Source organism: Chenopodium quinoa, unplaced genomic scaffold (assembly GCF_001683475.1).
Source record: "Chenopodium quinoa cultivar QQ74 unplaced genomic scaffold, ASM168347v1, whole genome shotgun sequence".
NCBI classification, from domain to species: Eukaryota; Viridiplantae; Streptophyta; class Magnoliopsida; order Caryophyllales; family Amaranthaceae; genus Chenopodium; species Chenopodium quinoa.
The window spans coordinates 2,568,508-2,640,596 of record NW_018743979.1 but is presented as its reverse complement, the minus strand read 5'-3'; the positions used below and the strand labels follow the sequence as shown (position 1 = coordinate 2,640,596).

General features: G+C 34.5%; 5 protein-coding genes and 1 long non-coding RNA gene across 8 annotated transcripts; 4 read left to right on the top strand and 2 right to left on the bottom strand.

The window, feature by feature from the left end:
- The first annotated feature begins 11,678 nt into the window (after positions 1–11,678).
- On the top strand, positions 11,679–12,839 carry LOC110690079. Its single transcript, XM_021866905.1, has one exon. The coding sequence runs from the start codon at positions 11,679–11,681 to the stop codon at positions 12,837–12,839; it is 1,161 nt and encodes a 386-aa protein (XP_021722597.1).
- Positions 12,840–12,848: 9 nt separating this feature from the next.
- On the top strand, positions 12,849–13,937 carry LOC110690078. Its single transcript, XM_021866904.1, has 2 exons — positions 12,849–13,151; positions 13,245–13,937. The coding sequence occupies exons 1-2, from the start codon at positions 12,849–12,851 to the stop codon at positions 13,935–13,937; spliced, it is 996 nt and encodes a 331-aa protein (XP_021722596.1).
- A 5,652-nt stretch (positions 13,938–19,589) lies between these two features.
- LOC110690015 (protein odr-4 homolog) lies at positions 19,590–38,546 on the top strand. Its single transcript, XM_021866840.1, has 11 exons — positions 19,590–19,731; positions 19,822–20,040; positions 21,873–21,968; positions 27,428–27,516; positions 27,614–27,742; positions 29,469–29,589; positions 32,188–32,278; positions 32,364–32,473; positions 32,762–32,913; positions 33,724–33,820; positions 38,009–38,546. The coding sequence occupies exons 1-11, from the start codon at positions 19,651–19,653 to the stop codon at positions 38,300–38,302; spliced, it is 1,479 nt and encodes a 492-aa protein (XP_021722532.1). The 5' UTR covers positions 19,590–19,650; the 3' UTR covers positions 38,303–38,546.
- A 949-nt stretch (positions 38,547–39,495) lies between these two features.
- LOC110690014 (phosphoglycerate mutase-like protein 1) lies at positions 39,496–45,302 on the bottom strand. 3 transcript variants are annotated; one of them, XM_021866839.1, is made up of 10 exons: positions 44,705–45,302; positions 43,147–43,208; positions 42,937–43,038; positions 42,764–42,843; positions 41,990–42,149; positions 41,668–41,742; positions 41,332–41,420; positions 40,461–40,580; positions 40,266–40,310; positions 39,497–39,859 (listed from the first exon to the last, which is right to left on the bottom strand). In XM_021866839.1, the coding sequence occupies exons 2-10, from the start codon at positions 43,204–43,206 to the stop codon at positions 39,721–39,723; spliced, it is 870 nt and encodes a 289-aa protein (XP_021722531.1). In that variant the 5' UTR covers positions 43,207–43,208; positions 44,705–45,302; the 3' UTR covers positions 39,497–39,720. The 3 variants fall into 3 exon arrangements, 2 of the variants coding, with proteins under 2 accessions (XP_021722530.1, XP_021722531.1); XM_021866838.1 differs by lacking the exon at positions 44,705–45,302 and having other exon boundaries at positions 39,496–39,859; positions 43,147–44,172; XR_002504984.1 differs by lacking the exon at positions 44,705–45,302 and having other exon boundaries at positions 39,718–39,859; positions 40,177–40,310; positions 43,147–44,157.
- A 480-nt stretch (positions 45,303–45,782) lies between these two features.
- LOC110690013 (phosphoglycerate mutase-like protein 1) lies at positions 45,783–54,151 on the bottom strand. The gene is made up of 9 exons (XM_021866837.1): positions 53,770–54,151; positions 53,534–53,641; positions 53,323–53,402; positions 52,623–52,785; positions 47,377–47,451; positions 47,138–47,223; positions 46,938–47,057; positions 46,221–46,265; positions 45,783–46,126 (listed from the first exon to the last, which is right to left on the bottom strand). Exons 1-9 carry the CDS (start codon positions 53,827–53,829, stop codon positions 46,030–46,032), a joined length of 834 nt encoding a protein of 277 aa, XP_021722529.1. The 5' UTR covers positions 53,830–54,151; the 3' UTR covers positions 45,783–46,029.
- Positions 54,152–68,280: 14,129 nt separating this feature from the next.
- Positions 68,281–68,579, top strand: LOC110690088. The gene is made up of 2 exons (XR_002505002.1): positions 68,281–68,409; positions 68,483–68,579. It is a non-coding gene; the product is annotated as an uncharacterized LOC110690088 (long non-coding RNA).
- The last annotated feature ends 3,510 nt before the right edge of the window (positions 68,580–72,089 follow it).

The window sequence follows — 72,089 nt, the reverse complement described above, 5'->3', positions numbered from 1 at the left end:
GTTTATCTACAGCTTGTGACACAAACAAATAATCCTGAAAGTGTTAAAGAGTGGAAAATCGATATACTTTAAAACTAAAATAAAATCCAGCATGCTAAAACAGTAAGCTAATGAATTATGAAACTTTCCTACACTCTTGGAAAGTATCTTTAAAATGACAATCATTTTTCAATTTTGGTTAGCCAATTTCAAATAAGTTGTTAATCTTACAATGAACACATGTGACACACAATTCCTAAAGCAGACAACAAATTAATTCCATTACTTGTAAAAAATCTCTACATTAAATTTTAAATAGTCAAATTCCAACAGAATATAAGTGCAGGATTATACATATAGTTCAGCACAATTACTGCACAATAACTCTTAGAATCAATCTCAGAAGAAAACAAAAGAACAGGTTTACAAGTCATCAACCTTAAAACAAAAACAACCTTACACACCACACTAACCTTATTAAGCTCTTACAAAGACATAGCTAAGTAAAGAGAAATTCCATCCTACTAACATAAATTCTTAAACAGAAAAGTCATTTCTCAGTCTTATACTGAGACTAAATCAATATCGAACACAATAGGATCTCCTTTTCTGTATGTAATCAAAGCACCTTCATCTACTTGAACTTTATAGCGATCAATGAACTGTTTAACACCATTCTTTATGGCACATTAAGTAATTGCTCATTGCTTCTTCAAGACTTTCAGCTGCACATTGAACTGTGTATCAAAAATTTGGAGAATAACATTGGTTGTCTTAGGAAATTTTGTTTAGCAATATTGAAAGGAACATTCTTCCAAAAGAAAAATGCCAACACAAGATCAAATAAATGCTACAAAAAACACAGACAAGAATGAAAAAAACAAACTTAAAGATAGTTAACGAGAAACATACTATAATTCCTTGTTCAACATAAGCTTTAGAAAAAGTCAACAGAAAATGATCTTCATGACAAGAAGCTACAAGCTCAGCAAGCCAAACATTAGTCTCGATCATTTTAGGTGACAATCCTTGAATAGTAGTCTTGTGTCCACGCCTTTTCCCCGAACTACCAGAACCTTTGTTATGTCCTGTTCCTTTCAGCTTCCTACTTCCCCTAGCAGTATGAATTTCAACATTGAATGAATTATTCCCTAAATAAGTAATCTCAAAGCATCGCCAACATCTAAACCATTATCTTCGACAAAATCTGACCATCCGGCATCAAAATATGTTCCCTATCCACTACCACACTCTTCATGATCCAAAGTAACAAACCAGGATTTACCATCACCACGTAATGACAATTCAATGTTTAAAAATCCATCATCCAGTACAACTCTAAAGCCATCATGGATACTCTATTCTTCCATAAAAAACCACACATTAAAAACAAGTACAAAATTAGAGATCAAACAAAAAATAACTAATCATCAATAAACATTTAACCACAAATAAAGAAAAAACATATTCACAAAAATACACTAAATATACAGAATTTTGTTGAACACAAAATAGCAGCAACGACACAAAAAAAAAACACATTCATACCAACTTTTCATGCTACTCATTATCGTTTTCATAGCGGACTAGAAAACAAAGCTGAAAACTCGGCCATGGAATTTCCTTATGAAAAATCTTTAAAGAAATTACAAATGACACTTTATAAAATAGAAAATTTCAATACACCTACTATCCTTACTGAAGACACGTGATTATGCTTCCCCAAAAACCAAACCCGGTGATGAGTACCTTTCACGTCTTTGATTATCGAGTTAGGTGAAGAGTGGAAGAGTCTCGCGAATTTCCCTTTAACCTTGATCATTTCTAACTTTTCTTTAAATGTTTTAAGCCAAAATCATTTATTTCGTGTCTTTAAACCCAAAATAATTCATTTCGGTCCTTAAAATCATTCATTCGTGTCCAATTTATAAAATTGTCTAAACTAGTTTATTTTGGTCCATAATCTGGGTCCAATAATTGTGTAGTTGATGGGGCTTGAAAAGAGCTTTCCAACGATGTATTATAAGCCCAAATCCGACTTATAACGAAGAAGTTATGGCCAAAATACTAAACTGGGTCCAAACCGAGCCTTATCTGCGGACCCAATGATCATGTGGAGGGTCCATTAATCTTAACTCCTTTCCTAAACCTATTAGGATTTATTATAAGCTTCTAGAATTATCTAGAAGATTGTTTTGAGTCCTAAATCCATTAGGATTGATTATTAGCTTCTAGAATCCTCTAGAAGGTTCTAATTTATTCTGTTTTTTTAAAAGATAAAATTTAATGATTTTACTTCGGATAAAACACTTGTTTTTAATAAGTTTAATTCTGATAAAATAAGGATAAGTAAGGATATTCAACTAACCCAATTTGATTGGAAGTCGGATTCTGTACGGATCTTATCTTCTAAAAAGCATCACGCAACCATGGAAATATCGCGCAGCAATATAAGCATTGCGACGCGATGGATCCATCGTTATGCGATAAAACGTGTTTTACTCTGAGTCGGATTCTGACTCTTTTTCTGATCTTTTCCCTCGTTTTTTCCTATAAGTAGGGACGTTTTCCTCCGTTTTCATTCACCAACAATCATCAACAAGCTTGATTACCAACAATCATCTTGATCTCCCTCTCTAAGCTTTAAGCTTCTTCTCTCTCTTTCTTAGCCTTAGCCTAAACACATCACACCATACAACCTTTGCGAGACTTGAATACTCCAAGCCCTTCTCGTAGTTGTCTTCGTCCTCGACGGGAAAGGTTGATATTTCTGAGGGTTTGGTCCCAAATCTCTATTTCAATTATTATTAGATTTATTTACTTTGTTGATTTATTTCTTTCTTGAAGTTACTAACGCATGTATTATTTTGATAGAATGAGGTACGAGGCATCAAAGTGAGTAGATTTACTATCCTTATTCCTCGCTTTTGATATAGAAATCATGCTTAGAATTTTATTTTGATTCCTAGTATCATGTTAGGATGTTGATTTTGATCCCTAGTATCATGTATAGGCTAAAGCTTTGATTTTTATTTAGTGACATGCTAGGGTTTGTTATTAATCTGTTTATAATCATGCCTAGGATCTTGCTAATATTATTTGGAGATAATGCTTTATTATGATTATGATAATTGTCGTGTTAATTATTACTATGTAGCTTGATTATTTATGATTTATTGTTATTGCTTGATCACGCCCTTTCTTTCAGGTTTAAAGGGAATTTGTACTTGGAATCACGCCTAATAAGATAATTAATAATTTTTTTAGGGCTAATATGATTTTAATTTCAAGTGATCGCCAATAATTGATTTATTTGTGCATTAATAATCAACCAACATAGATTAAACAGGTTTAGGGTTAACTTGTTGGATGTATGTTGATCGGAAAGTACATATAAATATCATAAGAATTAAGTAGAGGCCGATTCAGGGCGGGTTCAGTCTCTTTTAGGTTGGATTCGTACCATCATCCGAATATCCAGTCATGGTTCCGGACCACTATGGAGTTAGCGATCTCCATGATCGTGAATGGGGTGTAACCTTCGCGCCCGTGAACGGTTTACAAGTTCCTAAAACTTTTTGGCGACTCTTTTGCTCTAGCTTCTTTCCCTTTGGACGCCACCATGCTTAAATGCATGACCACATTGGGGCTCAAAGTTGATGTTTGAAATATTCCCTACACTTATCAAAAGAATTCTATATATAGGCAAAGACAACACTTTGAAACTATTATATCATTAATTAGATTTTACTAAGTAAAACAACAATGCACATACATCTAAGTCTAACACTTTGACAACTAACCTTGACAATTCAACTCTAACATAAGATTCCATTTTATCAATAGTAAAAATAGCAAGTCAAACAACTGTCATAACAGTCATTGTTAATAGAATTTATTTATTCCTTACAATGTTCCAAAAAAGAATGTTACTACTATTGCATTTAATCTATACTATAAGATAATGCAATCTACTAAATTATTATTCCAATTCAAACAACACAAAATAAATGTCGTAATCTATATTACTTAAACTTTCAATTTATAAAACAGAACTAATAATAACAAAATCAAGACTGCTAAAATATGATTCAGTTTCATTAAGTCAAACAACTTCTAAAACTTTCACACAAAAGAATGATGCTATAGGTGTTGGGAACTGCAAAGAAGATAAGGCTCCTTGTAAGCACATTTACATGCATATCACACATTACAATCAAAATCAGTGACATTCCTTACAACTGAGAGTTCTGGAGGAAAAATAGAAAATGAAGCCACCAATTCAACTCTTTCTCATTATTTTCACAACCTACATACCACTAATGTATAATCCAATTTGACTTTGCAAACTTAAATCCCTTTTCCAACCCTCTTCAAAAAAACATAATCTTCTTACAACCTTTCTGAACTCCATTGTCATGCACAAATTTTCCTTATCCATCCTTACCAACCTTATTACATGAATTCATCATTGTAAAAGTTTTCAATATCTTTACCTAAACCTCTACTATCAATCTTGCCTTATTTACACTAATCATCAGATGAAGAAAGCTGTATATCTCAAATAACTTACCAGTATTTGAAAAGCATCACCCACGATCACATTCAGACCCTTCTTTATTCCATCTTAATCCTTCATACTGTCCCCAAGGTGATTGTGAATCATTACAACCATGAAACTTGTTACACAATTCCTTCTTCCGAGTTGAAGAATTTGGTTTCTCCTTAGAGTTCTACCTCTTACTGTCTTTTCCAAAATTGATTTCTTCAGAATCACAACCAAATGAATTCCCGGACTGCTTTGACTTATCAGAACTTTAATGATTAACATTTAGTTCAGAGTGCTTTAGAATCAAATCACTTAGCTATTCCCTTTAAAATTGAGACTGTCTCTCTTCTTTTTTAGCATCCCAGTTACTCAGATCATCTTTTGCAAAAATTCTTATCTAATACATTGTCAACAGCACTTTCAGCAATGCTCTTTTAATTGTTCCCAAGAAGATTTTGCATTGTTCTCTAAAATGTAAACGACTCGTCATCCACACCCGCTAGCTCCACTTTCCTTCTCTTATTTAATTTGCACCTACCTGCACCCCCTACTTCCCTTTCGAGACACCCAAGAGCCGAACACACCATCTCCATTGACTTTACCAATGCCACATTCAGCAGGACTAACTAGACTGCTTTGACTTATCAGAATTCCATTGATTATCACTTAGTGCAAGCTTCTTCAAAATTGAACCACTTGGCAATCTCCATGAAGATTCAGACCGTCTCTCTCCTTTTTTACCATCCAGTTACTCTGACCATCTTCTCCAAAGACCTTATCTATTATCCACCCACCAACACTTCCAACATTACTCTTTAGTTATCCTCAAAATAATTCACATTGTTCTCTTTATTCTAAAAGGACCAACATCCACACCCAGTAGCTCCACTTTCCTTCTCTGACTTCCACCTACCTACAACTCAAATGAAGCAATATATAGAAGAGGCTTAGGTGAAGATATTGACAACTTTGACAAGGATACATTAGGGACACGTTTCCTCTTAAGAGGATTTAGTTCACCCTTAATTGATACTACATCCTAGCTCATCTCTATCTCTCTTTCTTTCTTAATCCTGACTCCCCTCTTTTCTCTCGGTAAAGGTAATGAAGCACAGTGATGCAGCACACCAACATCCACACCTAGTAGCCCCACTTTCCTACTCTGACTACCACCTACCTACAACTCAAATGAGGCAATTGATAAAAGAGGCTTAGGTGAAGATATTGACAACTTTAACAAGGATTTATTAGGGGCACGTTTCCTCTTAAGAGGATCTAATTCACCCTTAACTGGTACTACATCCTAAATCATCTCTTTCTCTCTCTCTTTCTCTCTCTATCTCTCTCTCTATCCCGACCCCTCTCTTTTCTTCTTCTCACACCACTTTCTCTCTAAATCTCTCTATCTCTCTGCAGTCCCACTCCCTACAAAACCCGAGATCTACAACTATCTTCATCTAATGAGTTGCACAAGTAAGGCAAGATTGACAGCAGGGGCTTAGGTGAAGATATTGACAACTTTGACAAGGATGTATTAGGAACATGTTTTCTCTCAAGAGAATCTGGTTCACCCTTAATTGCCGAATATTCCCAAGCAAACACCATCTTAATTAGCTTTACTAGTGCCATAGACACCAAAGCTAATATAACCATTCACCTAGCCAGAACTCCACACATCAACACTACTTTCAATATCCCTATCTACGAAAAAATTGAAAACACCATCACCATTGGCTCTATCAACGACACAACCACCACAACTGATATCACCACTAACCTTGCCACAACTCCACCTAACAGCACTACTTCCTATATTCCTACGCTAATAATCAATTTTATTAGATTTCTTTCTTCATACTCCCCCCATAGTTATTAAGTGATACAATAAAACTTTCATACATATCGGAACACAAATTTAACCACTAACAATTTTAAAAGTGTGTTAAGTTAAAATTACACTTAAATTCATGAAGTTATCACTTTTTCCACTAACCAATTCGATTTGTAGCATATAAATAGTAACCAACAAACTTAATAAGTTAATAAACAAGTAAGAAAGAAATAAAAGGCCAATTAAAACAACATGAATAAGCATTCAATAACAATGACAACTTATCATGAATTAGAATCTGATAAAACCAACAACTTATCATAATAAGTTACAAAAGATATAACATTGCAAGACACCCAAAAAAAAAAAAAAAAAAAAAAAAAAAAAAAAAAAAAAACCTTAAAATAAAACAAAATTCATAAAACACAAACCAAAATATTATAAAAAATAAGATTTCATTAACTTTGTCATTACATACTAGATACATTAAACTACTAACTTATTTACATCATACTAACACCAAAAAACTAATATAAATTTCCTAAAGCAGAACAACTAATTCATAAAAAAAAAAACCCCCAAACAAAAACATACACAAATACTATCCGAACTGCCTAAACCTAATATCTCTTATCCCAACTATTACTTAGGCGAATTAAATCCGTATTCATCAGAATCTTCATCGGATATTTCAGGAGAATGATAATGATATGGGTAACCATCATCTTCTTCGGAGCTGACATCCCACTCCCCTGGTTCCATCTCTTCTTCTTCATCATCCTCTTCTTCTTCATCCTCCTCTTGCACCTCATCCTATTGTACTTGATCATCCTCCTCCTCCTCCTCATCATGTTCGTCTTCATCTTCTTCCTCCTCCTCCTCCTCTTCGACTTCATAAACCTCCTCTTGTCCTTCTTCTTCAAGCTGCACCTCCTATTGAACCACCAGTGGTTCATGATGAACCACCACAAGTTCCTAATCAATTACCACCCCTTGCACTTATTCAACAACTTGACCACGTACCTCCACAATAAATTGAACTTTTTCCTCATCTGAGCTGAACTCCATATCAACTACACCACCCTCGACATTAGCAACCCTTCCACCCTCAATCCCAGCCTTCACCGCAGACGTCTCGCCTACAGCAACCTTCGACAAAAACGCCCTAAACTTAGAACCAATTTCCACCCCATCATCAATGTCACTATCAATTTCAATGACAGCGACACAATCACTATCAACACTTACCCTCTTACGCGCTGTTTTTTTGTTCAAATTTCCTACACTGAGATAATTCGGCCTCCAATTCAGCCAATTCTCACCGTAATTCATGACATTTTTTATCAGCCTCTGTACGCACATGCATATTCGCGGCTAATTGATCTTCAAGATTAGATTTTTTCTTAGCCAACGACTGAAGATACATGTTTTGATGTTCGTTATCAACAACAGGAACTTATATGAAGAGGCACCATTAAATCTGGCCATTTTAAGCAAAAGATTGAAATTCAAGAGGAAAAAAAAATTATTTTTCAGAAAACAGCGTAAGAGACAAGCTTTTAGAGAATATTTGAGAAAGAAAACCACTTAATCAGAGGAAATAATAGCAATCAAAACTCATTCTATCACTTCTATGCACTACTAGAAAATTGGTCTTGTATCAGAAATTTATCTATACTAAAGGTATACTTTCCGATACCAAAGGTCATTAGTATCAGAAATAATTTCTGATATTTAACCAATACTAGTACCTTCGTGGCTAATGTGTCACTACAAGAAAATTATCTTTTCGTAGCGATTATTTCGTAGCGATTGAACATTTGCTACAATATGCACATGTGTTTGTAAAATAGTAGAGAAATTCGTATCATTTTACAATCGACATAGTAAACCCATATGAAATCGATACGAAAAACATAATAATATTTATTTACCTTTTTTCTGCACATTTATAAAATTATGGAAAAGCGTATCGTTTACAATCGCCACTAAACCAAAAATCTATACGAAAAGCCTTTTTCATACTAGATTTTAAAATTTTGTTTGATAAAGAGAACATAAAATTTATCATAGCTTATTAGATAAAATTTTCATATTAGAGCTTGAGGTTGCATGTTCGAATCTTGTATAGATCATATGTAGAGTTTTTTTTTTTTTTTTTGGTAGAAAATGAGTTCAACATTTGTAGCGATTATAATCTCTACAATAATCACCGTGATTGAATGTAGTTTTTCGTATCGATTAATGAGGACAACCCCAGCAAAAGCGAAAAACACTACTAAAGGCTATGGTAACGGCGGATATTGTATCGAATAACCATTCTTTGGGATTTTTTTTTTAGCAATTACAATCAATACAAAATGTTAAAATAATCTCTATACGAAAAGGTATTTTTCTTGTAGTGTGTTGTATCGGATTTTTATTCCGAAACTAAAAGGGGTGCCTATAGTCGGATATATCAATAGCATCAGATAATTAGTAACTGAAATTCTGATACAAATATCATGTCCTGTGGTATCAAAAATTATTCAGTTACTATATATATATATACTATGGTGTCGGAAATAATTGATACAAAAGACTTGGATCTTTATTATCAGATTGGTTTTTGATACAAAACAACCGCTATAGTGTCCGAAATTACTGATACTATAATTATTCCTAGCTTTGGAAAATCTCTTTAGTATCGGAAATTTCTGATATTTATGATTAACTTTAGTATCGGAAATTTATGATAATAATGTTTAAATACTAGAGACTATTTAGTATCAAATCCTCTAATCTGAATTATTATTAACTAAAGAGCCTTGTTCAACTAATTTATACATATTCAATATAAAATACATAATTCAAATACTTGTACAAAATAAATTTTATTTATATTTGTACACAATTTTACATAAAGTAATTCTAATACAAAAAGCTATGCCTATATGCTTGTAGTACAAATTACATTCTACATTATCAAAACCACCATTCAAGATATATAGTTGTATTTTTTTTAACTTAAGTATACAGTGGTTATATGATTTCCAAAAAGCTATACACATGCATCAACAATCTTCAAACTTGGACATTCCGCATCATCAAAAATTTCAATCTGTTAACGGAAATGAGAAAAACCATCACATGTTGATTATATAAAGCCTATAACAACAAAATGAACATTTTAAGCTTCACAATGAAAGCATGCAATACATAACCACATCCGACAAGGACACAAGCTTTAAGAATTAAACAGTACTATATATTATATATAGTCAATATAGACAAAAGATCCAACAAGGACAAGGTTCTCAGGGCATATCTATTATTTTGGATACAAGTGGAAATTTATAGTTAACTTCATTGTGATATGCAACTTTTTGTTCAGTGTAGCTTGTGCTTTCAACTTACAAGAAATAAGCCACAAAACACTTGGCGTTTGCTTGTATAAAAATTATGATCCACCCATTTCCAAGTAACCAAACCGATTGAATAGTTTGACAAATCTTGTGCCTAAGTTGCAAAATATAAATGTTCTTTAAATTACTCCAACACTAGGATAATGATTACAAAAATGAAGTAGTGTAAGAAGTATAATTGACCAAAGCAGCGCCAATTTTATTATTTCAGGGTTAAAATCGTAAAGGAAAATTTAACATAAACAAACCAACCTTTGAGAGGTTCTCATATAATGGACCAGCCTTTAAATCTTCCCAAATAAAACACAAGTTTCATTTTATCTCCCAAAATGAACCCAAATGGCCGGTGACCTGTACATGATAACACATTTATATATTCATTTTATATGTTATATTTGCGGGTTTTTATCATGTTTTCTACATACTTTTAATCTTTTAGAGCTATTATTCTTTATATTTCGATATTGCTCTTCTTGGTTTGTTTTATTTTGATTTTTGTAGGAATTGGGCTAGATTTGCTAGAGGTTTGCTTTGATCGTGATTCGACTTGTTAAAGGGAGAAATTTACATACAATAATGGACATGGAAGCCACCTCCACGGCATGCCTGTGGGCGTACAACTCTCTCCACGGCCATCTTGTGGCCAACTCGTTTTCACATGGCAAAGAGCAGCTATGGCAGCCTTCTCCACGGCCTGCCTGTGGTCGAACACGGCTCTCCACAGCCTACTTGTGGTGGCTCCTAATTGCTGCGTTTTAGGACCTTAATTATGTTAATTTAGAGTCCTAAACCCACTAAAATTCCTAGGATATATATAGACTACTAACAAGATAGAAAAGGGGGACTTTTATCATCACAATTATTCCAATTTATATGTAGGTTTTTCTTCTTGTTCTTCCAACTTTGTTCCATTGAAGATTAATTCAAGTTCTCCATTTATTCAAGTATTTCTTCTTCTCTTTATTTCTTATTATTATTGTTATGATGTTTTCTTCCGTTAATTATTTCGTTTATTTAATCAACATGTGTGAGTAGTTTTATAATCTAGGGTTAGGTTGAACCCTAATATGGATTAATACGTTGTTTGGTTCTCAATCCCATATCTAATTAATTTATAATTCCTCTTTATTAGGGTTGGTATTATTATCAATGATTAACTAGAAATAGTATTATTGAATGTGATTAGGTTTACAACGAAAGTTGATTCTTAAAAGTAAGAATTTTTATGCATGAAAATAGCTAATTATTCTTGCTAGGACTATTGGGATGTCGTTCTTAATGTCTTTAATATGTATGACTGCATGAAAATAGGTATGAGTACATATTAGGGAAGCTATTAGTTGATCGAAAGAAACTCTTAGTATTTGTTGTAGGGAGCACCCGTCCTGTGGAATATCTATTGATTTGATTGTGGGAAAGGGATTATTTTGACGTATTGATCTATATTAGTGGGGATTCCTAATTCTAGGTGTTTTTAGTTTATAATAATCTTCGTGGGTTAATTTATTTTCTTAATATTCCGTAATTAGTAGTTAATACTCTTCATCATTGAATTTGTTACTTGCTTAGTAATAACTTGAGTCTAAATAGTTATAGGTGAACCATAGTCTCTGTGGGATCGACCTGACTTACCCTACTACATAGTTAGGAGGATTAGTTAGGTTATTCTTGCTAGGTGTGCGACCGCCTATCAAATTTTGGCGCCGTTGCCGGGGACTAACGGTTTCATTAGATTATTTGTGATTCGTTTTTGCTAGGCTTATTTCGTTTTTTCGGCTATTTTCTCTTGTGTTTTTTATACTCTTTCCCTAGTTTTCTTGTTGCATGCCCACACGACTAACGGTTTCATTAAATCGAAGCAACCGCAAGAAGACGGGCAGGTAGAAGAAGAAGGAGAAATCAAACCAATAAAAACATGGTAGAGCAACCAACGAAATCCCTTTTGGAGTACGGTATTCCTGATACGACTACCGGAATCCTTTCTAGCATCGTAAGATCACATGTGACGGCTCAGCACTTTGAGCTCAAGCCGCAATTCATCCAGTTCATCCCCAATGATTCATTTGCAGGGCTACCACATGATTGCCCGGTAAGTCATATTGATAGTTTTTTGGAGAAATGTGATACTATGAAGATGAATGGTGTTACAGATGATGCAATTAGACTACGCCTTTTCCCCTTCTCATTACGGGATAGGGCAAGGGAGTGGTTGAGAGATGTAGGCACTGGCTCATTCGATACGTGGGACAAGCTAGTGAAGGCCTTCTTAGTGAAGTTTTTGGGGCAAGAAAAGACTACTAGGCTGAGGAATGAGCTATCCACCTTTAGACAGTCAGATGACGAGTCTCTCTATGAGGCTTGGAGAAGGTTTAAGAGGCTACAGAGACAATGCCCTCATCATGGCATTCCAAATCGAATTTTAATGCAAACCTTCTATAATGGCATGACTCATGAGTTCCGGATCTATATTGAGGCTGCGTCAGGAGGCTCTCTCTTGACAAAGAACCTTACTGAAGCAAAGGAGCTCATAGAGAAGATGGAGGCCAATGATAACTATCATCCAGGAGGCCGACATACTGTGAAAAAGGGAGGTAAGCTTGATGTAGATGCTTTGACTATGCTAACCAGTTCTGTGCAAGCACTAACAAGCAGGTTTGATAAGTTCCAAGCGGGAGCTTCTACTAGCCCACAGGAGCTGTGTCAATTGTGTAATGTGCAGGGTCATATTGCACCAGACTGTCCGCAGATTTCGCAGAATACAAAGGAGATGTCAATCGAGCAGGCAAATGCTTTCTACTCCTCTAACCCAAAAAGGCCTTACGACCCCTATTCCAACACCTATAATGAAGGATGGAAGAACCACTCCAACTTCTCATACAAGAACTCCCAAGCACAGCAAAATCCACCACCACCACCTCAACCCAACAACTACAACCAACCACCACCTGGCTTCCAACAAAGACCACCTATGAGCCAACAACCAATGCAACTACTTCCCCAAAAATCTAGCCTTGAGTTGATGATGGAGAGCTTCATTACCACAACCAATAGTGTCATCCAACAGTTGCAAGCCTAGAGTAAGCTCATGGAAACCCAAATAAGTCAACTGTCACAACTGGTGAGTCGCCTATCAACTCTTCACGATCAAGCGAAGGTCCAAAAAGAGCAATGTAATGCTGTTTTCTTAAGAAGAGACGAACCATCTCCGAAGAAATTAGATGGGAAGGTGTGTAGTGTGGAGTCTAGAAAAGATAAAAAGGTCGAAGATGTTCAAGGTGCCAAATATGTTGCTCCACCGGCTTATGAGGAACCGATGCCTTTCCCGCAACGATTGTCAAAAGCCGTGCTCGATAGACATTTTGGCAAATATTGCGAAGCCCTTAAGAAGGTACATGCTTCTACTCCCTTTTCTGATCTTTTAATTCAAATGCCTCAGTTTGCAAATTTTGTGAAGAATATTAAAGATCAACACGAGGATTAGGAAGTAGCACATAAGAAGGGTCCTACTCTCTTATATGATAACCTACCCCCTAAGCTGCATGATCCTGGTAGTTTCACTATTCCTTGCACGATAAGCGAGAAATTTTTCGACAGGGTTTTGTGCGATTTAGGTGCTAGTGTTAACCTAATGCCCTATTCATTATATGAGACTTTAGGCTTGCAAGGACTTAAACCTTCCCCTATTTCTCTTCAATTGGATGATGGGACCTCTAGACTTCCTAAGGGTGTGGTTGAAGATGTTTTAGTTATGGTGGGTGGACTTGTCTTCCCTGTTGATTTTGTGGTTATGGATATGAAGGAAGATTGTAAGATCCCGATCATACTTGGTCGACCATTCCTAACCACGGGTCAAGCCCTAATAGATGTTCCCGAAAGACAAGTTGTCATTAGGGCCCATGATAAACAAGTCATGCTCAAGATTTTTTATGAACATAACTCTATGTTTGATGGTGGTACCTGTTTGAGAATCGATGCTACTAACCCTCTGTTTGATAAGTATGTGTATGATAGGAATTTTGTGAGAGGAAAGGATAAAGTTCCACCTGATGGCATGTTTGGCTACATGAAGGTGAATTCGGTTACAAGGCAAGTGAATAATCCAATGAAGGAGTCGCTTGGAGGCAATCATGGACAACATCGCAGACCTCCTTCTCCGTGTAGTGATCCCGGTTGAGCCAACAAGGGAGGTCAAGCTAGACGACCTTAAACTAGCGCTTCTTGGGAGGCAACCCAAGTTCTCTAATTCTGCTTTATTTTATTTTTATTTCTAGATTAGCTAATAGTAATAGTAATGAGGTTTTTACAGGAGGAAGTAATGTAATGGCAGAGGAAGCAATTTACCCATACAACTTCATGGTACAGCAAGCTCCGCAAGCAACCTGCAGCCAAAGCAGCCAGCCACTGGGTAGTTGAAAAAAGAAAAAAAAAGGGTGAGAAAACAACCAAGGCAGCATGTTCCACAGGCTGGCCGCGGTCCAAGCAAATAGACCACAGCCCAGCCGTGGTGTATTCTGTTTTCACAGCCCTCTAAAAAAAAAAAAAAAAAAAGAGACTTTCGGTTCCTCCAGAATTGCTGCCCCAGAATCAGTCGGCTCTTCCTTCGCCCAACACCACCGGAATTCGACCACGAAACTTTAGATTTTTCGTAGCAAGATCGCCGGAATCACACTCCCTTGAAGCCTCGGTTGCCGGAGCTGTTGTGTATCGGTGATGAACCTGCAAATCTGCTGACTTTAACAAGCAAAATTGTCCAGTTTCTTGGCCACAAACACGCTGGAATTTGAGCAACGACATCTACGGAAAACCACCTGCGAAGCTGCCGGATTTCGCAGCGATTTCAGCCGTTTCTTGAGCAGCGAACTCACCGGAAATAGCAGCGAAACCACCGGTTTCTTGAGCACCAGCGAAATCACCGGAGTTCCCAGCGATACTCGTCGGATTCAAGCTCGAATTTGACGAATCTTGATCTACGAAAATACGGCTAGACTTAGATTCAAATATTGCTGGAATTTCTGCTCTTGAAATTGTTGTATCGGGATTTTCATTCTCGAAATTGCTGTTTGTTGGGCTATTCAATCTTTGTGATTGTTAGAGAATTCTCTTTTTGGAGTTGGACTTGTGGGAGATTTACAATAGGCAGTGCGTTGGACTTGTGTGGTATATTATAAATGGGTCTACAAATCCTCCTTGCTTCTCTCCATGATAAGGCTTTGTGAGTATTTTTTTTCCCTCTTTTAATCATGTTATATTTATTGCATTATGGACATTGCAATTTTCAAGTGTGGGGGAGGGATATCACCTTTTGTAAATATTAGGTTTATTTTTATTTGTTAGTCTAGAGTGTTTTGTCTTAGTGTCACCTTTTGATTTTCCATTCCAATATGCATATCAAGTAATTTTCGAAAAAAATGATATCTTCCACAAACTTTTCAATAATTTAGCATAAATCCTATTGATGACAATGGTTTGTGGCCAGGATGGTCTCCCCGCTCTACTTATGTGAATAGTTTGTGTACCCGGTGAGATTTTTGAGCCATATTTGACTGATTTCACTCTATCTTAGTCGTGTTTCTTCATGTGTGATTAGTTGTCATTCACATAATTGAATTCTTGGTCTTGCTTTTTGACTGTTAGAGACTTGAATGATGCATGTTGCGAAAAAATGATTGAAATTTCCTTGTAGAGAATAGAGCCTCCACATTCTAGGCCTACATATTTTTTTTTTCATTCACCCGTAGGTTGAGCCAATTTGAGTCGTGATTTAACCCCTTCTTGATACCCTACGTTTAAAGCCATAGAGCTATTTTCCTAGGTTTATTTTGAAGGTGCATTACACTTGTTAAAGCCCTGTGAGTGATGTATATCAAAAAAAAAATGAAAAAAAGACAAAGAGAAAGAAGGGAATTGATTTATTAGAAGCAAGGAAGGAAGAAAAGAAAAGAAAGAAAGAAAGAAAAAGATTTTTAAAAGTCTTCCTAATTCCTAATTTGCTATGAGTCCCTTTCTTTTTGTGAAAAAAAAAACAAAGAAAAAAGAGAAAAAAGTATGATTGAAAAAAAAAAGAAAAAAAAAGGAAAAAGAAAGAAATAAAAGGGTTATGCTTATTTTGTATGAAGTTGGAGGAAATAAGGTTGGCTTGAACCCGACATTTGAATGTGTAGTGGGATTAGGATTTGTTATATGTTTTGAGCACCACATTCCCAAATTACGTCGTCCAACCCTTGATTACCAAGCTTACCCTTATTGGATTTCATGATTTTCGTAATTGCATCAATCATTAGAAGTGGAGAAAGTCACTTTGCAAGCCTAAAGAGGCCAATTCATGTGAAGTTGACATGCATTCTATGATTAGGTTGAGTGACATCATATTTCACCCCGTAAACACATGAGCGTTATTTGTTTTTACTTTTCACAACTAAAGTGAGAGCTATTCATGTTTGTGTGAGTTGGTATGGGGAGATGTGTGGTAAGATTGATTGGTCATTAAAAAGGTGCTATGCATTATTGTTTCATCCATATTATTGATTTGTGATAAAAACGATATTCCTATTTTTGTTTTTTCAAATTAATCACTTGGTTGAGCAATTTGGTTTGGAATTTCATGACTAGGCTTTGTAGGTACGCCTTCTCAAAACCTTCATGAGACCTTACTCGTCCACTAGGGTAGCCTAGGGGTTTAAAGGGCTTGTTGCATACGCTAAATGCAATCGTGATTCCTACGACAGTGAGTATTAAGATTTTATTGTTTTCTTAGAGTGGTTCTCTTATTTTGTCTTGTTTACTCGAGGACGAGCAAAGGTTAAGTGTGGGGGAATTTGATAACACGTTTATATATTCATTTTATATGTTATATTTGCGGGTTTTTATCATGTTTTCTACATACTTTTAATCTTTTAGAGCTATTATTCTTTACATTTCAATATTGCTCTCCTTGGTTTGTTTTATTTTGATTTTTGTAGGAATTGGGCTAGATTTGCTAGAGGTTTGCTTTGATCGTGATTCGACTTGTTAAAGGGAGAAATTTACATACAATAATGGACATGGCAGCCACCTCCACGGCTTGCCTGTGGGCGTACAACTCTCTCCACGGCCATCTTGTGGCCAACTCGTTTTCACATGGCAAAGAGCAACTATGGCAGCCTTCTCCACGACCTGCCTGTGGTCGAACACGGCTCTCCACAGCCTACCCGTGGTGGCTCCTAATTGCTGCGTTTTAGGACCTTAATTATGTTAATTTAGAGTCCTAAGCCCACTAAAATTCCTAGGATATATATAGACTAATAACAAGATAGAAAAGGGGGACTTTTATCATCACAATTATTCCAATTTATACGTAGGTTTTTCTTCTTGTTCTTCCAACTTTGTTCCATTGAAGATTAATTCAAGTTCTCCATTTATTCAAGTATTTCTTCTTCTCTTTATTTCTTATTATTATTGTTATGATGTTTTCTTCCGTTAATTATTTCGTTTATTTAATCAACATGTGTGAGTAGTTTTATAATCTAGGGTTAGGTTGAACCCTAATATGGATTAATACGTTGTTTGGTTCTCAATCCCATATCTAATTAATTTATAATTCCTCTTTATTAGGGTTGGTTTTATTATCAATGATTAACTAGAAATAGTATTATTGAATGTGATTAGGTTTACAACGAAAGTTGATTCTTAAAAGTAAGAATTTTTATGCATGAAAATAGCTAATTATTCTTGCTAGGACTATTGGGATGCCGTTCTTAATGTCTTTAATATGTATGACTCCATGAAAATAGGTATGATTACATATTAGGGAAGCTATTAGTTGATCGAAAGAAACTCTTAGTATTTGTTGTAGGGAGCACCCGTCCTGTGGAATATCTATTGATTTGATTGTGGGAAAGGGATTATTTTGACGTATTGATCTATATTAGTGGGGATTCCTAATTCTAGGAGTTTTTAGTTTATAATAATCTTCGTGGGTTAATTTATTTTCTTAATATTCCGTAGTTAGTAGTTAATACTCTTCATCATTGAATTTGTTACTTGCTTAGTAATAACTTGAGTCTAAATAGTTATAGGTGAACCATAGTCTCTGTGGGATCGACCTGACTTACCCTACTACATAGTTAGGAGGATTAGTTAGGTTATTTTTGCTAGGTGTGCGACCGCCTATCAGTACAACCGGTCATTATTTTTTTTTAATTTTTCTTTAACTATTTTTTTTAATTAAAAACCTTTATAAAAAAAAAGTTACAAAAAAAAAAAAGAATCAACCCCTCTACCTCCTCCAATCTCCCACGTGAACCTGTCCCCACCACCACCGGAACCCCATATAACTACCTCTTCCCCGCCGGAGCAAACCCCCTTCTCCATTGGCCCCACTCCCTTTGCTTCTGGAGCAAACCGAACCATTCAACCAAATCGCTTTCGGGTAGGAAAGAAGTGGGTCTTTGGATCTTAGTGGTAGTGGGGTGGGTTGGTATGGTGGTTTCGTTGGTTGTTATGGTTGTTGGTGGTGTACATAGGTGGTGGTGTAGTGGGTGGAAGTGATAATGGTGAAGGTTAAGGTGTAGGTGGCGAAAATTACGGCGGCGTTGAAGGTCGCTGGCCCCGGGGGAATTGGTTGGGTGCCGGCCGCTGGTAGGGGAAGTGGTGGCTGGCAGTGGTGGGAAAGGGTGGTTTATGTTTTTTTATTCTTTTTTTTTTGTAAAAATTATCAAAAAAAAAAATAAACTTGGCGAATGATTTAATGACAAGTGGATTTTTACCTGGTATAACAGGTAAGGTGACCTGTTGGGTTCATTTTGGGAGAAAAAAATGAAACTTGTGTTTAATTTGGGATGATTTAAAGGTTGGTCCATTATGGATGAACCGCTCAAAGGTTGGTTTGTTGTTGTTAAATTTTCCAATCGTAAATTCACTCTAAAAATTCATGTAGGAAGTGTAATTGACCAAGGAGGTATAAGGTGAGAAACTTCCTGTGTATCGTACAACTATTGAGATTTCCCAAGGAAATGTCATTGCCTACATTTTACAAATTACAAGGCAACCAAACAACCCATGAAAATTGAAATTCATGGGACTTTTCATTGCCCATAGGAATTTGTGGTAACCAGACAAGCTCTTAGACGCCATTGTTTTGCTGGTGTTGCTAGGTAATTTTTATTTATTTATTTAAGAAAGGTAATTTATTTCGTTAATTACAGAATATACTATGATCACTCACATTACCATTTCATTTTATTGGGAGTAATTACTATTCCCGGAGACACTAGTCTACACATAATAATATCAAAAAACTAATTATTCATATATAGATTCAATTGCAACTAAAAAACAAAAAATTCAAATTGCTATTGTATAAGACTTATTCATAAACATATTCATTGGGAGGTGTTTGGTTCATCAAGTTGGAAGGTATTGATATGGAATCTCATACTAAAGAGGTATGGATCTAACACTCATACTAGCCCAAAGTTGTTTGGTTTTTATGTTAGAATGAATTGTGAATTTTAGAAGAGGGGTGGTTATGGGATTCCATGCGTATGAGGGGAGTTAGAACCCCTTGGGTATAATATTCCATTACTAAAAACCTCAAACAAACAATTAAAATTAGATAAAAATGAATTCTAATTCCATTCCAACCCATAGTCAAATTTCCATTATATATAACTTATTATCTCATTCAATCTAAATTCGTATTCGTTAAAAAGCATGTAAAAATAAAATTTGCAATTAACAAACAAAAATCACATACATAGACGCCGATGTGATGCACCACCAGATTGCCCTTAATATAGCAAGATATTTACGATTTTTACCCCTGATTTCACTGAGACTTTACTAACAAGTATTTTCTCGATAAAATTGGAGTGAACTGAACCCATAAAACAAAATTGATCAGAATAACAATGGTGAAAGCTGTAGTGGGAGAAGAAACCCGCCTTCAGTTAGCCGAAGATCGTCTTGCTCAATCTGCAATTCCTGCTCAGGTCTTTTCTCTCTCCTCAATAATCCTAATTTCAGGGCATCATCACGTTTTAATTCAAAGTTTATAATTCAATCTAATTTTGATTTTGTAGGTAGGGTTAGTGATTGGCAAGCTTAATTCAAAATTAGATCGAGGTTTCATCTTTGATTTAGTACCAACACCCCCAAATGATTCGGGAGATCCTCCATGTTCAATCATTGATCCTCTCAAAGGGGTCGCTGATAAGAAGAAAGTTTCTAAGCCCAAATCTTCTGTTGATTCTTCGTCGCTTTGGATTGATAAGGAATGGGTCTCCGAGCACGCTCGTCAGGTAATTTGAACTTTGAATTATAGAATTATGACCTTAATTTGTGTATTCTTCAATAATTATTTGATTTTTATTGGTTGTTGAATTGCATTTTCTGGTGGAGAATATGTCATTTGTAGTGCATTGCTTGTGAATTGCAGTTGAGTTTGGGTTTAAGAGTGTGAAATGTTAATGGAACTCCTGGAACTTTGTCGTTGGATATTAGCGAATTTTGGGAGATGATGTAGGTGGTTGGTTGGTGTTATTAATAATGTGAAATTGCATGATATTCAAATTATCTTTAGTTTGAGAATCCTCCGATAATTATCGGGCTTTAATTGGCTATTGAGCTATGTTTTTTTTTTTGTTTAATTGGTTTAAGTGATTCACGGTGTTGTAAATTTATTGCCAACTACGGATTTTTCGACAAAGTAAGATTTATTCATTAATAGAAGAGTCATACAAAATTTACCAGAAAAATCAAACCTAGCAAATACAAATTAAATTGGATCAATAATATTTTAATCGGCCAAAATCGTGATTCTTGTTGATGACATCTGACAGAATACTCTCTCATACCGTTGTTTGATATAGATTTCCATGCGGGGTCATTTAATCTATTATAATTTTGAAATAGAACTTATTTTAATGAGATTTGTTGTAGGTGTAAAATTGCCCTTTGTTGCGACATCGCACAAATCTTCATTAAAAACAATTTTTCTTGCATAATTAAAATACATAGCTGTAACTTTAAGGACAGAGATAAAACCCAACATATGGGTAGATATGACCCAAAAATTGTATACCTTGGAAAATAAAGATTGTATTACTTTGAAAATGGTAGTCTAGAATGTCATGAGTAGGAGATTCAAGAATGAAACCCTAACCTTAATTACTACCATGTAAAGACCCTAGTTCATGCTACAAGTCCCATTTAACTTATAACTTATTGAATTGAATTTATTTGATGGGATTAAAAAAATAATAAAAATTAAAGACTACTTAATATAAATTTTCTTGGAAAAAAATTGTTAATTTTTTATTTTTTTTTCACAACGAACCCGTAACCATGTCCTAATTTTCGGATGGCCTCCCGTGTCCTGATTTTCAGGATTGACATATGAGACATTAAGATCCATACCTATATTGAATCCCTCATATCTGAGTCTAGGTAAGAGGCTACATACATTTTGTCCTTTTGCGCTGCATGGGTTTTATTTTTATTTTTGTTGGATTTGAGTTGCTTAAAGTTGGCATTGGATCGTAAGGGATGGAGGAGGAAGATTCTTGTCGATGACTACACGGAATAATCATTTTTGGTTCATGTAGCACCCCACTTATGGGATTAAGGTTTTGGTTGATTGATTGATTGAGTGAGTTGCTTAAAGTTCTATCAACCACTTTATATGTAGAGGTTGGTAATTGGGGGCTCATGATGTGAAAGCCTCAAAAGGCAGTCATTTGGAGCAATTAGGAACCAATTCTGTGCAATAAGACCCTAAACTGTGCACAGTACACTGCGCTAGACCTCTAAGTCCTGGGGGCTAGTTATTTATATAGCTTCTATCGGGGTTCACATTATGGGGAATTCCCAATTTTGTTGTATTTTTGGTTCTCCTCCTTTACTTTCATGTCTATTACTTATTTATGAAATTTGTTTTCAGACAAAAAAGTATGTATTAATATCTGATTTGGCACTCTTTGAAAATATTGATGGAAGCTAAGCCTTATTGTTAGGATTCATTGTGCATCTATAATATTCGGCTCGAAACAGTTTTTCTTTAGCTATATTAGTAGTTTAAAATTCTCTCTGTCTCATCACCTGCATTCAAGGTTGTTAATTTTGTTGTTTGCAGGTTTCTCGGTTGCTGGTAGGTGGTGTTAAGGTTGTCGGTATATATGTATGGGTTGGTGAAACTTACTTCAAGAATTCAACATTAGTACTTTGCCAGGTAAATATATTGCTTCTACCTTACTCTTCGTGTCAATGCTGTATTCTTTGATGTTTGAATTTCAACAAAGGCATGGGTCTGTAGACTCTGTACAAATCTTGTGCCTTTGAAACTTCAAAATTTCACAAATAGAAACATATTTGTCGCTTGTCTTTGAATGCATGATTGAGGCCTAAGTTGTGAGTTTAATAATATATTCCTACTGCAGGCTATAACACCACCTCATGACCAATTGAACATTATATATTTCTGAAACAATAGTGCTTGTACTCTTCATTTTGTGACCAACCATCCCATTGATGGAGATATGTAATTAGAGGTATATCATCTATTTTGGGATGTTGGTCATGTATGTGTATACTGTATACCATGTTAATGTTTTTATGTAATGGTTATGGCTGAGCATAGGAGAAAATGCTAAAGACCTCTGTAAAGGCGTATACCGCTCCCCTGCCTCCAAATTATATTTTAGTCAATCAAGCTATGCATTAGGTATAGTTAAGACCAAAAATTATTTAAATTATAAGACCAAGGGGACTACTCACATCCTTCAAATAGGCTTGGTGAGAAATTGTACACCAAAATATCATGTCAATCCTATCTTACCATAACATCAACAAAATGACATAACATTGAAAATGCAACAAAAAATTTCCGCCTCATATTCTTACCAAAATTGAAGTTAGAAACTTGTATATGCATCGAGAATAGTCAAAGTATTTAACACCAATTGTGTACAAATAATGATGACCTCTAAGAGGTCTTTCAGGCATAGAAAAGTTGCATTGTGTTCACAATCACAGTAAATCAGCAGGTGTATTTTGTCATATTTATTGTGTAAATTGACAAACTATAAATTTTACATTTTGTCAACGTATATTATGATGCATTTTGGAACTCAAGGTTCTTCCATTATTGGGATTCAATTGTGGAATGTTAAATAATTAAACTCAATGTTAATTCATGTGTATGGGAAGTCCATAATTCCAATTCCAGAAATGCAATACTGCCCTCATAGCCGGCATATTAGAACTTAGAAGGGTATTCTTCCTTAATTATGCTTTTAACTGTTATCAGATTTCTAGGTGAAATGGTAGCTGGAGATTTACATTAGTTTATTATATTTCTTAGAGTCAGCATTCTGGAGGAATAAGTAATTGATGTTCCAAAAAGAAGAAAACGGAAATGAGAATTACAAATGGGAAGTCATCACTAGAAAAACTGATTTCATACATCCAAAAGGAATTTAGTAAATGATCATCATGATTATATCACTAATGGTTTTATTACTATTTCTTTATTGAGACAGAAGGACTTACCAATGGAAGTCTTCAAACAGCGCTTGTCCTTCCTTTTTTCTTAAATTTAACTAGAGAAAGTAGAAAGTAGAAGTTCAATTCTTGCGTCTGTTTCATAACTGATGAGTGGAAGGATCACAACCAGCTTTTGTGTTCGCATTGGTGCTGGCGAGTGATTGGTGGTGTGATGGTGGAGTGGAGAGAAAGAGTGTTTGAGGGAGGAGCTCTATTGGGTTAGGTTGATGGGTTTGGGCTAGAAATTGTAAATTTTATGGAATAACATAATATTTCAAATACTTCATCTATGGGTTTTAATCATTATCGTTGGTCTTGACCAATCTTCAATCAATCAATCAAAACTTTAATCCCATAATTGGGGTTGGCTACATGAACCAAATTTGATTATTCCGTGTAGTCATCGACAAAAATCTTCCTCCTCCATCCCGTACGATCCAATGTCTCATTCTCATGCAAATTCATATACTTCATATCCTTCCGAACTCCTTCCAGCCAAGTCATTTTTGGTCTCCCTCTCTCTTCTTTAACCCCTCCATGGTCCCTCTCTTCTACTCTTCGTACCGGTGAACCCTCGGGTTTTCGTCTTACATGCCCAAACCAACGCAGACAATTTTCCCTTAATTTGTCTGCAATGCTTGCCACACCTAATATCTTGCAAATAACCTCATTTCTGATTCTATCTCTTAGAGTGTTCTTGCACATCCACCTTAACATGCACATTTTCGTAATTTCCATCTTTTTAATGTGCTCCTTCTTAAAAGTCCAACATTTTGTACCATAGAGCAACACTGGTCTTATGAAGGTTCCGTAGAATTTTCCCTTCATCTGTAAGGGAATGCTTCGGTCACATAACACTCCCGTGGCCGCTCTCCATTTAAGCAACCCCGACTTAATCCTGTGGGCCACGTCTTGATCAATGTCACCATTTTTCTAGATAATTGACTTGAGATACTCCAATATAATGGGGCCAAAATACATTAAGTTAGGGTTATGGTAGTGCTTGAGTATATAAGAGAAGCAGGCTAGCATTAGGATGTTAGGCAGAAATTGAGTGACATTTTGAATGTGAGATTAGTAGCCTCAAGCTACCACCGAGAGTTATATCCCAAAGCTATATTTATCTTGTAACCTTTTGCTAGTTTCATTTAAAAAAGACTCAATATTAATCTTACAATCAGATTACAATATTTGCAACAGCAATACTAGTCTATAACAGTTACATCAAGAAGGAAAAAAACCACTACCGTATTTCATTTTTTGGTTCATACTCAAGTCCGACATGTTTATCTAAGTTCTACTACCATAGGTTGGAAAAATGAATGGGTAGAGTGGTGTTCTGGCTTTGATTTCAATTTGGTATAGTGTTGTTTTGTGACCAAGGCATAGAATTGAGAAGATACAGGACTAAACTCCAAAAGTGTATAGCATTTTCACTTTGGATACAGCTAGGCTTCAACATTCTCCACTAATCTTGATTTATCAATTATCACTTTATATGATATTTTTTCTTATGCCTCATTTTAGCGCCGATCTACTCAAATCTTCAGAATTTTGGGACACCGGAGAATTAGTTTTAGAATCCATACATTAATATGTATTGAATATTAAATATAGTCATTATTTAATCATCTCATCACCATTATATTTCTGATAATTGGGTATAACTTATCATTCCCAAACAACATAGATAATGAGTCAAATGACAATAACTTAGTAATACAAACAACAATAATTGGAAAAAGATTTAGGCTAACAGCAATTGTTTGATCTAGTTTTTCCATGCTGTAGTGTTTAGTCAAGACTAGATACTACATCTGTGACATCAGATTGGAATCCCCCAGTTTTCTCTAGATGATAAGCTTTTTCACGTACTCTCCAGATCTCTTTAGTCATAGATATGTCGTCTGGTATGACAGTGACACGCTTAGCATGAATTGCACACAGCTTAGCTGCTTCAAAGAGATCAACAAGGTATTTCTCTGATGCTATGTGAAGAGCAGAGATAGCTTGGTCCTCTAACTGTGTGCCAACATTCTTTGCTATTTCACATACAATTTTTGTGAAAGGATTTTTTCCAATCAGCAGCCGAGTAGCATCCTGAGACTTTTGTTTGTCACGAGGAACAACTTTGCCAGGCCGATTGCTATGGGGCATCATCATGCCATCTCGTGAAATAGACTTACCTGCAGTTTTCAATTGCTTTCCTATAACCTTTAATGATGAATATCTGTGTGGAGTCTGCTTGGTACGAGCCATAGGAGTTTTTTCTTAGTGAGATATGAAACGTTAATGGTTGAATTATTATTTGTCACTCTCTCTTTCTTTGAGAAGCTTTGAGATTATGAAGGGAGCTGTATCATAAAGGAGTATTTATATAAAACCTAATTTACAAAATAGAAATTGGGACCTTTTGTGATTATAACAATTTCATAATCCATTATGATATGGAAATTGTGGATTACTTTCTTTAGAATATTTACAAAAAGTGTATAAAATCAATAAAAGAAGGAAACAATATCGCAATGATATATGTAGATAATGAAATAATGATTACATCCTCCATCACTCTTGTTTGACCATATTATTACGTTAGAAAATAAATCATTTGGGGCTTTGTTAGTTTCATAATATCAACTTTTACAATTTTTATTCTTATATTATTATAGATATTTAACATATAATCTGCTTTGGGATGCATAATTTTATCCTTGTTGTAATTTTATTAGAACGAAGGAAGTATTTTTTCAATGAGATTGTAGTTAAATGAAAACATTTCTTACATATATTAATGCAACTAGTGCCAATTGTTTACGCCAATTGTATATACCTTCCGTTCCAAAATAAGTAACACAATTTTGACTTTATTTTACTATTCATATATTAACTTTGACTATAATGTCTACTAATGCATTAAAAACATTATTATGTTTTATTTGAAAGGTATTAATGTGAAGTTTTATAATATCAAACTTTTTTCTTCATAATCTAACTATTGTTTAATTAATATATTAGTGGTCAAACTCATGCATTGTTATGTGTATCAAGTGTTACCTATTCTTTAATGCAAAATAAAATTCATCTATCTGTCCTTTAATTCTGCACAAGTAGAGTTCTATGTCATCCTTATCACTTATGAGTATTATATAATTGCATTTTGATGTTTTTATCAATACAATCTCTCCTTAGACTAGACCTTTCTTGGAAATGCTTTTGATTTCTAGTTTGATCACTCATTTTACATGTGAAACTAAAATTATTTTATCAATCAACAGTCATGTGACCAGACCTACATACCCTATAAGAGAAGTTAAAGATTAACAAATACATATAAAATTAAATCACATTAAACTCTACTTTTGCAAAACTATGATCTTTGTTGATGTGATCAAACCTACATATCCTTTTTCACACTCTTTCCCATATCGTTGTTTGCAAAACCTTCTATGCGGGGTCTGACAAGATCTGACCTCAGTTGCGAATTGCATGAACTTTGAAAAAAGATAACTTAAACCCAAATATGGGTTAAGATAGATTGCATAATGGAGATTTATCGTGACAATGATTTTAGATCTTGCTAAAATCAAGAAAAGAAAAAGGGGCTTACTACCGCCATAAAGGCTGGTGGCAGCCCCAAGATGAACAAGAAAGAACTAGGTATGTGAGAGAAGAGAGAAAGAAGGTAGAAGGCTAGTAGATTGGCTGAACTATCTAAACAAATCTCATTTGAACATATTTTGTCTGCAAAATTTATCACTTTCTTTGAGGCTGTCTTATTTGTATGTGAAATTGTGAATTTGTCTGAGGAAACTTATTTTGTTTGGAACAAAATAATTTATTTTGTGTGAACTTTTGTCCGAATATTTATGTACTTGATTGGTGTGAAATAAGTCAAAACAAGTTGAATTAAATGGGACCTTAGTACTTCTGCATATTTTGTTAGATACTTCGTATCATCGTAATCTTTGGCCATATAATAGTATTCCCACCCTACATTCTTTCAGATTCTTTTTCTGGTGGCATTCTTTATGCACAAAGAAGTTTATGAGCTATGGATTTGAAAATTCTATGTGCCTAAGCTCCAGGTTTCTTTTGTGTGTAGTCAATGGAATGAATTGACTAGATCTTTTTTTTTTTTTTCTCCAGACTGTTACAGGAGTAGCAGATGCAGCTCCTTTATTGGAAAATGGTTCTGATGAAATGTTGCTTCTTCACATATCTTATAGCCCTCGGAGGTAACTTTATTTTTTTACTGCTGGCATTTTCTTTTCTCCTTTAGATTGTTTTTCTCTGAAACTTTTAGGTTATGAGATTGATATATCACTCAAGCAGGTGGACGTGTCGAAATTGCTCAGTGTCCTCAAATATAACATCAAGTAGCCTTCGACCTTGTGATTTTAAATTGGGAAAAGTTCTAAATTCCCTCCAAACTTTTCGGTGCATCTACAATTTTTGTATGAGGTACATCTCTGGATGTTTAGTACATAGTATAATCAATAGTTTGGCTCATGTTTGTTTGTGATTGTTGGATGTTTATTATTTTTTCCTTTATCCATCTGTTATTTTAAATTCATTGTACTAAGTATTCTGCTTTGCTTATGTCCTAATTAAATGAGGATTTTCTTTTTACTGTTTTTTTTTTTTAAATACATAAATCAGTTCACTGACTTGTAAAAAATTCAGGATTGATATATATATATATATATATATATATATATATATATATATATATATATGTTTTCTAGCCATACGTCGGGAGAAACTGATTTCGAATTAATTCATTCACAAAAGTTCTCTTTTTATCCGGAAAAAGGAAAAGTAACTCTAATATTGAACTTGTTTCATAAGTAAAGAAAATTAAAAATTTAGTTAAATTATTATGATTAGCAACAAAGAAATTGGTGGTGTAGAGAGAGGAAATATACCAGCATATATAGCTAGGAAAACTTTGAGTTATTGCATTAAAGACTTATCACTCAATTATTACCATAATTTCTATATAATGACATTAATTCACATTGCTATAAGAAGCCACACCAATGTTGGCTTGAGGTGAATAGATGTTTGTAGAGATCAATTAAGGAAGCAGGCTGATAAGCTTTTGTCTTCTAATTCTAAAGCAAAGAGAATTGGCGTCGTATGGACTTATGGTAAGTAAAATGGCTGAGATCTCTTATAATTGTTAAAGGCCCACAAGGCCACTTATTACTAATTCTAAAAGGTTTATTATAAGTACAAATTCATTACTATAACCCCAACTATAACCCATTTTCCCATATCATTGCAACAATGGATTATTCTAGTAGAGTCTCAATCATGGGGATTATGTTCCCAAAGTATTCACATGACCTGTTTACCTGTGTGGTAGGTCATGTTGTCCACTTGGTACTGTATCGTTGGTTCCCCCTCTTTTCTACTCATTCTCTCTTTATCATCCCCCCCCCCCCCACCACAATAATGCTAGCTATTCCCCTACTGCCACCAGCCACCATTGCTTCTCCCCATCGAATCATGTTTTTCATTGGTCATTGCAAAGAACCACCACTTCAAACTACTGTACACAAGCTAAAATCATAGATGGGAATTTGCTAATCTGAGTTGTCTTACCATGACTCCTTTGAGTCTGGAGGTTGAATTTGACTACCCAGCTCAAAAAAAAATTCAAGTGTTTTTTTGTAATGATGGTCCCGTAATGCCTTGATTACAGACTTTAGGCACTACTTGCAATTTAGGTATTGTTTGGCTGCCAAAAAAAAAAAAAAAAAAAAAAAAGAAACTGGGAATTGAAATTCATGTGAATTTTAAAATAGGATTTATTTGGTTGACCATAAAAATTGAAAATGTAGGAAGTGTAAATTCATGGAATTTTTAATGTCCACAAAACATGAGAATTAATTACTAAGCCTCCCTTGGTAACTCAACGTTCCCATGATTGATTTGCAAATGCCTTCGTAACAAGTTAATAACCAAACAACTTTGGCCAATTCTTAGGAAATTTTATATGGGATTTTAATTTCGATGAGATACAATGCCTATGGCAATTTAACGCTCATGTCAACCAAGTAATACTATAGTTTATCAATCTTATAATTTATTGTATAGAATTAACTTGTGGTTTTTCTCAAACTAATTTTTTAGGCATTAGCATATACTTATGGTGTTTAAATTTTGTTATAATCATTATCAGATTACCATTTAGTCATGAAAATATGTCAAAAGCCAAACTGATGAATGATGTCTTACTTGATGGGATTTCAAATCATGTCAAGGAGCTAAAAGGAGCAAAAGCAATCATTGATGGTAATTTGGTAAGGTTTCTACTAATAAAAAATCTCACTCTTCCCTGTCAATATTAATTACATCTCTCATGAGGGTCTTTGTTCCTTCATTTCATTTTTCTTTGATTATTTGGTACACTAGATAGGACGAAATATAAGTAGCAATCGCTATACATTTACTTTTTTTCACTGATTTTATTTACTACTATTTCACTTTTTTTTTTTTTTTTTTTTTTTTTTGGCGACAAAAGACCTTGCACAAATTTCTAGGCATAATTTCATAATGGTTAATTAGTAAATTGAAGGGCATGTCATTGAGGGTAAAAGAGAGATAGTGGGTATGATTAAATTAAGCCACCCCACCACTAACACCCACTTCACCACCACCACCAACACCCACTGGAACACCCACCTTACCCACAGACCCACAACACGATCTCGACATCCACCTCTTTCCCACACCATAACTACCTAAAATCCTCGTCGAGACGCTGACCCCATCTAAACCACCATGAAACCACACCCAACAACCTAATCTACCCGGTCAACACCATCCCAACCACTCGTAACTAAATCAACCCTCCCCAAAACCTCGCCTAACCATCTTGAAATCGCTGTACCCATCCCAAAATGCCCACCCCACCCTCTTCAAAAGCCACAAGTTTAACAATTAATATCTCTAATTATCAACAAAAATATTTTTTATACTTCCTCCGTTTCACATTATGTGCAACATTTGCCATTTTGGGATGTTACAAGTTATGTGCAACAAAAAAAAAAGTTTCCTTATATAGTTAAATTTTTTGAGTAAATTTATTAAAAGACCCTTACTTCAATCCAATTAACACATTAATTACATGTTATTAACTTATTAACCTAACTTAATTAACCCTCAATAATAACACTAACACACATTCTCTCTCCTCCCTCACAACCAGATCCACCACCCACCACCACCATATTTTCTCTCCTCTCTCTCAAGCCACCCCCTCACCTCCACTTTCTTTTCTCTAACAACCACCACTCTATTTTCTCTCTCCTCTCTTTCAAGCCACCCTCACCACCAATCTTCTCTCTCTTCTCTCACAACCACCACACCACCACCACCATAAGATCGGGTCGCCGCCGCTTCCTCCTCTATTAAAGTCGTCGCCGCCACTTCCTCCTCCACTAAAGTTGTCGTCGCCACTTCCTCTTCCATTAAAGCTTAATGTTGAGGTTTTCATGGTCAAATTTGACCAAATAAACCCCAAATTTGCGATGAGGAGGTAATACTTTCCGAATTTAAGCTTTTTTTCTTCATATGTTTAAGGTGGTTGGTGGTGATTTCGGGGAGAAGGGAGGGAGGTGGGTGGTTGTGGATTTCGGGGGGGAGGGTGAGTGGGTGGTTGTGGGTTTCGGTGAGAGGCGAGGGTGGGTGCTTGTGGTTTTGGGGAGATGGTGGGTGGTTGACTGGGTGGGAGAGGGGAGGGGAGGGCCGAGGGTGTTTACGAGGTTGCGGGTTTTGGGTTTGATGGTTGCGCCTAGTCGGTTTTGGGTGGTTGTGGGTCTGGTCGGTTTTGGGTGGTTGTAGGTCTGGTAGATCTTGGTTGGTTGCAAGTATATTGGTTGCTGCGTTTCGGGGTTTATGGTGGCAGCAAGGTGAATTTTGTGGTTTCTGGTGGTGGTGTTGGTGTCCTTTTATGAACTTAATTATTTGCTCTTTTCATAATTAATCTCCCTTAAAAAGTTTCTTCTTGGGAAATGTGCAACCCATTTTGTTGCACATAATATGAAACGGAGGAAGTAGAAAGTTGGTATTGATGAATTATACATTGAAACAATTCAAATAAAATCCCACATTAATATGTTTTATAATAATTATAAATCACAAAAACTAGTCTAAGTAAAGTTTGTGAATAGTCTTAGAAGTCAAAAGGTGTGGACTAATAAAAATCGTAGAAACCACATGCACGCCCATATAATATTCACTACTAGAAATATATTTCTTTCATTTAAAAAAAAACTGTTAATAAAAATTCAACCATATTATTATATAGTTATTGCATACTCAATTGTACTGGATTCACCATGAATAGCGTTCCCCATAAATGTTTCATACCACGTATCGAACCCTTTCCCATGTAATCTTGTTTTGTAGTATGATGGTTTTTGCAATACGCCAATACCCCTTTTATATAGTCCGTCTGTTCTTTTTTGTTCTACCCGGTTTGCTTTTTTTAATTTTATTTTATTTTTTGGCTTACCCTTTTTTCTATCTTACCCCTTCATCCCCACAATAAGTACACCTTATCACACCCTCTCTCTTAATTTATTCACCTTTTTTTTATACAAACCCACCTTTTTACATTCTCTTACTTTATCCTACTTCATCTTACACACCCTCACATTCTTCAATAGTTTTTTAAATTGCGAACTTCTAGTAACTGAGTAGGATATAAAAATAACGGAGGAAGTACATAGATTGAGTTGTATCTTTGGCGTGCATACAGAAACCTTATTTATTATGTTGGAGCATTGAAGTCTGTGTTGTCTATGATTATGGGTCTTATGGCATTACCTTTTCGTATCCTTATGTATACATTATGACATATATTTTGGAGCTTCTCATCATGCTATCTTTGATAGGTTGATGTAATCACGGATGGGTCATGTGCATCTGGTGGTGTGCATGAAGTTGAAATTCTTTTTCCTTTTATGAAAGACACATCATCGGAAGGTGCTGATACAATTCACGATCTTGCAATTACTGTCAATTTTGCATCAAATCTGATTGTCTTTTTTTTTTGTGGTTGTGTGTGAAGCCAGCAGCCAAAATGATGTTGTTGGTATCCTCGTATTTTCGGGAACAGTGTGCTCATATTCATATCTGAACTCAAAAGAACCTATTTCACAAGCAGTGGCTGATATTAAGGTATTTTCAAATAGGCTGTATTTTGGAATTTTGTTATTGTGTGTAAGTTTCTTGTCTCAATCTTCCGAATAATCAGGGACATTTTGTTCCGTATACTTATGATACTAGTAGAATCTGATCTGGCAAAGGCATGGCTATAATGATGTATACTATTATGAGAATCAATAAGCAAGAATTACCTGTATCATCACTATCCTGTAGTATTGTCAGTGGTTTTAGATTCTGTTGTCCTGTTTCTGGCTCTCTTATTACCATTTTCAATTCTACTCGAATATTTGTTTGATGTAGGGAGATATCATCATGAGCTTGAAAACCAGATTGGATATGATCTCTGACGAGGCTGATGGGGAAACTGCTACTGCTCCTGAAAATGGTTCTGAAACATATATAACGACATCCAACATGGAATCTGTCAACCAGATCATCCAGCAGCCCTTGAGGTAATTCTTGACATAGCAGTTTGTCCTTCGTGGGTGAGTTTGACAGGAAAAAAAAATCTAATTTATTCCGATTGAGCATCAAAGTGCGAAATACTTCCTCTCTTTTAGATAGATTTTAACATTTCTGCTTTCATGTTTGTCAATGAACAATAATTTCAATCGTTAATTTCTATAATTACGCAGTTGTAAAATTAAAAATATTACATTTAATAAAGTACACATTGAGACGGATCTAACGAAATCCCATGACTATGTTTTTCTGTAAGTATAAATCACGAAATGCAATTGTGGGGTACTCACTCCGTTTTTTTTAAGTGCCCCATAGGGGTGTGCGTGGAGTTTTAGGCAAAAGAGTAAAATAATATATAAGTGGATGTATGTGACTAGTGTGCATTGTAGAAATGTTGCAAGTAAAAAAGAAAGGAGGAAGTAGTTAATACCACTTGGTTTGTCATAAATATCATAATTGCTTTTTTTGTTGATTGCCTTCTACAATTTCAATGCCCCACTTTATACCCCCCCTGCCCCCTAAACAAAAACCCTTAGTATCTGTAGTAACAGATATCTACATGCTTTCTTTTTCACTCTATTGTCACTGTTCCCTTTTAAAAAATATTTTTATTGGACTTTTCAAATCAATCTGCAATTACCATAATGTTAGGCCTGTGTGTACTTAGACCTGGTTATTGCATTATCTATGTTGAATCAACCGAAGTTTGATGGAATGTGTTACTTGGAGTGGAGTCATGTTTGACATGCCCATCCTTTATCTTTATTTTGTATAAAATAATTTTTTATGTATGGATGCAGAAAGCAATGCATGCTGACATTTCCGCGGAGAGTATTCATACCTTGGCTGGCAGGCACTTTCATTTGTGATTATCTTTTGCCAGCTGAAAGCTTTGAGGTTTGTGGTTTATGTTTCATATGCCAAACATCCTTTTACTTTTTCTTTTTTTGTTTTTTGGTGGAAAATAGAATTGGAAGAGGGTAATCATGCATACAGTATCGAAATATAGAATTAGTGTATCAGTGGTGTGGGTGGCATAACCTGTTGAAAATTGCGCGTTAAATGTTATTGTAAATCCTGGCAGAAAGCTGAGGTAAACCATTGTTAGAAGGAACTGAACCTTGGCTCCTGTTTAAATTTAGGGATATTCTCATTGGAAATCCTAAATTTGTTTGTTATATTTGGTAAACAGAAAAAAAATTCAACACAAATGGCCCCGTGTTACTATATATTAATTCATGACCTTAATTATAAAAACTCGTTGAATAAACTGTTACATTAATAAAAATTGATGAAAATCATTAAACATTAAGGGAAGTTTGCTTATGGGGATTTTAGGAAATGGGAAAGGTAATCCAATTCTGTTTCCTTTTTATGGTGTTTAGCTGATTTATTTCATCTTCGCATTCCTCAAAATATTAAATAACTTCACTCACTAGTCCACCATAGCTCCTACTCCATTGTGACAGAGTGACATGTCTTTCAGTGCCACCATGCTACTGACATCTCCTAGCCATCGACATCATTATGACACAAACATCACCCAGCCTGGTGCTATTAGGCTCCCCTGCCGCCACCTTTTTTGTGGCCCACTATCTCAATTGCCATTGACCACTAACATCCACCATACATGGTACCACCCACAAAAAGAGACCACCTCAAAACCTGCCCACTGTGCCACAAAGCCATTAACGACCCTCCTTCAACCTCCAATATAACAATGCTTACTCCATCTAACAGATGTGCTAGAAAAGGAAGTTCTAGAGAAAAAAAAAAGGGGGGTGAGAAATTGTCCAATTCACCAAGAAAAATACAAAATAATTACTCCTTTGCTTGATTAATAGAGACCTGCCTCAATTATTAATTTTTGTTTTTATTTCCATTCCGATTTATTTTTTTGTGAGAACTGTCAAAGGCCAGATCTTAGCAGACAATCGTCAGTGATGGCAGTAGTGTGTGTGTGTACTTACACTGTTCAGATGACAGAATAAAAGAAAGGAAAAATAGTGCACTAAAGGATTATTAAGCTTATGGTCTTCTTTCTTCTCCTTCCCTGTAGTCTCCCACCATGTTAACCTAATCCTTATTTGGCAATTAAGCTTATGGTCCTTAACCTAACCCTTCTCTGGATTCTCCCCTCCATGTCCTCTTTCTTAATCTGATCCTCCCTACTTTTCAGTGATTTATCGCAATATTCCTCAGATAAAAATCTCCCTCTAATTTCTTTCAAGCCTCTTGCATGATAACAAACACATCCTCCCAGCTATACCACCACAATCTCCACCACCTTCCTGCAAACCAACTTAAGGACCACCGGAAATCTAATTCACCACCTGGCAAACCTCCATATTAGGCCACTGAAAGTTTACCCTGGGGGGAGGGGTGCTGAGTAATTATTTCCCACATGTGTAAGGGACTACCCCCTTATGATTCTATTCTCATTCTAGGCATTAAAAATAGGAAAAATTCACATGATTCATCTCAACTATCAGCGATGTTCCCATATTAATCCCAACTTCGGGTTATCCTTGAATTATCTCAACTATAAGGGGTTCCTTCCAAAAATGATTTGGTGATCCGGGTTACTTTGGGCTAGGTGGTGGCATATCGTGATTGGCTTATAATTATTGATATCATCCTTAATTTTCCAAGAAGAGAAGAAAAACTAGCCTTCTGTTTTTGTCAATGGGCAGCAAAGTAGAGGGTGGTGGTGCTACGGTGGCTGCTTACAGGGGTGTATCAAGTTTGGTGGCTGATGATTGTTGGGTTGATTGGTTCTTATTCATCGATTTTGAATGAATAGGAGAGAAAGAATCAGGGGTGTAGAAAGCAGGAGAGACGGAGAATGTAATGGAGTTATGAGGGAGGAGGCTTGGTTAATGCTAGCAGGTGAAGGGAGAAACATGTCGGTCATTGGTAGGGGTGTGATGTTTTGGTGGCGAATAAAGAAAGCAGATGCTGGTGGATATCTGTTTGTAAAAAAGGAGGGTGTTGGGGGGTCAACAGCGGTTGACGGTGGCATCAAGGTGGAGAAAGGTAGCGAGGGAAAGAGTGAGGTGACTGGGTGGTGGAAGGGGTGGGGTGGACTAGTGGTTGAAGAGCTGGGCAAGGGGAGGCGAGAGTTATTTTTAGATAAATAAAATTTTACCTTTTAAACTTGTTCAAGTCATTCGAATTACCTTTGGAAGGCATCTTCTGCAATTGGATTATTCTAGAATAACTCATAGTTGGGATTAATATTGGAAGACCATCAATAGCTGGGATTAATCATATGAATTTTTCCTATAAAATAATCTGAATTTCTTACTCCCCTAACTTTAACACCCCCATTACTTTCAATTCACTGCTCCCAATTTTTCCCATATTTCATTTTGCTTCTTCAACTTCTAAGCTAATTTGATAATTCCAAGTAAGAAATTCAGATAATCAATTCAAAGAAGCTCTAAAACGCACACAAAAATAGTCTAGAGTAAAAATTGACGATAGGAGAGAGAAGCCAAAACGTCAAATGATGATATCGTTTTCAGTTTACAATGATAGACTAAAATTTTCCTCTTCGCTGCCATGGTTGCCACCAACATGCTTTGTTTATCAAGTTGCAAGGTGTAAATGTTGATACAATATAGGAGAAAATACAAGTTTATAATCTTGATAAACAATTTATGTTTATTAAAGGGTGTATAGGTAAATTACATCTAACTTTGGTTAATTGTTGTTTTGCCTCTCCTCCTTCAACCTTTTACTGTTTTATGATTTTCTATCTCTTCCTTCAACCTTTTGTTGTTTTCTCTCTCCTCCTTTAATCTTCAATTTCAATGGTGGAAAGTACGGTTTTTCACTACGACATTGAACATGTCGAAATCAATGTAGGAAGAAAAGCTAACCTACCTTTAGGGTTAACCATGCCCTTTATTTTCACTTTGTTATTCGGGTTTTTCATTTAATTGGTAGTGCTAAGTCGAATTCAATGGAAGAAGGAAAACTCAGCTACCCTTTAGTGTTAACTCCAACAGTTCTGTCCAACTTGTCACAATGGCCCACAAACAATAAAAATATATTTTATTTAATCAAAAAAACACAGATTTCAATGCAACTTATTTACTAAAATGCCATTGGATTAATATAATTTGTTATCTAGGTTATAAAGTGGGGCTTGCTCACAATATAGGAGAGGGGTGATACAGAAATTTAAAATAAAGATATATCTATGATTATCTCTTTGGTCACACAGTAGCTTTTTGTGTTGGTCCTTCCAGAAGTTTGTTCCTTCTTTTTTGGACGATTAAGGTCATGATGCTGTTGGCAGAGTTAATTTGTTAATAGCTTCGAAGAGGTCCTTTAGCACAAGTTCAGGTCATTAAAAGGTACAAAAATGATACAAGCTTTAGTTGTGTTGGGTAATTAAACTAATGACAATAAGCTAGCTAAAGAAACAGTTGAAAATTGTATAGCTAAAAGCTTATGGAAGTTGAAAAGTTGTCTTAATTTGGGAAGCTATATTCACTTGTTGGAGTCAACAAGTTTTCTAAAATTGACAGTTGAATGTTCATTGGAAGTTAAGCTAAAAGACCTAATTGAAGTGGTTGCTTAATAGAATTGAACATAAGAAGTTAGCTGGATTTGAGTTTGAAGTGGAAAATGAGCTGCTTGTGATGCTTGCCAATTCGAGCCCAAGGGTTTTACTTAGAAAAAAATGACCTTGTGTTAAGGATGCATGACTTGTCATTTAACCGTGGAATGTTATTGGAAAAGAAAGAGGGTGAATACTTTTATACTACCTGCACTTTTATGCTCTTCTGTAATTTCGTTAAACTTGTGCACTTGGCTCCCAAAAGTGTAGAAAGTGGGTGAGTCTCCTGTAATATAAGCTAGTTTTCTTTTTAACTTGTACCTAGCTCCCAAAATAAGTTTGTAATCACTTTCTTTTATATTTTCATTTCTCTTCATCAAAAGTAAAAACTATGCACATGTTATGCACTATGACTTTCCTAAGACCTACCCCCTTCTTTCTCGTGCATGGATGGGTGGTGAGGAAAGAATTAACCATTTTTGTATCTTGATGTTTAGAGAAACTATTGTTTACAGGCTCTTAGTGATCATTTTGTGGAGTTATTGTCGATGGAAGCTCCTGAAGACGCCTCAACATTCTTACAACCAGAAAATGAGCTGCCAAATTTGACTGCCAAACCATTCTGGAATGTAGTGGCCCCCTCATATCAAATATCAGGTACTGCTCATATTGAAAGCCAAAGCAAGAACCCTAAGAAGGGTGATCACAAAAAATCAATCGCCAAAATTGTTAATGCCTTGTTTGCTGGTTTCATTCTGCTCATTGCGATTATACTAGGTTCACTATTCTATGCAAGGAGTTCTAATTGAAGATATCTGTTTACCAGTAGTGATAAGTTGTTTTGTAGAAGACCATTGGTTGGTTTCATTGTAGTTTTTTTTTTTTTTCTTACTACACATCGTCCAATATAGTGACCATGCAAATTTAATTAACTTATTGTTAATAGAGAAAAACAACTTAGTTATGTATATTGGTTTATGATAGGATTTGTTTAAAGATTTCTACAGTGATTGTTCTAGTTCACCGTGGCGAATTGCCCTTTTTTGGATATCAGCTCATGACTACCTGCACTTTTACGCTCTCGTGTAATTTCGTTGCTCAGGTTTTGTTATTCCATTTTGTTGATGTTACTTTCTTCTGGAACGTTTTTGTTGCTATATTCTGTAAGATGTTGCAAAGTTGTTTGTATGCTTGTACGTTGTACTTATAAGATAAGCTGATTTCAGACTATATTTTAGACTTCTAATGCATGAAGCAATGTCACTTCTACGTTTGTCCTAATTTTTCCCATCACATTTAATCTTTTACTAATTATTACAAAATATTTAGGTAAGCTAACCATGCGTAGAGATTAGTGATAATTAATTTGGGAAGGAAGGAGAGATTATTAGTGATAATTAATTTGGGAAGGAAGGAGAGATTATTAGTGATAATTGATTTGGGAGGAGAGGAGTATATCGAAACACAAATAAAAGTATGCATGCCGAGATCAAGTTGAAATTAGCATATGCATCACTTGTATAGCTAAAAAAAAAAGAATCTTTGTTGAATTTTTGAGACAATATGAAATAGGTCTGGGCAATCCGAACAAGGAGGAGGAAAGTTTAGTCCATAAACAAGGCTTAGGAGCTTCTATACTATAACCAATTGACAATAGTAGGAGTAACTTTTTTACTTTTATAAAGTGGAACTAACTCTCCTCTTTTTTTAATGTGAGACACTCACAAGTGGACTATAATGGGTTTAATAATCTTCGAATTCATTAAGGTGAACAAAGTCTGACATTTGTGAAATACTATGTATTTACGTAAGATAGTATATTATAAAGTGGAACTAACTCTCCTCTTTTTTTAATGTGAGACACTCACAAGTGGACTATAATGGGTTTAATAATCTTCGAATTCATTAAGGTGAACAAAGTCTGACATTTGTGAAATACTATGTATTTACGTAAGATAGTATATTAAAATATTGTGAATTGAAAATGTGGAAAAAACGAAAAACTCTTTAGCAATTAAGAATACATATATTGCACAAGATATAAGAAAATACACGGTTTTTTGAGGTTTATTTTATAATTTTATGCATTGCTAATTCTATACAAACCAAATCATATCATGTGAGGATAAATAATTCGATACGAAGTAGAACCCAATCAAAATCATTTACTTCGTATATATAAATCAATGAAACAGTAGCAATGACTATTCTTGTTCTTGTTCTGCTCTCAGTTACCCCCATTTTGATGATGCTGATTGTCATTGGATTCTCTTTTTGCATTCGCTACGTCGCTAAGTAAGTCAAGTGCAAAAGGAATCCTTCCAGTTCCAGGATGATTTGTTTGTGCAGCATCTACTCCAGTCAAACTGCAGATGAACATATTATGTAATTACAAACGTTGAACGGCGATAATTGTTACAGATCTTCCTAAGGGGTTAAGGTGAATCACACTAACTACAGCTGTATTTGAGATTGATCGAGCTAATCAAACTCTGAAATGCAGAACCTCCTTAAACAGTTCATGAAATTCATGTTTTAAATATTAAGATTTGGAGATAACTACGAAGTATAAAACGAACAAGCAAATTTACATAGTATTGTATATTCTATAATTTATATATTGCTCCTAAACTGTTCGGAACAATCTTTGTTCTGTTGAGGTTTGTTCAAGTTTCAAGCTAACCTCGAACTCAAATCAAGCTGAATCAAGCCAAACTCGAGTGTAGGCAAAGCTCATTATGACCCCTAGTTAAGAAAATGAAGCATTCTCACCTTTTGTCCACCATCACCACTGATCGCAGTTCAGAGTTTGCAAAGCTGCACAAATTTTGGGCACCAAAATCAGTAAAAAAAAAAAAAATAAAAAAAAATTAAAGTAGATAACCTAATCCCTAGTTGTCTAAACTAGGACTAGTGAACCTTTGCCCGTACTTTAAGCTCTGAACTATAGGAAGACGCAGCACTTACAATTTGCAAATCTCACTCTTTGTTGATGGGTGGCAATCGTACACAAACTTTCGCAACGTTTGAAATAAAAATACACTGTGAGTAACAATCGCAATCTCCTTCTCCTCCCTAGTCCACAACCTGCAAGAAACATTGTGGATTCAGAGCCAACTTTTACAAGTTATAAACTCCAATTAAAAAAATATAATAATAAAAAAAAAGGTACATCCTTTGAGAATTACATTAGTCAAGATTGTGGGCAAAATTAGGACAAAACAGAGAAAGGGATAGCATATAGCGCATGAAAAAGTATAGCACTATTTGTAAGGTCCTCAAAATCATGATGAAGATGAAATTTACTCCATTTATCTGGAATTAATTGTCTCATTGTCCAAAACATTGTCTATTAAGAATAGACGATGTTATACTATTATTATCCTTTCCTCATCACTTAATTTCAATGGTGGTACGTTAGGAATCTAATCATAAACCATTATTATATTAGAGAAGGTGGCAACTTTTGATGGGCATATATGAAATTAGCATATGAGATTACTCTATTCAAAACGACGACATACCCAATGTCTCTTCCACTTTAGTTTTGGAATGTAAGAAATTTCCCTCCACCACCCCTATAGCCTAATCTAGATATAGGCTTATTAACTTGCTGGAAACCAAGGCAAAAGACAGGGCATGAGCCTAGCTTACCAAGAGAGCTACCCCAGATTCTCTCGGATCAGGCTTGATCAGCCGAGATAAGCTGGAGAAACATCATACAAATAATTAAATTCTGAATGGGATTGTGGTTCCTTTGCAAATTTCTAATAATCATAAAAAGTATTGGTTGCTTAGATAGAAAATCGGATAAAGATTTAGCTTAGTGGTTGCATACCATTTCATGAACTTCATTCCTCGAGCTGAAACCTCCTCATCTGACTCCCGGACATCTGCTTTCCATAAGATGTCTTCATCACTTTCTATCTGAATACATGGGAAAACTGAAGTTAAACATCCATATTCTCTCCAGCTATTAACTTGAAAGAGCACAAGCTCCACATATAAGGTTTATACTTCGTATATGTGTAACTTTTCATTATACAGGTGTATCCCTTGATAATGTATGTAAGTACAGGACTGTGTACTGTACATTGTACTGGAAAGATGATAATGTGAGCAACTAGAACAATAGAGTTAACACAAAGTCAGAAAGAAAGCTAGTGTTGCTTACCAAGGAAAAATCAATTGCCGGAAATAGACTCTTATACTCACTAATGCTTCCCCTCTTATCACACGTATTCACTCCCTGTATCAAAGCTTCACTAAATCAGATGCATTGAGGTACAAGTAAAACAATAGACACACAGGCTCATACAAACTCACTTTCATCACATACCCTTGATCTGTGAAGCATTATCAAGAAAGATAAGTATGTGTTTCTAGCTAGTAACTAGATTTAAGATTCAGAGATAATATATCATTAGATGGACTTCCCAACAGAAGTGTAACAATCCATCATCATACTGTCTAGTAGAACAAAAGAAGGAACTCACCAGGCGTTCTCGACAAAGCTCATGTGCCAAAAAGGGCGGGCAGTTAAGACTTGATACTGTAGCATGGTCATTTTTCCCATTTTCCAACATTAAAGGGGATGCACCATTCCCATTCTTATGATTGTCCCCACCAAAGACTATGGCTGCAGTTTGCATTGTCCTACAAACACAATTAAGGATCAGAATAATTAGAGAACAGAAGAACTAGCATCTAGAGGACAGCAAGAGGAAAAAGACATATCAATGACGAGAGAATCACCCCATCACTCATAACTTTCCCTATTAACAAAGAGAGAAGAAAACACTAAAGAACTCCAGAAATGGTCGAAAGTAGAAAATTTACAAAGACTTTATAATGTAAATATACTCCATACATAGAGATCATATACATCAAAGTAGATTGAATATTAGGGAATAGGGATATAGTATAAGGAGGGATATATCAATCAATCAAAGCCTTAATCCCATAATTGGGGTCGGCTAACATGAACCAAATTTGATTATTCCGTGTAGTCATCAACATAAATCTTCCTCCTCCATCCCGTACGATCCAATGCTTCATCCTCATGTAAATCCATACACTTCATATCCTTCCTAACTATAAGGAGGGATATAGTGTAACTCTAAACAATGATACTTCCTTAATTACTGATAATTAACTGATGAAATAGTAGGGACATTATCTAGCACTCCAAACAACACAGATTATGGTTAGCTTGGAATCTTAAATCAACAATACATTGTTTTCCATGTGATGAAAAATCAGATAGATACCTTAACATAGGAGAGGTGATGACTAGCTCGATCCTCTGCAGTAGCGCACAAGCATGAACATGTTTTCGGAGATTCTCAACGTATGATAAAACAATATCCCAACTTAACTCCAAATACTGTCCCATAGATAACCTACTACTTTTAAAGAATCAAGGCACAAAACACAAATATACCTGTTCCCATCCATGTGGTGAGAGGCGAGGATCAAGTAGTTTTGGAGATGTTTTGTACTTCTCTGCCCCTGCAACATTGTGAATTCCTTCTGCATGCCTAACCTATAATAACATGATAAAAACCTTTTATATACAAGTACATTTGTAAAAAGTAGTACAAAAAAATGATAGAGATTGAAACCACTGCAAGTTAAGCTTGTAGAGACAAACCAGATGGAGAATTTTACATCGGTGCAATGGGTACAAACTCGAGCTAGGCACAGTCTCCATATCTAAGAACAAGAAATTAAGAAATTCAAGTCAAGATTAACAATAATACTGACTACGATCAAGTACAGTGCAACAAATAGCTTTATATAGGCAACAACTTGAAGTTCCTCAAAAATGGACAGAAAATAGACAATGCCAAGTCATATTCACTGCATACATTTTTTTAATAATGTGACATCAGAAACAGTGAGAATAACAGCAGCTAACTGTATTGTAGTGGCAATTGTTTAAGACCCTAATTAATATTTTTATGTTTCTATGTGGAGAAAAACCGTTGGAATTTTTTTATAATTCAAATCCAATTCCACCTAAATGATAATACTTTAGGGGAACGAGTCCAATCAAACATGATTAGAGTTCATTGTAGTATGTTATGCCACGAAATGGGCTACCATATTCCCGGCTCTTTTCTCATGATTACACTATAACGTTTTAAAACTAAAATTATTCTGATAACACAAAGAATATCCTAATTAGATCGTGTTTAAGACCCCCAATCAATTTTTTTAATTAAATGCTGAACAAAGTCAAATTCCCAATCAGGAAGTAAAGTACTTCCGTAAATCTCACAACTACATCAACTTGAATTAAAAAAATCAACTAATTAAGATCATGGAGTAACTTCTGTTGCATTGTAACCTATAAAATAAATTAAACACATACAATAAAATTTTTTCGTCATCAATTTACTTGTACCATAACCATTTTTTCGAGATTTATTTATACAAATAAAAAATAAGAGACAATAAAATGGGTAGATGATTGTGGACCTCAATTTCGAAGAAAAAGTAGAGAAAATACTTATTAAAAAAATGGGAAAAGTAAATTGGGATAGAGTAAGCAAAACAGAATGGAAGGTAGTACTTCCTCAGTTTCTTTTTACATGCTAACACTTTCATTTCATGTTTGTCAATACATTATTGCAATCACTAATATACTTATCAAGAACTAAAATTTGTAAAAAAAAATTTGATACTATGATTAGATGTCTTTTTAGCTCTAAATCATTAAAACTAATCAAAATAAAGTACGTGAATATTAATATAATCCGATAATAAATAAATTATACCAAAAGTTATTAAAATGATATACAAATTTGATGACCAATTACGCAAAAAAAATATCAGATCATAGACTAAATCGTACTAAAAAAAAAAGAGTAGATAACATTTTCAAATCAGGCATATAACTCGATACTAGTACAACTGTGAAGTAATCAACAACAATCAATTATAAATAACCAATTCTAATTTATTAACTTTAGATTACAAAACACATTAGCTGTTTGTTTAATTGTGGAAGTAAATTATCAAAATTCATTGATCAGTTAATATAAAGTTTCATCTGAAAACAATTCAAATTATAAACAAGTATAATATGCAGCAAAACTTTCATAGAAAAAAAAACATGTTAATCAAATAATAGAGAAAACAATAGTAGCAAAATAAAAATTAAAAAAAGAAAAAGAGATGAGAGAAAATAGAAGGTTGACACATACCAAGTTACCAGAAGAAAAAGAGAAGAGAGACAAAGACAAAGTGGAGATGAAATGGCGGGGGCTACGTAAATAAAGGTTAATTTAATTTAAAGGTCAGAATTGACGGTTATTTTTGAAGTTTCTTCTTTAGAACCACACTGTTTTTATTACGGCTAAACGTTACTGAAATATGTACATTAATATGATCCATGTGGTTTGAATAAATGGACAAAAAAAAATGATTTAAATGGATAAAAAGCGAGTGATGGATGAAGAAGATGATGGATTTACTTATTTTTTTTTTTTAAGGCTTTGTAGGAACAATAGTTTTGTCTATTTATATACACATTTATTAATTTTATGTAGTTGTTAATCGAATGAAGTAAAGGCTAAGAGTAATCTGTAGATTGTTCGTAGGTGTGCAGGTTGGTTTGGCACATGAGAAAAGGGTAGTGCTATGACCTAAAAGACTCAAGCGTGAAGCACTCATCTTATTACATTCTTTATCCATAATGTGAATGATCAATTAGGTTACTTGCTTGGTTAAAGTATTGAGTACCTTCAATTGAGGGTACTACTTTAGACTTGGGATTAAATTTTATCTATAGTATTTGCTCGTGTACTCTACACCCGAAAAAAAGTAAAATATTCTTATCCACAATGGTAAAATTAGATTTTTAAAACTTACAAATCTAAATTAAATTATATATATAATCTTATGTTTGGTTTTAGTTCCAATGTTTGAAAATTTGCACTATTTACATTCTTCCATTTGGACCACCTTTGTTGATTTATATATTAGGTAAAATATAGTCATGTGAAATTTAGTTGAATTTGTCTCGATTTATGTTTTCACATTAATAATTTTTTTTTTATTTATCTATAATTAGAGATAAAATTGATTAATTAGAGATAAAATTGATTAAAATTATACATTGACAAGCGTAAAAGTCAATACGTTGTAACTAAAATAGAGCGGATTTTCTTATCCACAAGGTTAGAGTTTGAACTTAGGAATCTAAAGAAGATGACTCAAGATCATAAGAATAAGAATAAAGTCATGTTCCTCATTTTGAAGTATGAATTTAGAACTTAAGAATCTAATAAAGATGGTGACTCGGGATCATAAGAATAAAGCCATGTTCCACGTTTGGAAACATTGAAGTACAAGTTATAATCATGAGAAAGGTTTCAATTAAACTCACTTGTATTACTTGCTCAATTTCAAATATAAAATGAAGGGAAGATGAAAGTGTTGGTGATCAATAATCAATCAATCATGCAAACCAGACAGCTCTTCCTGTCAACAAATCATATATAGTGTTGTATCGGCTTTAAATTTGCTTCTATGTGAGCTTCTCATCTGCAGCATCACTAGGAAGGTCTGGCCCATTGGGAATTTTACCAGGGAAGTTCGTTGCTGATGAATCAGAACTCGCCATACTGCAAAAGTGCAAAGATATAGCATAATCGTAAACACAATGAGTTGAAGGGTTGTTGTGAAACAATGCTCAAACAAATGTTAATATAGACTCACCTTTTGTCCACGAAAACCATTGAACGCAGTTCACAGTTAGCAAAGCTGCAAATGCCAGGAAGAATATTCAGCTGTTGACCATAACAGACTAATATCTAATACAGCAGAATATAGAAGGCTGATGATTAGATGGAAATGCAGTTACAATGTGGGGATAAGCAATATGCCCACAAGGTTTTCAAGAAAAAGCAGGACTTATATCAACATTACAAAAAGTAATGCCACGACGGTGAGCCTATTTGTTACCGTTGTCAGTTTTCAGTTTTTGTACATAAGAATTCATAATTTGCTTGGCAAATATAAGCTATATCATGAAATTTGCAAAAAGAAATCAATCCATATTACACAGTAAATTACGATAACAAATTACTCCCTCCGTCCTAGAATGACCTTTTGTAGCGTATTAAAAACCAAGTTTATCATGAAATATGTTGTTGAATAGGTATTATTATAAAGTTTCATTATATCAAATATTTTAAAATTTTCACTAACATATAATTATATACATGTAAGGTCAAACTAATGCATTAGCATGTGTGCCAAGTTTGACTGTGTTAATTATTCAGGGACAAAGGGAGTATGAATTATAAGTACTTTTTCTAGTTTCAAAATTGTTTAGCTTAAGCTAGAAAGTCAACGATGACCAAAATTCTCTAAGCTATATCATCAATTTAAAGTACATCATCAAACAGTTTGGAAAGGCAGTACAACACTTACTGTGTACAAATTTCATCTTTCACCACTTGATGACAATCATTTCCAAAAGCACTGAGTGTGTGAAACAGAAAGCCACTATGACTGACAATAGCAATCTCCTTCTCACTCCGGGTCCATAGCCTTAATCATAGATGAAATAGTAATTAATATGTTAAGTAAAGCAGAGTCACCAGTTTTATAAAATAATGAGCAAACAATACCATTTCAAGAACTTCATTCCTCTTTCTGCAAGTTCTTCATCTGTTTCTCTTACATCCTCCTTCCACAATATGTCCTCATTTTCAATCTGAAGTTTAGATATTTCACATTAAAGAAAAATAGAACGCACAAAAGTTGGGAGCTGTACCAGGACCATATAAGAGAATACAAACATGCAGTTGATTCTCATATAATCATAACCAAAACCTTTGGTAGGAAAAGAAGTTACTTTCAAACTTACCAATGAGAAATCAATTGCAGGAAAGAGAGTTTGGTATTCGCTCTTAGTCCTCCTCTTGTCGCATGGATGGACTCCCTGCAAACAAAAATAGGGAGCATAAGTCATCATAGATTGCACAGAGAACCACAATCACATTAGTAATAAGCAAAGAATGAGGCACTACAGTTTCATAGTGGCATTCAACTTTCAAATGCCTCCTATAAGAGACAGCCTACAAAATACATTATCTTTCTATGATTTACAGTTCAACCATGTAGACAAGAGAAGCTAGTAAACATTGTGAATCCCACAAACCCCTGCAAGTAAACCACAAAACAATGTAAATTGCTCTAAAACAGCTATTACATCAATCTCAGATTCTTAGGCATTGAGAAGCATGTTTAAAACACCATCATTCCAGCAATTATCACACAGATATCGTAAAGGTCATAGCAGAAGGTCATTAAATCAGAAGGATAGAGATAAGTGCACAATACACTATATATTTATTCCCTAAGTTTAGTCTTGTACTTATAATTATATATTATTTTGGGATTTTGCCTTATTTTATTAATTTATGTCTCTTTATTTGCAGAATTATATTTTTGTGTTAGTTTTACTAGTTTATAATTTTTAGGTCGTAGCTGTTTTAGAACAGAAAATAAAGCTACAATGGAGCATCCCAACTAAAAATCTTTTGCAAGCATCGTATGTAAATAAGCACAGGCCAACTGATTCTTGGCCCATCTCCATAAAGTAGGAAAAATGTCAACTAGAGGAGTTCACACCCCATATTTATCTAAGTCCAACAAGTGGAGACTAGATAATGAAAAGATAAGAAGAGAATAGTGAGGAGCAACTCAATAAGGAATTGAACTTCCATTATCTTCACCAATGAACAAGGAACTCCGATAGCAGAATGCAACATCAGAGCCTTGATCCCAAGATGGAACATGAACCAAGAAATTATCCCATGTACTCATCAACCAAGATCCCCAACCTTCATGCCTAAATATCATGTGCTATACGTTCTTGTAAGCCCAAAATACCATTTCTAACTCCCTCCACACGAGTCACTTTGGTCTCCATCAGCTTCCTCAAAGAAACTCGTGCTCCTAAATCTCCACTTTTATCACCATTGCATCTTCTAGTCTATGCCTCACATGCTCAAATCAATGTAATCAAATCTCCCTCGTTTTATTTTTGATGGCTTCCACTTTGAATTTCCTTCAAACATCTTAATATATACTCCCTTCGTCTCTTAGCTACGTGCCCGTTTAAGTTTTTTCACGAGAATTAAGGAACAATTGTGCATGTGGGGCTGAAGAGAGAGAAAAAAAAATGTTATAAGGAATTAATGGAGAGACAGGGAGAGAGAAAAAGTGTGGTTGAGAATTAATGCCAAAAGGCATCAACAACAACAACAAAAAAAAAAAAAAAAAAAAAAAAGACGTCAACTCAGCAACAAAGAGGGAGATAGGAGGAATTAAATAAGTTTAATGACGGTAAAATCTTCAAAAAGTACAACTTTTAAATAGAAAGATTCTCAAATAGGCAAAACATTTTGGCCCCCCCCCCAAAAAAGGAATACAAGCCCGTGATGAAAAGACAAAAATAGTTTTTTCTATATGATGTTACCAAACATCATCTCAACATATGTAACTTACTTTCCCATTTTCATAATAAGCTCCTTCCTAATAAACCTAATAGTTATCCAAAAGAATTTGTCCTTTAACCATAAAAGTATATTATTCATGCAAAATACCCCTCATATAAGTCACGTTTTGGTTAATACATCCATTCCAAAGTAGGATCAACCTATAATACTAAATAACCCTTACTCTTGAATCCTTGAGCATTACCATCCAATGTTTACATCCTCACTTAACTCCCAATAGAAGATGATTCCTTAATCAAAAGATCCATTAATTCGAATAAGATGAGGAGATTAGTAGGTAAATTTTATCTCTTGCTGGTCAATGTTTTAGTTTGCGTATCAATAATCAATCAATAACTATGTACTAAAAGACACACCAGCAATGACACGTGTCATCGCCTGGTGTGTTCTTTTTTTTTTTTTTTTTGTGAAAATACCTATTATGAGTAAATTTCTAATGAGGTTAAAAAAGAATTAATTAAAATGAAAATACCTTGTGGTAGCAAAACAATTATAGCAATAATTTATGTAGCAAATCAATTATAGCAAGAGTATGTTTATTCTTTTTTAACAATCTTCTCTACTTTCTATATTGGATTTAGCCTAAACTATTCATCATCATATTTCAAATAATATATTTATTAAATTAAAAAAATTTAATTGAAATGAAGTAAATGAAAAATATTTACTAAAAAAAAAGGTGTTTAATCTTACTCTAATTTTTTTGATAAACAAAACAGTATGTGTGTTCAATAATTTCAATGTAAAAATTACAAATGCTCTTTTAACGGTAACTTTGATAACTTAAAACAATGGAGTGAATGATTAATGATAATCTATCCATCTATTTATATAACTATATATTAAAGGCGAAACTAGGAATGACACATGTCATTTCTTGGTTAAAAAATTATCTGCCAACTTTTTTTTTTTTTTAGAGAATATTTATTACAATGCAATAATATTTTCCTTCTTGGTAATTATATTCCATTTATACACATTCAACAAAAATATTATTCTTATATTTAATACTATGCAATAATTTTTTCCTATCTCTAACTTTGACGTAATCCATGATATTTTGATAATTGTGCATGTAACACTCCCTCGGTTTTCTTTAGTACGATATAATTTTTTTTTAAAATTTTGTAGTTAAATAATTTCATCTTATTTTGCAATTAGAAATAAATATTTTTATAATTAAATATAGTGTTAAACTAGTAATAAATAGTGAAAAATTTCGTGCATGGCATGGGACCTAACCTAGTTTTGATAATAGAATACCCCATTTTCTACGAGAAACAAGCCCATAATACACAAATAAGTGAATTTTTGAGATTGGAAATACGACTTGAGTTTAATTTGAGACAATGAGACTTAGAAGTAATGAAAGGAGACACAAGCAACGATGATGGTAGAGGCAAGCCTACATTATAGTGTATCTAATCAAATGAGTTTTTTACCTTCCTTTTAAGTATACAGTCCTCGTTAGTATATCTTGATTCTTTGTTGTACTTATATACTCTTTGTGTCCCAAAATACATGCAACATTTTGACCGGAGAAAACGTTGATTTTGACCATCATCTTTGATTTTATATTAGTAAAAATTATTGAGGATTAATATTTGGATAATATACATTAAGATAGACCAAGCAACAATTTAAATACTAAAATTTCATTTTATGTATATGCGAAAGATATAGTCATAGTGAGGTGTATGAATAGTTGGAAAAGTCAAAACGTAACGAGTAATACGGGACTGGAGAAGTATTATCTAAAGTTTCTTTATTCAGCAATTATTGTTCACGTGAATGAACTTTAGGTAAGGTTTGGAAACCTTGAATTCATTTGAAATGAAAGAATTCAGTTCTAGATGTAGATTCCGGAAATCCAATTCCAAATATCATGTTTCAGAAATACTAGAATTTAGATTCAAGAATTTCAATTCCACTAAAATGTTCGGGATAAATATGCAATTTAAATTCTAGAGTTAGAAACATTCAAAACTTTTTAATACTCCATAACCTAAGTATGAAAGCAAGTTTATTTCTTCACCCCAAATTAATTAAAACTTTGCATAGGTGGTGTTCAACCCTAATTTGATTTCTCTCTCCTCAAATTGCTTTGCTTCTCGTCATCTTCATTGTCTTCATCGAGGCCAATATCAATAATCTCAATTTTGTTTCAAGGTAATTGGAAGATGTGCTATTATATATACTTGATTGAGTTTGAACAATTAGCTTTAAGCTTTAATGGAGGATAGAGGAAATAGATTATCATTCATGAGGGAGAAGTATGATAAAGGAATGAGAGGTACATGAAGGCACAAAAAAAAAAAAAAACAATCGAGCATAATCGTGAAAATTACATGACAATCACACATAATAGTGAATTTTTCAAGGAATTTGAGCTTCCATTAATGGTGGCAGAGAAGAGAGAGAAAAGAGGAGAGTAAAAGAGTAGCAATACAATATAGAAACTTTTTCAAGAATTTGAAATGACATATTGGACTTCAAATTCGTTAAAATGTACAGATTTGTTTAGATGGTTGGATTTGGGCCAAATCCACTTCTAACTTTTAGGTACTTCCAAACAAGTTAGTTGGGTCATATCTAGAATTCCAAATTAAATTCTAGTTCTCTAATGGACCACAAAGTTATTTACAATTGTCTGTTTGTTCATACAATTTAACTAATTGTGCTTGCGATCACAGTTATAGCCTTATAGGTTTAAGGTGATTAAATTATGATAGATGACCATTAGGTAGTTGTTTGGAGCAAATGATTTGAGATTACTAGGAATGTGTAGCTCATCCTAGCGGTCTTAAGTGTATAAATTGATCTAATGATACAAGTTTTTTAGGGTTGATTTATCTTAGCAAGATTATAAGTTTCTAGTGATCTAGAAACCAGGTGACCAACTGATAGCGGTAATGATTTACCAATTCAACTACTGAATTGAGTATCAACACGGTTTGAATCTAAGAAGTTTGATTTATCTAAGTCTTTTGTGATCGAAGCAGAGACTATATTGGCTTGCTTATCTATCAATTGTACATAATTTAGTTTACTCCATTAGCTTTTCTATAGAGACTCTTCATATAACTTTCAATAACCCACCAATTTTTAGTACATATTTTAAATATGTGTATAGGTTTAGTTATTCTGATACATAGACAATTGATATTCTTTGTACTCTATTAAACAAATAGCTTGAATTCCTAGGAAGTTAGATAATCTTTTATCAGTTCTGCAAATCAATTCATTTTTCAAAGCTTAAAAAAAAAAAAAGATACTTTGAAGAAGCTGCAAAAGTTTAATCTTTTTAAAACTTCACCACCCATTTAAGGGTAGGATAGTAAGATACTAAAACTTATTTGATGACATGATTAATATAAAAGTTTAGCTAACCACAATTAAAAATCTGGAATCATATATCCAAAGGGGAGCAAAGGATGATATTTAATGTCCTATAAGCAATGGTGTCATCTCAATTTAAATGCGAACATCTAGTCAAAATTTAAAATGATAAAGAGACAAAAAAAAAAATTGTGCACAAAACTTATTTAATTCAGCAATAATTCTTCCACCTAAGCATTAAATGACATACCAAGTGTTCTCGACAAGATTCAACTGCTAGAAAAGGAGGGCAGCCAAAGCTTGAAATTGCAGATCGGCCACTGTTCCCTGCGTCTGCCACCATCAGGGGTGCAACATCTACACCATCACTATAGCTACCACCTCCAAAAACTCCTACTGCAGTTTGTATGGTCCTACAGAGAATCGCAAGGGCCCGTGAGATAGGACACAAGATAAATTTGGAGTATGATTATTGAACTTGTAACCATAAATGACCAAAAGTAATTCAAACTCATTGGAGTCTTCAATAAGCAAATTTTATTCATCTTTCACATTTTTCCGTGTTCATGAAATCTTGAGAGAATTTAGTCCGGAAATCTATCCCTCCTATTCTTCCACGCATCTACATTCTCTTACCCTTTGCAGCAGTACTGCACCTCAGGAAAGGATGAAGGCAAATCCCTTTGGAATTCCATCAGATAAAAACCAGCTTATCACATAGGGTATGGATTGTCCCTGTTCTTAGTCTCATTAACTAATGTATGAGGCTAAAGACAATTTTGCCAAGATACTCACGCCCTCATCGAAATTGGCACATTAACAGAGATATTTAGCACATTATTACAGTAATATCTTAAGTAAATTCTCGAAGCTTACATGAAGAAAAAAAAAAAAAAAAAAAGTACACGACATTGAACACAAGCAACTCTCGAAATTTAGTAGATGCATACCTTGTCAAAGGAGATGTGATTACTAAATCAATTTTCTTGGATAGTCCACTTCCTTGGACATGTTTCCGCAAGTTATCCACCTATTACACCAAAGGGGAAAAAAAATTTAATACAACAAAATAATTTCATATCATGAAGTTTGAACTTTATTTAACAGTGTAGAGAAGGGGTGAAAGAAAAATCGATCATTAAAATAAGATTGATGTGCAACCTGCTCCCATCCATGAGAAGTTAGGCTAGCATCAAGATAGTCATAGGATAAGTATGCCTTGACATCTTTCTCTCCTGCAACATTATGATATCCTTGTGCATGCCTTACCTGTAAAAATCATACATCCATTCATCAAATACAAGAATCAGCCCACTTAAATCTTCTCATACAAATCTTCTCATACCTAAGGAGAGAAATACAAGAAAATAAAAGGAAGAAATACAAGTTTAACACACCAAATGAAGAGTTTTGCAGTGGTGCAGCGGGTAGAGTCCTTGACCAGCAGAAGTATCCATGTCTGGGACAAGAATAAAACAATATCAAGATTACTAGAACTCAATACCCGGTACTACAGAGCACGAAAAGACTCCTTTGATAGCTGCTCAAAAAACGGTACAGTGAAATAAGCAATCAAACCCAACTGCTCAATGTAATCAGCCAAAATAAAAAATAAAAAATAAAAAATCTCTATCACTTTCTTTTTTTGATGCAATCACTTTCACCACCACACAATAAACAATTATCAACTTGATGGTCTCATCATAAAATACTTTATTGTCATTACCTGCATGACCTTTGGCCTTGCACATTGTTTATCACAGTATTAATGTACCCACTAAATGAAGCTAAAAGGTAAGCTAAAGTATTAAGACTCCATAATGTATATGTGCACATGTGAATTGTCCTACACTGGGTAAGAATAATATGTGCACATCACACATGTAAGTTGTCCTGCGCTAAGAAGTGTAATACTGATCAGACCGATAATTAGTTTTGGGAGAACCTCATTTGGGTTACGTAATTCAAACTCGCCTTCTCTTTTCGGAATAGTCCAGACTGATTTTACAAATAGGGAATACCAGCTACAACACTGCCTAATATACCACATAACAAGCATGAAATGAACGACTTTAATGTCATTTCCCAATAAACTACAAACCAACCAATATTTTATGTCACTATCATCAAGTAGCAACAGAAAATTACATTATCGCACAGATTTAATTATTGATATATTATACTTCATATCTTCAATCAAACATTAGAGCCCTTCATTCCAAGCCAATATCACAGCCAAAATCCATATAAGAATATCCGAATATTCCCACTTCCAAATCCATTATACACCATCAAATTTACAATAATAAAGTCGCAAAAGGTGAGATTAATAAGACCTGAAATTTAATCCCGTCAATATCAAATTCTTACAAAAATAAAAATAAAATATAAACCACCCCAAATAAAAAAAATAATAATAAAAATAAATAATAAAAAAATAAAAAGGATGGTACCTGAAGAGAGAGTAGCAAAAGAGAGGGAAGTGTAGTAAAATAATTATTACACTAAAGCGTTGTCCCAGGCAGCGTTTTATGTACTGAATTAAACGCTGTCTGGGACAGCGTTTTATGTGCAATTTTTTTTTTTCATAAAACGCTGTCTGCTGTCTTTCTGCTAGACTGCAGCAACCAGCAGCCTCCCCACTCCAAATTCTGCCCCCAACACACCACCCCCAGCCTTCAATCAAGCACCACCATCCAACACTACCCCCACCACCGGCCCCAACTATCCCACCACCGACCACCACCTCCCGCCACTTTCGACCACCCTTAGGCACTTCACAACACTCCAACCACCCTCAACAGCACTACAACCACCCCCACCACCAACCCCAACCTTACCACCACCATCGACCACCACCTCCTGAGACTTTCGCCCACCCTTAAGCACTTCAAAACACTCCAAACACCCCCAACAGCACTACAACCACCATGAACCACTACATTAACCACCACCGGTCATCGCTTCTACTCCGTTTTATGGAGCCCAAATGTCTTGTGTTTGATATATATCGGCCTAGAATGATCTATTTTGACTGACGTAAGTCCGATTTGGACAAATAAGGAAATTAAACTTCAAACCACACACAAATTCATTAAAAAAACATTTATTATATTAATAATGTAAGTGTTATATACATCATTCTAGAAAATCCGGCTACAGCCAATAAATCAGATAATACTATCCCGACTCATTTATTCGGGGTAACGGTTCTTTATCCTGTCTGTCGTCCCTCCGTCTGACACAACGCCGCCTGTAATGAGTAATGGTGGTGAATGGGTCTCGGGGCGGTGGCGGATGTCTGCTGGCTAGACGATGAGTCCTCCTGGGTAGGGGCGGGCGTAAAACTATGGATGATGTAATCTTCTGCGACTCTGGGTGACGTAGGATCACCTCCACCGCTACTCTGGCCAACTCGAACTGTGAATGGACGGAGTGGTCATCATGACCATCCCGCGGGTGGACGAGATAGTCGTGACCATATCTCTGCAAGGTAGCCACGCCCATACCTCGCACCCGCTCGACCTGGGCTCTGGTGGGTTCGTCTGCAAGGGCGTCTGATAGTGCATCAACCATCGCCACCATACCCGCCGCCTGTAGTAATCATCGATCAGTCAGTTGTATGATATAGAATTTTAAAAATTGATGAAAATAAGTAGATTAAATAAACTCACATATCCGCTAACGACGTCAAAGGCTAGATGGTAATGTGTGGATGGTGGGGTGTAGCTGGGGTTGATGAAACGCCGTGTAATCCGCCTATACCAAACCATGTATGGATCGTGAGGGTCAATAACGCCCTGGATCGGATCACCTGCAACGACGAACTCCAACCGTCGCTGCCATAGGTCAATGTAAACCCTATGCTCCACTGACCAGTCTGTCTCCCCCTTTCCCCGACGGTCAATGTCATGCAAGCGGATACTAGTGTCACACTGGAACATGAGAACATGAGAGATGGAATATCCGTGGTTTGTTGCATGTACACGTTCTCAACTGAAAGTTAACAGTATGTTTATGGCCTCCTTTTCTACCAAGTCGCTCTCCCCTTTCCATTATAACTTGGTAAATATGCAATCAGCGGTTATACGCATCCACTCTGTGATATCTGGCTTTTGCGGTGTTCTTCTCCAGAATGGCAGTGACCTTGGGGGGTTATGCCAATCCCTATTCAGCCCTAGACTCGGAAGATTCCCTTCTTAATGTGTAGCGTTTTTGCGATTTTTTTCCTGTTTAACCATAACAAATTCGTTGAATTTGCTCTTGGGTCTTTTTTGTTGGTTATTTTGAACAAGTTAATTTTATTTTGATTATCATTGTTGAGTTTGGCTTATTAATTTGAATTTTTAATTTATATTACGTGATTTTGATTGCGAAAACAAGGGTTTTCACATTTTTTTGTTTCAGTATTTGTGAATTCGATTGATGTACTTTGTATTACTGCTTTTCTTGTATTTCGAAAACTAGGTCTTCATTTTATCTATTTGAATTAGAGTTTTGATTTTTTATTTTGTTTGATTTCTCTAAATTAGTAGCATGTTGTTGTGATTTTGTTAGCCTACTCACAATTTAACCTTCTTACATTATTAGAGTGCCATAATAGGAGTCATGAGCACAGTTTATTATTGGTGTAATGTTGTTGTTGGCTATTTTTGTTGCTACCCATTGAATCATGAGAGATTTATGCCATTTAATTGGTTATAGATTTTTGCTTTACTTTTGTGGTTTTTTTTATTTACTTTTAAGTAATTTTTATACTTCAAGCGTTTAATATATATTGATCTTTATGACAGGCCAAGAGGATATAGAGAAGTTGGTGTAGAAGTTGGAGGATCAAGTTAGAAGCGTAGAGGAAGGTTCTGTAATGGATGTTGTGATTTATCTACTCCATGGGTCGTTGCCCCCGGAGTTACAGGTTCGTTTTATTAGTTTCTTGGTTAATTTTTGTGGTTAGATTATTCCATATATATTGAAATGTATTGATGAACTATTGATGTTAACTTTGGTTGAAATTTATTGATGTATGGAATTGATTGTACTTTCTGGTTCTGCATTGTGTCATGCACTCATGCTGCATTGCTGCTAGTTATATAAATTCATCTTACTAGCTCAATGTATGTGTATGTGTGCACTTGTATGTGTGTGTGTGCGCGCGCGCGCGTGCGTGCAACTATTAGGCATTTCAGATTAGGGTAGCAGAATGATCAGGTTGACTATTGTTGCCCTGCCACGCTGCCAAGGCTACAGCTGCTGCCCTACATGCCAAGGCTACAACTGCAGCCCTAAAGGCCCTGCCAAGGCTGCAGCTGCTGCCCTGGAGGCCCTGCCAAGCTTGCAGCTGCTGCTTTGCCAATGCAAGGTTGCCGCTGCTGTACAGGCCCTGCCAAGGTTGTTGTCGCTGCCCTATAGGTCCTGCCAAGGTTGCTGCAGCACCTGCTAAGGCTGCTGCTGCCTGCCATGGCTTGCTCCATAAGCAGCCCACAGCAACAGCATAGGCATAGCATAGTAGCAACTACAGTAGCTGCTAAGCAAAAGGTCCCCTAGGCTTTGGCAGTAAGGCCTTGAACATGCAACAGTAGAGACAACATGCACAATAGTAGCATAACCACTAGCTTAATTAGAGAGAGTGTGTGTAGAACTAATTAATTTTCTTCAATAATTCAAGTAATCCAAGTTTCAATTTTTTAGCTTTGGTTCAAGTTTAGTAAGATGTTTTTGTTTACTTTAAGATTTTTAATTTACTTTTGAGATGTTTTTGTTTACTTTAAGTAATTTTTATTTACTTTTATAAAAAATGATCAATTGAGTTTACGAACTGTTCTTACTATACAATAGCCTACTAGCTCAATCGGTAGTGCATTGTGCAATTGCACAAAAGATGTGGGTTTGAGTCCCACACAGGTTATTTATTAAATAATTTTTTTCATTTTACTCCACATTTGAGCTTTTTTTATTTACTTTTTATTATTTTTTATCTACTTTTGACATATGATGCATAGTACTCTACCCTTGTGCAAAAATCATATTGAAGGAGTTAATTAGTCAAGTGAGGCATGGATCATATTTGCATGACAGTTGATTCTTATCCAACTACAAAGTAGTCATACCAGTATAACTGCTCATCTCCCATAAAATAGAAATTGTGAGTGAATTTTTAGACGATTGAAGCTGTTGTAACAACACCAGCTTCCCCAATTCACCAAGACAAATTGTTAGCTGATATATCAAGCACAACCACCGCCGAACAATGATATTTTATATTATTATTTACTTTCTTCAATGATATTTGGATTAACATTTTAGCATTATTTATTGTGTTGTTATGTTAGCATGATAAAAGTGAGATGGAAGGCATAGTATCGGTTTGACTAATGTGGGATGAATTATCAACTAATGTGGGCATAGATTTACTTTGAGATCGTTTGGTTTACCTTTGAGTAACATTGATTGATAACACTAACCTACTAGCTCAATTGGTAGAGCATTGTGCAAACGCGCAAAGGATGTGAGTTCGATTCCCACGTAGATTTATTTATTAGTTGAAATTAATCTATAGATGTTTTATTCGTTTTCTACCAAAAAAATAAAATTGTTTACCTTTTACACTTATTTATTTACTTTTAGTTTGATAACTTTATTTCAACCTCAACTCATATGTTTTTCTCGTGGTTTATTACTATTCATCTTTAGAGAAATATAAAAGGATATATGACTTGGTTTTATGCTCATTTCTCACTTTCAATTATTTCGTTATACATATACAATAGAATTTTTTTGATTTTCTTTATATTTCACTTTTGGTATTGTTTTATCTACTTTACATTTGAAAACCTTTACTATAAGCTCCATATGCTTTTTTCTTATAACTTCTCATCTTGTAAGTATATGAAAGTCAACAAAGTTTCCGTAGACATTAATCGTAAAATCCAATTAATTTTTCGTATATCTTTGAGCTAAATTGATTTATTTTTAGTTATTTATTATTTACGTTTGAGAAATTTTAAATAACTTTAAAGTGTTTTATATTTACTTTTAGAGATAACCTATGTAGGAATCGAACCTACACCTCTATGCACCCGCATAGTGTTCTACCACTTAAGCTAATAGGTTTACATTAAAGTCTTTTTTATTCACTTTAGATACTTTTTTATTTACTTTTGGACACAATCTATTTTTTTTATCTTCCCAGCTATTCCAATTGGATCTGTTTTAGCAAAAACTTGATTAATACCAAGTTCTCTTCCTATGGCTGTTGCAATACCCCAGTTATCACTAGTTATCATGATGCTTGTGATGCCCATAGACTGGAGATATCTAATGACATGACCTGCCTCCGGCTTCACTGGATCAGTCACAGCGAAAGCCCCTGCAACCTCGCCATCAATGGCAACTAACAATTTTTCTGTCCCTGAGATATACTCCTCGACTTCATGGTTGATTGGAACATTATGTACATGCAGGAGCCTCTTGTTTCCTACCAAAACCATCTTCTCACCGACCTTTAATTTCCCACCAACTCCAGCTCCAGGATGCACCTCAAAATCCTTTACGTCTTCAACATGGTCAGCCAATGATTCATGTTTCTTACGCTGAACCTTAGCGTGTTCAGCCACAGCTTTAGCTAGGGGGTGCTCGCTGTTTGCCTGCAAATATGTTGGAGGAAAGAGCAGCAGAGTGATTTAAGTTCCATCATAAAGATGGCCAATTCTCAAATCCAAAAGGTACTAAATCACTGGCAACTAAAACATTACACTAAATATATAAACATTACACTAAACTGGAACTAAAGTTTAGTTTCACTTTTCTTCTCTGATAAGAGCAAACACACTCTTGAAATATCAACAAATTTGACAAAGCTGAAAACATCCTAACACAATCTCTCTGGTAAATCTATCGGAACTCTCAAGTTTCAACTAATAAAACTTGAGACTTACAGAGCTATGTATTATACAGAGCTACATCCAAGTTTCAAGTTTCAACTAATAAAACTTTCACCTATTTTAACAGCTAACTACCCTAGACCTATGTATTACACAGAGCTACAACCCCTGGACTGTCATTGACAATTGTTAACCTTCCAACAACAAAATTAATTTACTTTTAAACTGATTTAATTTACATTTACATGATTTCAATTTACTTTAACACATTTTAGTCACCAAACTATACAAGTAGCACCCAAAATTTACAAAGAATCTAAACACCAGAACAAGATACCAGAAAATTTGCACAATTCATAAAAATTTAACAACCAACATCAATTATCGAAAATCAACACAAATTTGAAACATTTACCTTTATCCATGAGAAATTCGCAACAATCGCTTACAAATTGGAAAATTCAAGCTGTAAAATAATAGGAAATATGATTTAATCGATCATCATAATAAATTTGCATTGATTTGATGAAATTAGACCTAATATTAGCAAAAATTACTAGAAACTTAAGAAATTGTTAGCATTATTATGATTATACCTATTTTAGAGCTCGATTTTGCATACTCAACTGAGATTTTGCGCTTGCAGAAGAAATTTGAATCAATTCAGCAAACTTAAACAAAAAATACTTTCAATTGTACCAATTCTCGAAAAATTTGCAGCAAATTCGTCCCAATTTTGCAACGAATTCATAAAATCGAGTTGTTAATTGAGGTAAGGGAGAACGAAAATGGTGGAGGGGAACGAAAATGGTGGAGGGGAACGAAAATGGCGTCTGTGAGAATGAAAGAGAAACGAGCGGAGGAGAGAGAATTCGCATCTGAATAGATCCCCAGCCGTTAGCACTGTCAAAAACCGAACCGAATCGGTGAAACCGAACTGTTTCAACCGATCCGAATGAGAACCGAACCGATTAAAAACCGATTTTTTTGAAACCGAAAATCAACCTGAACCGCATGTTAGTAAAATCGAAACCGAACCGATCCGAGAAAACGTTAAACCGATTAAGAACCGAACCAAATCTAAACCGAACTGAAAAGGAAACCGAACCGAAAATGAACCGAACCGTTTCTAACCCGAAACCATTTAAACTGGCATAAAAACCGCTTACACCGAATTGTTAGCAAACTGCTACTCGTTTGCACCGAACCATTTAAAAACCGAACTGATTGTAAACCGAACTACTTATAAACCGAACCGTTTATGAACCGAACTGCTTATAAACCGAACCGTTTATGAACCAAACCGCTTATAAATCGAACCGTTTACAAGCTTTTTTTGTATGTAATAATAATTTTTTTTTGGTGCACTTTTTTATGTAATTATTTGGATTAAGTATTAGAAATCTTAGAATATATTTAGCATATATTCCATACTTATCAATTTTTCTTGAGACCATATACTTATCATATTAATTGTATATATCTTAGTAACTTAGTTAATACTAAATTCCCTTAGAAATAGCACTTCGTTAGCTAATCCGTGAGTATTGACTTTAATTTGGTTTTTGGGGAATAATCTGCAATTTTGGTTTTTTGGGCAATAACCTACAATTTTTTGGCCTTATTCATCAACATAGCAGTATTCCAGTAGCATAATAGGATTAATAGCATTAACAAGTTATAAAACTTCTAATTCAACAAGTTTCAACTTTTCAAAACCAAAACAAACTAATCCAATCCATACACATAATTAAACAATTTTTAACAACAAAGTAACAAAATCAAACCAACCAATCCATACAAACAAGTTTTAACAACAGAATTGTACAAGTTTTTAGCATAACAAGATTAACACCAGCACCACAGTCTACAGCAGAATGGCAGATCAGCAGCACTGCAGACTGCAGCAGCAGAATGGCAGAACTGCAGCGATGGAAGAAGAGCAGCAGAACATCAAAATGGAAGAAGAGCAGCAGCAGAATGGAAGAACAACAGCAGAACAGCAAGTCAGCAGCACAGCAAGTCAGCAGAACAGCGGTAAGGAGAAGAAGCAGTCAGCAGTAGCAGCACCCTATACTTATCATTAGTGTAAGAAATGAAGCTACACTTTTCTCACAAAAAAAAAACACAAGAAAGCTTGAATTAAGCAACACAATATAAATTAAGCATCAATAAAATAGCAACATCCATACCTTTCTAATTAGATGCAAAACTTTCATCTATCACCTCTTTACCAATTTCAAGGACGTCTTCTTCAATATCACAATCATAACCACGTAACCAATTTTGTGTGGTAACCAACGCCTCAACATTCTTAGGCAAAAGTGCACTCCTATACTTGTTTAAAATACGACCACCCATGCTAAAAGAAGACTCAGAGGCTACCGATGTAATAGGAATGGCCAAAACATCCCTAGCCATAATAGCTAATATGGGGTACACATTAATTTGAGATTCCCAATACTTGAGAACATCATAATTCTGCCCTTCAATTGATGGTTGACGAGGAGTATTCAAATAATTATCAATCTCCATCGATGGTCGATTTAGGCTATCATCAACATCAACATTTTAGAAAAGTGCAAAAAATATGCTTTTATTAAATAATAAAAATTAAGACATATAATTATTATTTTAGTAAACCACAATAAACAGAAAATAATTACCTTGAATATATCATCATCATCCAAGAGACTATTTGATTTATCAACCCCAATAGGGATGGAGGGGGAAACAATTGTACTTGACTTAAAACCGGAACACATAGAAGAATAAAAGTTATACAACTCCAAAAGAGCATCTTTAATCACCTTCGCCTTTTCAACACATGCCTCCTCAACATAAAGCACTTTCAACATATTCGTCAATCGAAATAGCTTATAGCGAGGATCAAGAACAATAGCTATTGAAAGGATCAAACTATAGTCATCCCAATAGCCCTCAAACTTTTCAAGCATAACTTTTGCCATGGGTGCAAGTTTAGGGTCTATATGGGCTTTAGTTATTGTGTGCTCAATTTTCAAAACACTAGCAAAATACAAATTTGCGGTAGGATATTCAGAACCAGAAAATAACATAGTGATTTCATAAAATGGCTTTAGGAAATGACATATTTTTGCAAGGGTATCCCATTCATCATCCGAAAGTTTGAATTCATAACCCATATACTTATCGATAACCACTTTCAAGGCTTCCTTTGCTTCTAAAGCTTTTCGGAGCATCGTATAGGTGGCATTCCAACGAGTCACAACATCAAGACGTAACTTACCGTTAAATAGACAGTTAACCTCAGAAAGAGCATGCTCAAATTGAGTAAGTCTAGAGTCCGAAGAATCAATATATTTACAAACCTCACGCAATTTTTGAACACTACTATCAACTTCTTTCAAACCTCTTTGAACAATAATGTTCAAGACATGAGTTGAACATCGAATATGAAAAAATTTACCATTACAAGGAAGAGGAGAAGTCAACATTAAATCTTTCTTCAAAAGTTTAACCATAACATCCATAGATCGAGCATTATCAACAGTAATTGCAAAAGCTTTACCCTGAAGGTTCCACTCCCCAATAAGTTTAAACACAAATTTTTCTATCTCAACACTAGTATGAGGAGGACCACAATATCTAAAATTCAGAATTTTAGACCTTAGACACCAATTTTTATCAACATAATGTGCAGTTAAAGTGAGATAACCTCGATTAGTGCATGCTGTCCACAAGTCACAAGTGAAGCTAACTCTACCTTCAATTCCAGAAAAAGATTGCAACAACAAGGACTTAAACTTATCATGCTCAGCAATACAATATTTCAACATAGTGTTTCTACACACATGCTTCACATTAGGATTCAGATTCGTAAAAACTTCCCTAAGGCCATGATGCTCCACAATATTTAAAGGATAGGAATGCAAAATTATAGCTCTAGCAAGCAATTGTAAATGACGAGTTTGATTAAACGTAGGATCAACAACACTTTCAAGATTTGCAGGATGATGTATATTTTTACCCATGCATGCCTTAGTATGAGCTTTACAAGTGGAAGTACCAGCCTTACCTGGTGCTTTATATTCATTACCGCAAACATTGCATCGCGCATATCTTATCGGAGCAAGACCAACAATCTTATCAAAAAAGGTGTAATGCCTCCACACATCTGATGTTCGTCCACGCTTACTACCACTAGTGGTAGTGACTTGTTGCTGAGAAGAATCTTGATTCTGAATAGTGTTTTGAGAATCTGAAGTTTCTAAATAATCTTGTCTGTCCTCATCATAATTTCCATACCCTTGATCCATTGCTGAAAAAACAGGATCAAAACAACACATTTCAGCCTTATAACAAATAATTGTCCCTATCAATGCTAACACATTTAGGTACTTTTTACACTCTAGTTAAGAGTCGAAAACCCATTACATTGAGATGTACACTTAATAGTGAAACCAACAAATAGAATAGAGAGTGAAAAGTCATTAATCCCATATTATTTTTCTATAAACGCTAATAAACTCATATAATCAAATTTCAGTAGCAACCCATTAATTTTTAACTACTAGAAAATTAAATAAGATGAACCCATATTATATACTATTACCACTAACTTACAATTATACAATTATATACTCATTAAGGGGAATTATAACTATAATAATGCAAAACGTAGTGGACAACTATGTTATATAGTGTGGTAGCTTAGAAAACCTAAATTTTAATGTCAAATTTGATTATTGGTCTTTCACTCTTTCCTGTTCAATTCTTTAATCTTGATTCATTTTGATTGATATGCAAACAATAATGCAAAGCAGTCAAGAAATACAACCGTCAAATACTAACTAACTTAAGATAGACCACTAATCAGAGTTATACAGTAAACCACTAAATTACAATTATACAATTATATACTCATTAAATCAACTACAACTTTAATTCTTCTACTTCATAAATCAGATTAAATCAGTTGCAAGAAGTACGAGGAAGAGAGATATCATACCTGGACAAAAAAAGAGAGGTTTAGAGCAGCAACAACACTGATAAGCGAGGATTAGAGCAGCAACAACACCGATGAGCAGCAACAACGAACGAAAGGCGCCGTGAATGAATTAGGGAGAATTGAAAATGAATGAGAGAGACGACAAACGAAGAGGCGCCGTGAATGAATGAGTGAGATCTGAGAGGAGATGAGAGAGAGAAAGAACTAGGAGGCGTGAAAGTGAAAGTGGAATTAGGGTATCAAAATGGTTGAGATGTAAATCTAACCATTGATTTTTTAATCTATGGTTGAGAATGGTTTTCCGTGTGTGTTGTGGGGAAAAAAAGCTAACCGTAGATTGTTTTTAATCTATGGTTGAGAGTGGTGATCCGTGTGTGTTGTGGAAGAAAAAAATTAACCGTAGATTGTTTTTGATCTATGGTTGAGACTAATTAGATGATGTTTTGTGTGTTGTGTATTCATTTGATCGGGATCAGTCTCCAAGACGCGTATTAAAACATCTACGTAGTATATCTTTATTTTCATACAAGTAAAAATTATAAAAACGTTATATTAATAAAATATATAATGATACAAATTTAAAAAGATCACTCATGAAGTCATGAGTCATGACTCATGAGTCTCGTGACAAAATTAAGTTTTACTGTTTTATAGATTAGTGGTAATTTATGGTCAATATTTTCAAAGTTTGACCCCAAAAATGACAAAGGGACAAAATAAAGGGACGGATGGAGTATTAAAATAATAGTTAGAGATGGTGTAGATCATTATACTTAAACTACACGAACAATGATCCTAATTTAATTTAAAACAACAGCTCAAGTTATTGATCCAATCAAAATAATGTTCACTAATTTATAACTTTGTACTAATACATACGAAGTATTTAACTATGAGATGGTTAGATGCTATGCGTTAATGTGTACATACGATCGATTGAACTAATCAATATTACCTTGTTAATAAATTATTAATGTTTTCTTTCATTACACAAATCAAACTACTTTGTAATATCTTCATAATTTCATGAAAATATATAAAGATAAACGAGCCATAATTATCAGTCTTGTTGATTAATCAAGTATCGAATTACCAAATTGCAAATTTCCATTTAATAAGAACTCATCAAATCATGACTTTGACACTAGTATTTAAATGATTAAATAAGAAACATATAACAACCTAGTTGTAAAACAATAATACATTAATTCACTACTTTTATAATCTACTTCGTAATACACTAGTAAAATCAATATGACTAAACTTAAAACAGAACATGATATATATTTATAAAATCAATGTGAATTTGTTTATAATATGATGCCTAAATATGAAATGATGAAGTCTTTACTTTATATAAAACTTGTTAACCAGCAAATACTATCAAATTTCAAACCAAAACCATTTAACTGCCCAAATCCAAACGACTCGATAAACAATTGATTTTTTGAAACCGAAAACCGACCCGAATCGTAATTTAGTAAACTCGGAATGGAACCGATCCGAATAACGTTAAACCGCAGAAGAACCGAACTAGTTATAAATTGAACCAAAAAAGAACCGGATCAATTATAAACTGAACCGAAAAAAACCGAACCAGTTATAAACCGAACCAAAAAAGAACCGAACTGTTTCCAACCCGAAACCGCTTCCAACCCGAAACTGTTTGAACCGGGATAAAAACTGTTTACACCAAACCATTAACAAACCGCAACCCGTTTGCATCGAACCGTTTACTACCCGGACTGTTTACAACCCGAACCGAATTAAAACCGATCAAGATTAAACCGAAACCGAATCGAACCGATAAATATTTAAACCGAACTAAAACCGACCCGCGAGACACTTAAACCGATTTAATACCGACCCGATTTAATACCGAACCGATTTCAAACCGAACCAAACCCGAACTGTCAAACCGTTTGACAGTGCTACCAGCCGTCGATCTAGCGCGTGCCCATCATTAAATCCAACGGTTCTGATTAGTTCCTAGTTCCTATTATAGGATTGGTTCTCGTTATAACCTGGTCATACACACACACACACATATATATATATAGGATCATATAAGACCACCCCCCTTATGTGGGAACCTATTATATGTGAGGACATATTACAACCGTTGGATCAATTGCATCCAATGGCTACAATTTATCCCAATCAAATGTAATTTCAAACACAATTTTCCCGCGTTTTCTCTCTCCTCCTTCATTCGACGCGCCATTTTTCTCTCTCCTCCTTCAATTTCTGTGCTCCCTTCTTACTGCTCTCTTCCTTTGCTTAGATTCTTCATCAATTTTGCTTCTAACTTCATTGATTCTTTGTCAAGGTAATTTTCATTGATTTTAGTTTGATTTTCGCTGATTTTAGTTTGATTTTCGTTGATTAAAGTTTGATTTTCGTGGATTAAAGTTTGATTTTAGTTTGATTACTTAAGGTTTTTGTCAATTTTTTTGCGATTTTTGGCGATTTTCGGTTGAATATCCGTTCGATTTTTTCCCTGGCGATTTCTATTCGATTTCTATTTGAGTACTTATTAGTTGATTTTTGTTTTAATTTTGCTTCATTTGTTAATTTAGGGTTCTTTATAGTGTAATTCAAACTTTTATTTATAATTTCTGAGGTTATGAATGGTTATAGAGATTGATTTTGTCAATTTTGGTACTTGCATTTCACTAATTTGGTCTTAAATTTTGATGCACACTAAGTGTTTGACAATATTCCCCAATGAATCCTATTATTTTATCAATTTCAAATGTAGTACATATTTAATTGATGATCTTCTTATTTAATCTTCCCCAAGATTGTATTGAGTCTCGGCTTCTAGCTTCTAGGTGTTGTGACATTTTCAGCATCAATTTATACTGTTATATATTGTTTAACAGCTATCTTGACTATCATTTTGGGTTGCTGTGAAACACATTTTGTTCAACAAATTATGATGGCTACTATTATATCAAAATTTGGTTTATTTCCTGGGATGTAATTTATTTAACATCGTTCACTTTTCTTGCAATATACAAGGAGGTGTAGGGAAATCGATTGTTGCTGTTAATCTAGCTTATACTCTTGTTGGTATGGGTGCTAGAGTTGGTATTTTCGATGCTGATGTCTATGGTCCCAGTTTGCCAACAATGGTTTCACCAGAGAGCAGGCTACTAGAAATGGTGATAGCAATGCCTTTAAACTCATTTTTAGCTGTCTTATTTGAATTGCTTTTTTTGTTATTTAATTGTCCAGATTGCAGAGACGAAAACCATCATCCCAACTGAATACTTGGGTGTCAAACTGGTATCATTTGGATTTGCTGGGCAAGGTCGTGCAATTATGCGGGGCCCAATGGTTTTCGAAGTTATCAATCAACTGCTTACTACAATTGAATGGTATAGTTTTCCCATAAGTATCTAAATATGTTGCTGACAATTAACCAGCTGCTTGCAACAACTGAATCGTATAGTCTTCCCATAAGTATCTATCTAATTTGCTGAACTACATTATAGACAATGGCTCTTTACTATTGTTAGTTGTAAAATTAAGTATATGACAAGTTTCATATTTTGTAGGGGGGGAACTTGACTACCTTGTGATTGACATGCCACCGGGGACTGGTGACATTCAGCTAACTTTGTGTCAGGTTCTTGTTGCCTTTTCTTATTCTAGGTTTAAAGGAAAAAGTGGAGAAAAAAATGGAAATATAGTTCTTTTCTCTTGCAATTGCTGAATTCTGTAGAATTTTTTTGTCAAGTTGTTCCATTAACAGCAGCAGTTATCGTTACAACTCCTCAAAAGCTATCATTTATTGCTGTTGCTAAAGGAGTTCGCATGTTCTTAAAGCTCAAGGTTTGATCTTCAGTGCAGAAACCAATTGTTCACTTATTTAGCTTCTGCTTTTCTGTTTACTACCTGTGATAGGAAAAATAATTGAACTTTTTGCAAATAACTTTAGTGTTTAGTGACTCATTGCATGATATGTCCGCGTTGCTGTTGTGGAGAATATGTGTCACTTTGATGCTGATGGAAAGCGCTTTTATCCTTTTGGCAGAGGTTCAGGTTCTCAGGCATGCAGCTGATCTCCAGACTTTATTGATTTTAATGGTTGATCATTAAACCATGAGCAATTAATTTTTGCTCATTTGTCAAATGAGCAATTATTTTTTGCTCATTTGTCAAATGAGCAAAAAAATTCAATGCTCCTTTGTCAAATGAGCAAACTATTTAATGCTTATTTGTCAAATTTGCAAATGATTTTTGCTCATTTTGTCAAATTAATGCTCATTTGTGAGTGTGTTTGAATGTTTTAAATACGTTAGCCTACTAGCTCAAGGGTAGAGCATTGTGCACATGCACGAAAAATGTGGGTTCGAATCCCACGTAGGTTCATTTATGTAAAGTGGAGACACAAGTTTGTATGAGAGTTTAATTGTAAAAAAGTATATATAGTTATAAATCATTTCAAACCAGTTTTTTGCTCATATAATTTAGTACGAATTTGATTTTTTTTTTTAATTAATTTTGTTTATAGAGATAACCTATGTAGGAATTGAACCTACATCCCATATGCATTTGCATAGTGCTCTACCAATTGAGCTAATAGGTTTTATCATATGTTTTAAATCATTTTCTATGTTATAAATTTTTTATTATTTCATTTGATAAATCAACAAAGAATTGTTTGCTCATTTGATAAAATGAACAAAGAATTGTTGCTCATTTGATAAATGAGCAAAGATTTGTTTGCTCGTCTGACAAATGAGCAAAGAATTATGTGCTCATTTGATAAATGAGCAAATAATTGCTTGCTCATTTGACAACAAATGAGCAAGAATTATTTGCTCATTTGACAAAATGAGCAAAGAATAATTTGCTCATTTGACATCATACACAAGCCAAATAAGACAAATATTATGCATTATCTCTTTTAGAAAATCTTGTAATATTTCTCTCCTCAGACTTATAGATTAGAAGAGACCAAACATTTAATCCTAAACCATACACTAGAAAGAAATAGTGCAAAACAAAACCATGATAGCATATAATATGAATTATAGACCTTTATAACCTTAATTCTGCTTAAAGCTCATAGTTTGTCAACCATGAGTTGACAATATGCATTGGACTCCTCTATAGAAGTTAAACAAAATGCAGAAAGTTAGCAACTTAAATATTTTTTATATGATATATTTCATTTGCACAAAAGATTTACCATAAGTGGGCTTCCTGATGGCTTTCTTGTCTGAGGATGGATTCCAACACTGGCGCTTTCCTGCCTTGCTACCACTAACTAGATATTTACCATCAGGGGACCATGCTATGCAGAGTACCCAATTTTTGTGTCCTATACAAGAAAAAACCAAAGGAGCTTAAGTGATACTAATAAAGAAAGACATAAGAAAATAGGAGTATCAGACAAATGAAATACACACAAGCAAACAACACCATTATTAAGACACAGAAGCTCCCAATTCACTGAGCAGTACTTCATTCACACATTCACAAACCTTTCTCCCCGAGTTTCCAAAATTTTGATAATAAAATCTTACAACTCATTTATCCTACACAAACATCTTTATATAATGAACCGACAGACACAAGAACACAACACCATTAAGTTTGCCACGGTTGCATAATGTACATGTCATTCCCAAAGTTCATTTTCCGCATCAAAAGTATCCGAAGTATTACCTACGAACTCATTCTAAACAAACTCATTGATAATAGAGTACCAAGTCACAAGATTTCTAACAAGCATTTTATCAAACACGTTGTATGCACTATCAGGATATTCATAAGTATCATAAAAATGCACCAATAACCCATTTAAAACCAAGTTTTAATTGCAACACAATTACAGAATTCAAAACAAAAATTAATCAACTAAGTAAAATGATTATGTAATACGAAAATCCTAAATTGGAAACACTAAACTCAAAAAACTAGTAAAAGAATGTTAAATTCGAATAACCAAAATTAAGAGCTATCATATTCATGAAATTTCATTATACAAAAATCGAAAATTAGAAAATCAAATTTGTAAATTACGACGATAATACTATTTTGGGACAAATTAAAATCAAATTTAGAGAAATTCGAACAAGATTATTCGAATTTATCAAAATTCGAACAAACTAATTTGAATTCATCAAAATTCGAACGAGATGATTTGAAATCATCAAAATTACAAAAATCAGAAAAAGAAGGTTTGGAATTCAATTGAAATTATCAAAATTAAATTTAAATTAAGAAAAATCTGAAAAGTACCAATTGAAATTATGCAATAGTGAACAAGTGGAGAGAGAAATTGTCGATCGTCAGTTGTCTCCATTGAAATCCCACCTTCAAGTTTTGTAGAGAGAGAAAGAGGAGTATACAAATTATACGTAATTGGAGTTGATGTTTTTGTTTTTAAAATTACATTATTACCATTACTAGTCGAACAATCTCAGTAGTTGGATCTTATAGTATCCAATGGTTGTGATGAGTTCTCATATATAATAGTGTTATCACATAAAGGGTGGTTCTCACTGGATCCCGACCCTATATATATATATATATATATATATATATATATATATATATATATATATATATATATATATATATATATATATATATATATATACCAAATCTTTTACTCTATAATTATAATTTGATGAATTAATGCACCAAAAAAAATAAAAAAAAATGGAGTAATGTTGAATTTCTTACAAATTTTATCATTGTGCAATTATTAAGGAGTTACATTCCAAGGGAAATTTTACTCTGATGTTATGCATATGAAGAGTTTTTCAATTAAGCTAAATTAAACATTAATACATGACGGTTAATGCATGAAGTTTTTCAATCATTA

What these genes read in the sequence shown, in the direction of transcription:
- LOC110690079 (XM_021866905.1), top strand. Translation starts at nt 11,679, where the DNA reads ATGGTAGAGCAACCAACGAAATCCCTTTTGGAGTACGGTATTCCTGAT.
- LOC110690078 (XM_021866904.1), top strand. Translation starts at nt 12,849, where the DNA reads ATGGAAACCCAAATAAGTCAACTGTCACAACTGGTGAGTCGCCTATCA. An exon ending in ATTGCGAAGCCCTTAAGAAG is followed by an intron (nt 13,152 to 13,244) that starts GTACATGCTTCT and finishes CACGAGGATTAG; the next exon opens with GAAGTAGCACATAAGAAGGG.
- LOC110690015 (XM_021866840.1), top strand. Translation starts at nt 19,651, where the DNA reads ATGGTGAAAGCTGTAGTGGGAGAAGAAACCCGCCTTCAGTTAGCCGAA. An exon ending in ATCATCCAGCAGCCCTTGAG is followed by an intron (nt 32,914 to 33,723) that starts GTAATTCTTGAC and finishes GTATGGATGCAG; the next exon opens with AAAGCAATGCATGCTGACAT. An exon ending in TGCCAGCTGAAAGCTTTGAG is followed by an intron (nt 33,821 to 38,008) that starts GTTTGTGGTTTA and finishes TATTGTTTACAG; the next exon opens with GCTCTTAGTGATCATTTTGT.
- LOC110690014 (XM_021866839.1), bottom strand. Translation starts at nt 43,206, where the DNA reads ATGGAGACTGTGCCTAGCTCGAGTTTGTACCCATTGCACCGATGTAAA. An exon ending in ATCACCTCTCCTATGTTAAG is followed by an intron (nt 42,150 to 42,763) that starts GTATCTATCTGA and finishes TTGTGTTTGTAG; the next exon opens with GACAATGCAAACTGCAGCCA. An exon ending in CGGCAATTGATTTTTCCTTG is followed by an intron (nt 41,421 to 41,667) that starts GTAAGCAACACT and finishes CCATGTATTCAG; the next exon opens with ATAGAAAGTGATGAAGACAT.
- LOC110690013 (XM_021866837.1), bottom strand. Translation starts at nt 53,829, where the DNA reads ATGGATACTTCTGCTGGTCAAGGACTCTACCCGCTGCACCACTGCAAA. An exon ending in ACTGCAAAACTCTTCATTTG is followed by an intron (nt 53,642 to 53,769) that starts GTGTGTTAAACT and finishes TGATTTTTACAG; the next exon opens with GTAAGGCATGCACAAGGATA. An exon ending in ATCACATCTCCTTTGACAAG is followed by an intron (nt 52,786 to 53,322) that starts GTATGCATCTAC and finishes GATTCTCTGTAG; the next exon opens with GACCATACAAACTGCAGTAG.